The 72089-nt window shown below is 40.8% G+C and overlaps 3 protein-coding genes across 6 annotated transcripts; 2 read left to right on the plus strand and 1 right to left on the minus strand.

Moving 5' to 3' along the window:
- Positions 1–4953: 4953 nt before the first annotated feature.
- LOC127362259 (A disintegrin and metalloproteinase with thrombospondin motifs 15-like) lies at positions 4954–22860 on the minus strand. The gene is made up of 8 exons (XM_051397749.1): positions 21565–22860; positions 18987–19119; positions 16566–16733; positions 12608–12891; positions 12336–12513; positions 11103–11278; positions 9906–10081; positions 4954–9033 (listed from the first exon to the last, which is right to left on the minus strand). The coding sequence occupies exons 1-8, from the start codon at positions 22534–22536 to the stop codon at positions 8256–8258; spliced, it is 2865 nt and encodes a 954-aa protein (XP_051253709.1). The 5' UTR covers positions 22537–22860; the 3' UTR covers positions 4954–8255.
- On the plus strand, positions 22265–40078 carry LOC127362260 (A disintegrin and metalloproteinase with thrombospondin motifs 8). Of its 2 annotated transcripts, none has more exons than XM_051397751.1 (9): positions 22265–22335; positions 27369–27608; positions 31771–31903; positions 32079–32246; positions 33125–33417; positions 35166–35352; positions 35908–36080; positions 36596–36771; positions 37545–40078. In XM_051397751.1, the coding sequence occupies exons 2-9, from the start codon at positions 27387–27389 to the stop codon at positions 38287–38289; spliced, it is 2097 nt and encodes a 698-aa protein (XP_051253711.1). In that variant the 5' UTR covers positions 22265–22335; positions 27369–27386; the 3' UTR covers positions 38290–40078. The 2 variants fall into 2 exon arrangements, with proteins under 2 accessions (XP_051253711.1, XP_051253710.1); XM_051397750.1 differs by lacking the exon at positions 22265–22335 and adding an exon at positions 24031–25244.
- A 1194-nt stretch (positions 40079–41272) lies between these two features.
- zbtb44 (zinc finger and BTB domain containing 44) lies at positions 41273–58920 on the plus strand. Of its 3 annotated transcripts, none has more exons than XM_051397451.1 (6): positions 41273–41551; positions 44626–45729; positions 46884–46968; positions 48019–48170; positions 51275–51575; positions 54824–58920. In XM_051397451.1, the coding sequence occupies exons 2-6, from the start codon at positions 44664–44666 to the stop codon at positions 55230–55232; spliced, it is 2013 nt and encodes a 670-aa protein (XP_051253411.1). In that variant the 5' UTR covers positions 41273–41551; positions 44626–44663; the 3' UTR covers positions 55233–58920. The 3 variants fall into 3 exon arrangements, with proteins under 3 accessions (XP_051253411.1, XP_051253410.1, XP_051253412.1); XM_051397450.1 differs by lacking the exon at positions 41273–41551 and adding an exon at positions 41558–41795; XM_051397452.1 differs by lacking the exon at positions 41273–41551 and adding an exon at positions 41558–41795 and having other exon boundaries at positions 51275–51358; positions 54824–55099.
- The last annotated feature ends 13169 nt before the right edge of the window (positions 58921–72089 follow it).

Here is a 72089-nt window from a genome sequence, read left to right on the forward strand (position 1 = left end):
TCATGTATATTTCTGCTGCATTTTGATATGGGGCCTAGTGCAGATTGACTCACTTTTGAAGCCAGCCTCAAGTAGCCTCATTTGTCAGCCGTGAAGGTTGCCGCTTGGTCATAGCCCACTGTACACTACCTGTCTCGCATCAAATGGCAGACAGACACAGTTAACAGCTAGCTGGTGAACATCGTGGAGCATTTAGCAGCTAAAGCACCAGCTATTTCAATCAGGAGCTGGTGGAGACCAAAACAGAGCTTAAAGTAAATATTGGACTTACATTAATCAGGTAAGAAAAATTATTCCAGATGAATGTTAATGTTGATCTGCATCTTCAGGGTGCATAAATATGTAGCTGTTTCCTAATATGTTATATTATGATAACATTTTAATATAATAAAATGATAATATGTGTAACATTTGGTTAAAAAGTAATTATTGCTGCTTTAAACATTTAAACCTCTAATTTAATGTAATGTTACACACTGGGAGCCACAAAAGGCAGCAGGAGATAATTGTTTAAATCTCAATAAATAAAGTTGGCAACATAATGTCAAAAGTTGAGACCACAACTCTATACTCTCAGCAATATAAATACACTAAATCACTGCAGCTTCTATGTTGTCTCTCCGGAATTTTCCATCCACCTTGTTTGTTGTTTGTTGTTTTCTCTACCCCTCTTTTCTGTCTTTTCTATGAACCCATTGGACAGACTGTACAGGAAAACAATGGCTTTGGTTTTCACTCTTAAAATATCCTGTTTATATTTTAACCATTATTCATTAACCTGGTAGTGTATCTTCTAACTAACAGGTTTTTTTTGCAGCATTTGGGGAAAAATGCTAGAATAACCTTTCAGCATATTGTAAAACACATCCTGGCTCCTCACAGAGCTTCGGGCTCATTATGTTCGATGCCATAAAGCTCTTATTGACAAGTGGCAAAGAGACATAATGACAAACACACAAAGCGAGACGGAGAGTGAGCCCTGTGAGGGATGACGTGCTTTATTCTGACTTGTGGGTTCGGTGGTAGGGCTAAGTGGAGTGATACGTGGCAGAAGAGAGAGAGAGGTGGAAGGTTTTGCATTGTGTATGTTCAAAATGTCCACTGCAGCATTAATTAAAGTAGAGAGTAGAAACATAAGAAAACTTCAACCATAGAGGTGGCAGATAGGAAAACACTCAGTTTGTGTTGTTTTTGGGTGATGGGTTGTTTAGGATGACACTAACAAGCAATGCATTTTGTCATCATCAATCACTTAGATATAAAGACTTGTTAAGAGAGACTACGCACCCATCTGAATCCTTTCCAGCTTGGGTTCACTGATCTCTATCCAGCCCCCTCCCTGCTGGGTCAACCAGTCCACCCAGCATCCCATAATGTAACTTTATCTCACCAACATCCTCCAGAGATGCTCCACCATCCCTGAGCCCATCACATCAGGTCTGTTCTTTTACTGGACAACCAGGAGTTATAAGATCTGACTTCATTAAATTGCACACAGCCATCCTCATATGCACCAACCCAGCCTGTCTGCACTGCTTTATACCAGAAGACACCAAAGGGAGACCAAAAGAAAAAGATCTAACACTGATGAGTCACTGCTGTTTAAGTTAAAAACTTCACTTTCTGTGGGTGGGGAAGCAGACATACTGACACCACAAGTTCATTTATACAAATCTAAAGCATCTCAATTAGTAGAGATTGGTGCTTTTTGGGATTTGTAAGCAGTTGCAAAATTATAGAATATCACTAGTCTCTGCCTGCCCGAAATGAAAATAAATCAGAATTACATATTGTAAATTGTTGTAAACAGGTGTCCAAACTTTTTTCACTGAGGGCCACATATGGAAAAATATACGAAGGGCTCGGCCCTCACTATAGTGAGGTATATCGCCTCACCTTTAGTGTATTGAAGTTGGCAAAATCAAATGTAGATAATAGAATGCTTGATAATTGAATATGCTTAAAGAAAAAAACAGCCTACATCATTCACATCTTTCTATTAATGGGTTTTAATTTATTAATTTATTTTGTTACAGAAAGGGTGGCAGTTCATTCTTAAAACAGCAGTCTGCTTGCTTCTTATTCAGGATGGTGATCCCCCTTCACAGCCCTGTATAAAGGGGGGAAATAAGTATAATAAGTATATGGGAATGAGTATATTTCAAGCTTAAATAAGTTATTGGGCTTGTTAACACATCAACTGACTTTTGTTAGAAAAATGTTATCAACATAAATTGACTGAATTCATGAAGTAATTGGGCTTATTAACACATTTATACTGTGTAATATATATTTAACTCACCTATAATGGGAACAGCGCTGCACTCAGTGGGAGCAGTGATGCTGCGGTTGGACTGAAGGATGGCTGGCAGGTCAGGAGTAAGTTTGGTGGTTGAGATGCTGAGGACATCACAGAGATGGCTGTCGGTCATTTTGGTTCTTAGTCTGCTTTTGTTCAGAGTTAACAGAGAAAATTTCTGCTCACATGTGTATGTTGAGCCGAACAGACACATCATTCATTTTCCGTGGCGTCTCATCAGAGGAAACTTGGCCTGTTGATTCTTCAGAGAATCATCACACTGCATTCTAATTGCAGACTCTCTTCCACTTCTGCATCCACCAGGACAGTGTGGGGAAATGCGCAACATTGAAGCTGCGCAGCTGTGTCTCAAAGAGACAGAGCATCACACAGAATGCTTTCATGTGTGCGTAAAGTTGCGGCACAAGCTGGTCTTTGCCTTGTAGGTTCTTGTTCAGTGTTTTAAGATGATCAGTAAGATCAACTAAAAATGCCAGGTCTGCCAACCATAGAGGGTCACTCAGCTCATGAAGAAGTCGGTCAATTGCTTTCAAAAACTAGTTGATTTCTGATCTCACGGAATAAAACCGCTGCAGCACACCGCCGCGACTTAGCCAGCGCACTTCTGAATGGTAGAGTAGGTCCCCATATTCAGCACTGACATCAGATAGGAAAGCTTGAAATTGTTTGTTCATTACATCACCAAGCTGGACTGTCAGAGGGCTTCTTGGTGGATGATACAGTGCATCTTAATAGCCTTACCTCCACTCTTGCACCTTGGCGCACACCATCGAGGCCATTCCTTTTATCGCTCGCCTGTCATTGCTGGAGCCCCGTGGAGCCATCCGCTGTAACTCCACACAGCTTGTTCCATGTTAGTCCCATCTTGTCAATTGCATCTGACACAGCTTAAAAATCTCTTTACCTGTTGTTGTGCCCTTTAGACTCCTAAGATCAAGCAGCTCCTCCGTAATGCAAAAGGTATCGTCAACTCAGCGCAAAAAAATTACCAGCTGTGCCTTGTCTGTGGCATCTGTGGTCTCGTCACATGCAATGGAGTAAAAATCAAAAGCTTTATCTGAGAATTGATGTTTTACCTTAGCTGACAAGTCTTTGATTCGCCGCACAACTGTGTTTCTGGACAGGCTAACGTTGTTGAATTCCCGCATTTTTTCCGGGCACATTATTCCTGCTACTTTAGTGAGGCACTGTTTTATGAAGTTACCATCTGAGAAAGGCTTCCCGTGTCGGGGAATGAGCTGAGCTACCAAGTAGCTGTTTTTTTATCACGGAAAAAATACTGTTGTTGAGCTAGCAGGCTAGCTGCCATTAGTTTAACTTTCTGTTCTCGCCGGCGCCAGTATAGGACGTGTAGGTCTGATGTTTGGTTTCATAGTGTCTTTGTACATTGTACTCTTTCATCACTGTAATAGTTTCATTGCAAATCAAACACATTTCCACTTAGCTTCTGTGAAAAAAAAAAATTTCATTTTCCCACCGTATCTGAAATTTTCTACACTTACTTGCTATCTTGCGTTTCTTTGGTTCGGTCATTTTGGTCACCTGTGGCAAAACTTCAACTTCTTTGATTAATCCTGTTTTGTAGATAAGCTGCCGTGTTAAAGACAGTAGCTCCACCTAGCATTAAAACTAAGAAGTACAATACAGTCAAGCGCAAGTTTAATGTGTGGGCCATATTCAGGCCATATTCATTATATTTTTTTAGAATGTGCTGCGGGCCAATTAAACATGGATCACGGGCCGCAGTTGTTAAAATGTGTTAAAACATGTAGAAATATTCTTCCAGGGGTTTGTCCTATAGGGGTTTGGTAATGGTCACTGTTTCATCCCACTTGAGTTGCAGGCCTGATCAGTCCACTAGACCATAATCAGCAAATTACAAGTTAAATTTAAATCATGATGTTATACAAAATGCACCTTTATAGCATCCAGCAACACACCCCACAGTTCTCAACCATTAGTGTAGTGTCAGGGCCCCACAGGAGCTCAGGGCTATTAGCTGTTCTTTTAAATCCAAGGAGATGCACAAAAAATGGCTTTACACACCAGTTTTAACATCAGATGCCAACAAGAATCCATGTGATTATGTGCAAGAGGAAATAAATAATAACTGAACGTGGAGTTCCTCTTTAAAAAGTAAACCATAAATGTATTTAATATTAACTATCCACATCTTAAAAATATTGATATCAGTATGGACCTCATATGGGTCAAATCCTTGGGCTGAAGGTGTCCAAGCCTGATGCTTACTGGGCAGGCTCTGGCCAAGCTGGGTGTGTTATTACAGCACGGCCGGGACAACGGAGCTTGAATCAGCAGAATACCAAAGTGGATGAATGAATGTGTTTTCATCTGCGGTCATGCTTCAGTTGGAGAAGAGCTGAGGTATCAAGACTGTCTCATCTCATGTGATGGAAGACTGCGTGGCACAGCATAAATCTGCCGTAACAGATACTCGGGAGCAAAGAGAGACAAGAGACAATGGGTGTCCACCCAGTCTGTCATCCAATGATGTGGGGTAGTCTTACAGCAGGGAAGTCATATTTCCTTATTGTCTTATAACGTAAAATATCTGAATAATACTGGAAAGCCTGAAGCAACGGACACATCATCAATCATGATTCAACATATGGTTATATTCTTATATATATATATACTTTATTTTATACAGCTAGATGAATGTATACATAGTATACAATACAAAAGACAATAAAAAATAACATTATCTGTACATGATGTGAAAAAAACTGTACAATACCATCTTTTAGATGGTATAATTGGTCCCTCTGAACAAAAACAGGCTGAAAATGAAGAGTGAAATGAGTTTTCTGTTGAAGGACTTGTTGGCATTGTGTCTATCAGTTTAAAGGAAAATTTCACCTTCAAATACAAAAAGTTATCTTTGATTCTGTGATGATTGTCGCATTCCAGGTGTTATCGTTATGATGAAATTGGAAAAGTTTTAATCTCAGAGGTGGTGAAATTCTTTCTGTCAGTTTCATGTGAAATAGTGACTCCAGACAGACATTACAAATCTTAGGGTGTGACAACAAAACTGGACTTTTACCAAATATTTTTAAGACTGCTGCTCCAAATTTTATTCAACTACACATATTTCCAGCTGTGCTGCAGTTTATTCAAAGAAAACAATCCCTTCAAAACAACAAAATGGAATGCCAGGATGGGAAGTAGACCAATGGGTGTTGTGTTTTAGGGTGGATTTTCCCTTTAATTTCAACATGGTGTGTTCATAGACATGATAAGCCTTTTTCTGCTTGTGTATACGGTAGGCTTTACTCAGCAGGAGAATAAGCGTAACACCAGAGCAAATAATCAAACCATATACATTTTGATGCCTGGGACAGTATAGTGATACATGAAACATGATGCAGTATGTCTCCTCATTAAGGGCTAGAGGTGATGAAGCAGCCAAGCAGCAGAAGAACAGAAGACTGCATGCAATGCTAACATAAAAGCATAGCAAACATCAGCATTGTAGAATACTGAAGTTATACTCCAACTGAAATAAAATAAGCATCTTTTGAGCACAAAACGCTCACCTCTTGTGTTCATTTGGCTTTGAGGAACACAACAGCATGACCTGAAAGCATTTAGCAATATCACTGTATTTGTTTATTTGGCTTAACAACGGAGCAACGGAACTACCGATCTGAAGGGTTTCTCAGACAACACCCTAATGTAATCTTCATCGCACTTGCCAACATCTTTTAGGGTTTATTACGAAGCATTATTAATTGCTGTCAAACTTTTGCTTTGCTGATTCCCCTCTTCAGAACAAGCTACCAATGCCATATTTTTTACATTTTCTTTCATTTATTTTGGGATGGTGTTTTGCATAGCTACTTTCAGCATGTGGGAATGTTATGTTATATGTTTACGTCCTTTTATATTTTGTACTACTATGTAGTACTGTTTGCAGCTTTTTACCTTATGCAGCTCTTTTAACCCTGCATATGTCCTGCCATTGTGTTTTATCTTCCTAAGGACTTTGCAGTTTTTACTAGAAAAGTACTCTATGGATAAACCTTTATTATTATTATTGCTAATCAAGAAGATAAATAGACATATTAGTGTCGTATAGATACTCAGTAGAAAAGTGGTCTATGCTGCAGGAGTGGTTTGAGATATTTTCATAGGTCTTTCAAAATAACTTCTATACTTCAGGAAGGAACTAAAAACTTAAATCGTTTTATCAATAAAATATCAGAAAATAATCCAAATCACAATTTCCTGGTGCAAGACGTCTTCAGATTGCTCGCTCTGGCAGACAAACAGTTTAAAATACAAAAAGATTTGCTCTCACATAAAAGGGGAAAAAACAACAAGAACCTCACATTGAGAAACTGGAACCAATGATATTTTTGATTTTGATTATTTCACTCACTCTGCTGCTCATAGTTTCTTCAAAATGAACTGAAGGATTGAATTGTGGAGAATCTAGCTGATCTAACGTAGAGTGTCCGTAATGACAAAAGCTTGAACATGTATATTTGTGTACTTTTACTATATTTGTTCAGCAGCTTAGAATACGCTGAAACGGGCGACCCGGTGGGTTTTAAGAGTTTTTATAAATCCAAAGAACTTCTATAAAACCCAGACCAGGCCTCTAATTGAGAGCTGCTTTTATTTGTCAAAACATGTTGCCACACCAGGCTAGTAAAGGGAACCTGCCTCTGGCCTGCGACCCTATTTTTAATTGAAGTTTTACAGCATATTACTTATTTTCTGTTGCTTTCCTAATCCATTAGTCTGCTGATTATTTTACAGCTTTGTAAGTCTCCGGGCGGTGAGTGTTTGACAGAAACTGAAATCACATTTAGTCATCCCTTTTTGTTGTCAAAAATAACGTTGATGTGTTGTTGTAGCAGACAAAACACTGCAAATTAATTTCAGTAGGACTTTAAGGTGATGACAGTAATGTAAGCAAGCCATGCTTCTGTGCGGTTCAAGCAGAGAGGTGTCTCTTACAGTACTAAGGCTTTTCTGAAGGCTATAATAATTCTTTGGCAACATGGAACAAACAACTGAGCGTTGGTCGGTTTGGTTTACACAGAACGGACACAGATGCATACAAACAGCCTACATTCACTATATAGAATAACGTCTTAGCTCATTCTCCTCTTATACAAAAATACTTTTAGATTTTTGGTCACTAGTAAAATGAACGACTTCTTTGATATTGATCCAATGTATCAAGTGTGTAGGATATATTGTTGACTGTTTTTCATTTTGGAAGGATATAAAGCTTGTAAAGATGATCTGACTGACTGAATGTGTAATTGGCTGCTGCCTTTGATTTTTCTACATCATACAACAGCCGATAGCAGTGAATCAAGGAAAATGGGGAAAAAAAGCTGCTGAAACTGCATGGACCTGCATGAATGATACAGTACTGTGTTTCACATTTCGATTAGTTCTTCAGTGAAAGGAGAAAAATGTCAATTCACAGGTGAGCTGCCGCTGCTGATAACTGCACAGCGTGAGTCTTTACAATGCTCCATCTGTTTGTCCTAGACTTTCATTTCTCTCTGCTTTTGCGATCTCATCCAGTACACATAACTATACCAAGAAACTATGTTTGTGTGCAGATGTGTGATCACCGTCTCTGCATCTTTCTCCTCTGTTACGCTCTGTATATGCTCAGGCATTGTGCCATCTGTCCTGTTAGAGGTAGACTAACCACAAGTCAAACCTGCCTCAGATGGTTTGACAGTTTACAAGAAGACAGCTTTCCATCTTTTCTCTGGTCTAAACAGATTTCTGTCTTTTCAAATAATGGAGGGAGAGACCCTCTCCTTCTCCACTGGCTCTCTTCGGTGTAGCATACGCCCCTTCAGACACAGTCAGCTAAGGTTCATGTCAAATTGTCACTTTGACTGACAAAAATAAGTCCTTGGGCTGTGTCTGTTCTGCTCTAACATGGCTTCAGGTTGCAGAGGTCCAGTTCCTGAGGCTTCCTCCTTCCAGAGCAGTGGTCTCTGGGTAGATTCAGACCATTTTCAGTCATGCAGCGCACTGGTCGCCTTTTAAAGCCCCTTCCACAAGACTTGGAACAGTGAGACCAGGCCCCAACATCCCACACGGGACATGGATCCCCACATGCTCTCACTGCTACAGGCCTGTCAGCATTGTTACAGTCGACTGCAGGACGCCCCTCCATGCTCTGGCACTGCACCAGCCTCTTCTGCAGACCATTCCCACAAGTCACCGTGCATGAATCCCAACTTCCTGTAACCCAGTGACTGACTGGCCTCTTACCCATCACCTGCTTCTTTGCTTCCACCCTATTAATGTCCGCCAAGACGCTATTCTGCGCTGTGTGGCTCCTCTCTTCTTTCCGCAGAGTCTTCTCCTCCTTGCTCTCCTTGGAGATGTAGAATGAGTAGCGCACCCTCGGAGGAGTCATCTTCCCTACAGAGAGCACCTCCACAGTCAGAGGCTCCTGAAGGGGTCTGGTGGCCTGAATAATTTCCACAGATGTGGAGGTGCCACTGTAACGCAGTAAGCTGCCCTTCACCAGCAGGTCACGCTCCACAGCGGACACCACATAGTTGCCGTTCAGCAGGTACTTGCCGTGCCGATTCTTCACTGCTAAGTAGTTTTCATCACTGACCATTCCTCGGTAGCCGCGCTGACGGATGTCAATATTTGAAGCTCCAGTAGGCAGCATCACCACAAAGTTGTAGCCATGACTGAAAAGAAAGTGTGGAGATGTAGCGCATTAATGATGGTTATTCCAAAAGCTTTCAGAATGATGTATGTAAATGTATTTTGTAAACTTAAAGGTGCTTCAAGTAGCATTTTTAAACACCATCACTGCAAAACATTCCAGAAGAGAGTAGATCACAGTGTGCCACTATATTGCCAGAATCTTGTCCAGTCCTTTTGGTTGCCTCTATGAATCTCATATGCATTTTACATCCTCTATCTTTTTGGCCACCAATACATTTAGAAGTGACACTCCAATCTAACCACAATGACTGATATTTGTACATGTGTTTAATACAGAAGATACACTGTGGGAATAAAACTTATTTTGGAGCAGCTTAAAGGTCTTACATTAATTATTAATTAATTAACTTTTTTAGTTTTTGAGCTAAACTAGGCTAAGTATGTCTTGGATTGTAATATCATCAAGTTCCCAGAGCCAAAAGTTTTTGTTTTGAATAACCCCACAAGATCATTTATTTCTATGAATATACCAGGAATCATTTCATAATTATGGGACATGCTAAAAATCAAAATATGATAGGTGTTATCCATTGATGCCTACCTTTAGGCTATATATCTAAACCTTCATTTATAGTGCTGCATTAAGGGGCTACGCTGTACCTATCCTGGCTATGTGCGTAGGCTCCATAGGTACAGTAGCTACAGAGATACCACACTGGGAGAATTAATTAGAGAGCATGGGCTGTTTTTATCTTTGTTTCTGGTGCCAACAACAAGCAGGTTGAAAAAGCTCACTGCAAAGCTTTCATTGTCTAAAGTTAGCCATGACCTGTCCCGGCACTTTAGATGTAACACCAAAGAGTGGTAGAGTATGTGCTAGCATATTACTTACATAGGTTTGGTGAACATCCCTGAGACCTTCTTGCAGCCCTGGTTGTCCCCACCACAAACCCCGCACTTGTCAAACTTCCTGTTAGAGTCCAGCTTGCCATCACAGCCCGCCTTGATGCATTTCCCTTGAACACATACAGCTGAGGTGTCAGGAGAGCAAGGTGTCCCATCCACAACCTGCAGGGTTTGAAACATCACATCATGCCAATCTTTAGTTGGATAAGCAGGAACGACAAAGAGACTAAAGAGCTAGACAGAAATCATTGCCACATAAATGGTCTACCATCTTTACATACTTCAATCTTCCTCTGACTAAACAAACACAATGAACCAAAGAGCTACATCAATACAAAGTCAAAAGTAGCACCAGGGGGATTGTACCGTGTCCTTTAGTGTAAACAAGACTTTGGCTTGCATTGCTGCTACACGCTTACTTCTTCACTGGTTGCATAAATAGTTGCTGACAAGCCACAGCTGTGAAGTGATACCATCCCTGCAATGTTTCGCTTTTTCACCATTACATCCACCCCGCAGCAGCACATACTCTATCTGCTGCAACTAACACATCACCTCTCACTGCTTTGCTGTTGATGGAACTGGCCGTTACTTCTGGCATTGTGGATAAGGGCCAAATCACACCAGGCAGCTACACGCCGAGCCTGAAAACCTCTGTGAGCAGAGAGCTACTCAATATTTCTAACTAAATGTTTCAGCTACACCACCCATGAGGTTTTGACTCATGATGAGGTGTTCAATGACAAGGCATTCAGATTGCATTAGCAAGTACAATAGTTGATACCCATTTAGCTCAGAATTAAGAGAATTCCCTAATGTCATGTCTCAACTTTTCAGACTGATCTAAGTGTGGCAGAACCTGGTTTTTGTTCACAGCAGCATAATGAAAGCTGACCGCATTGCTCTATGTACCGTCTACAGGCAGCAACCACATTTGCACTACAGCTATCAGGCTCAAATCAGCCTCCAGGTGGCTGGGTAATTACGTTTTGCCGATAATATGAAAGCAGTCAATATGTCATTTGCCTAGAACTTTTCAGAACTCATTGGAGTTTCTCTACTTTATTAACTCAGTGTACCCACAGGGTTGTATAATAAATATAATTTGTGCTATTGAACTTTTCAGAGTTTAGAAAAAGTGAGTTGATTAAAACAGATACAATCCGATTGTGTTGCTACATACCTTTGGAGCGAGGACATAGAAGTATCCGGTCCCGTTGGCGCGGCAGATGAGCTTGCATTTGTCCTTGGGAGAGATGCCTGAATATTTGGGAACCCATACCACAGAGGAGCCCAGTCTGTTGGTGTTCAGGTTTAAGCCATTGAACGCCTCACATTGCTCCTCACGGAAACTTTTACCTTGAGAAGTATAAAAAAAAAACAGCCTCAGAATTGATTGACAACTACTTCAACACTGTTGACCTCACAGAATGTGAGTGCAGTTTGCAGTTGGCCATTCATTAAGCCCTGGCACCAGTAGTTACTGTTGCTATGCCTGTCAAGCATTCTGTTGTTGTTTTACAATGATAGCGGTGACAGATTTGCTACCTGAAATTCTAAGTAATTTTCAAAACAAAAAACAATAGCCAGCGACCATCAGTTTTGCCAGATGAAACTGTTGCTAACTAATTATATCAGCTGTAGCTAGCGAACTAATTAAGCTAACCTCAATAGCCTAGTTGCAAACACCAACTCCAGCTCTGACTTTTTAATGTTTCCAGCTGACTCCTATTAAAATGGGAACCCTGTAAAACTCTGCTTGGAGAAAGTAAGGCTATCATAGGTAACTTTGACTGGGGTCAGGTTAATGCTGTTTGTAGGAACAAGGACCCTGCTAACAATTAAGCCATAATTAGACTTTCAGCGAGGGTCTGATAGGGTCAGAATGAAGTAAATTTAATCATCAGAGTCTGTATGTGTAGGCTCTGTGCAGACATCGGTGTACCTCCAATTTGTAACTTTCTGCAAGGCCACGACACTACAAGATGCTGATCTACTGTGCATAAGTGTCCTCCAAGCAGACTCCAGAAAGTAGTATAAACAGAACTACTATGTGGCCATAGTGTCTGCAGCTGTCCGTGTATGTATCCGTATGGGAGGCCTTTAGGCTTACATTAGGGCATATAAGCACACTCGTTAACCCATTGCTTCACATTTTGTTCCCTTTTTTTGGTTAAAAGAAACAGACATCACCATCCAAACTCTATAAATATCAAAGATCTCTCTTACTTCAACTGCATGTACAATGCTATACACATACATGCTTTAACATTCAGACAAAGCCAAAGCTTGACAAGCCTACCATGCCTAGTTACTGATGCTAAGGTATAACTAGACAATCACTGTTTGGAAGAAAGGTTTAGTGAATGCTCATTTACAGTCCTTAATGTGTGTCTTCCTGTGTGAACATGTGTACCTGTTTCAGGACAAGGGTTGAGGTTACAGGAGCGATATTTGATGCGAAGGCCATAGCAGTATTTGCCTCCATTCTCAGGGACGGGGTTGTCACACTCTCTCTTGGCCAGCTGAACTCCTCCACCACAACTACGAGAACAGTCTCCAAATGCACCCCACTTCCCCCAGCGGCCATCCACCTGGGACAAAAGACGCAGGCGCAATGGTACATCAATCTGTGATAAAAAATGACCAAGCAGGACAGGACAGTACTCTCTTTTTGCACTCTCTCACCTTGATGTGCATGGTGCTGTTCTTATCAGCGCAGGCTCCCCGGTAGCAGACCTTGCTGTTGCCACAGCTCGTGCCATCCGCCCAGGGGAAGTGTCGGGTTTGGCAGACCAGCTGGCCACGGGCCTTCCCGGTACACCAAAGCTTGGAGCAGGGCTGCATGTATGGGCAGGGCTTGGAGCCGTGGCCGAAAGCGAGCTCACACTGGCGGTGCAGGCTGTAGCTGGAACCAGGTAGGTTGTCTGAGAGAGACAGCTGCCTTTGAGGCTGGTCCAACAGACAGTCTCCTACACAAATAAACCAACAGCCATTCAAACAATTAGACACATGGATATTAATACTGAGGTAAGATTATGACTAAAAGTGTGGGAATGTTCAAATTTGTATTTACAATAGGGGAGATGACTACTTGTTGGTGTTACTTGATGAACCCACAGAGAATTATCACAAGCTTTGCAGTTTCCCTCAGCTCTGCAGAGTGTTTTGGCATCTTTCAGCTTATTGTTTGTTTTCATGGCCCTCAACTTTACTGCTTAAACTAAGTCTCAGCGCTCTCCTCAACCTCATTTCCAGCAGCTGCAGGCAGCTGTTTCCAGTGCTAACGCTAATAAAAAGCACTTTATGCTACCTGCCAGGCACCAAACAGCGGACAGGTAACACTAGCGACTACCTGGTGAACATTTAGAGCCAGAGCCAGATACTTCCTTCATACATACTGTATCTTTAATCCAGAGGTGACTTCTTTCACAGCAAGTATACTCTTGGTTCCTTATATGCACTTTGTTTGAACCAATTTGTGAGCATCCAATCAAGTTGCAGGAGAGAAGAATTCACCAGACATTACTTTCGTTCACATTTGGTGAGCGTGTTATAACTTGTTTTAGGATGCAAAAAGTTCAGGGCATGGGACTTGACTTGAGACGTGACTTGAGATTTATCTGTATGGAATCAGAACTTAACTGTAGTGACTAGGGGCTTGACTTGGGACTTGAGTGTAAAGATCTCAGACATCCTTTTGACTTGCACAACAGTGACTTGGTCCCACCTCTGCTATTATCTTTCTCATATCAAATGTCGCGGAGAATCAGTTTTTCTCTTTAAATTGCTATGCATTGCAAGGGTGCTCAGGTAAGTTCATGTTAAGATTTTGAAGATTGTGCAAAGCTGTATGACTATAAAACGATGTATTATAGCATTAAAGGAATGTTCAGAAAACATACTGACAGAAGAAACTATTATGCTTGTAGAGAATTATTGCACGGTATGATCAAAGACAGATATTGTTTGGACATATAAATAATGCATGAGCTTAAAACTGCTGGTACTGTTTGTTCAATAACTTTGGCTTCAGTCTGTACAAGAGAAGCCTTAGCTCTATATGACACAGTGCAGGCACCGGCTTATGTTTAGATTAAGCAAATGACTCATGTAGAAAAGACAGTAGTTTTAGCTCTGGAGTGTTAAACTTAGCACACGCTCATTTGCAGTAAGTGGGCAGGTCGAGGGGAGGTAATAAATTGGTGTCTTTAATTCTGTCTATTACACAGAATCCACTTAGACTCACTTATGGGAGTTTACACACAGACAGAAAAAGACTTGGCATAAAGGAGCTACTGAGGGGAAAAAGCTGAATGATGTATATATACACTTATTAATTGAATGTGGATTCTGTATATCATCATCTGCATATGAAATAACATCACAAGGAAAAATACTTCCTCTGATACACTTCAGATATGTTCAGTTTCTTTCTTGTGTAATAATAACTGCGATGCAGTTTCAAGTATCACTCTGCCAAAGAAATGTTTTACATTTCCTCATTTCTTGTCGATGCATTGTGGTTCATTGAGGCTAATGGGAATCTGGTACCTGCCAGTTTTACTATGGATGTCCTTTTCTAACTTAACTCATCCACTGTTCTACAGTAGATGCTGTATATCCTGATGTGACATCAAAATACAGACTTTTCCCAGATATATTATATTACATTAGCAATGTCTTTTTTTGAGCTCTGACCAGCAGTCAACATAAGCCACTCAGTTAGTTTGTCAGTCTCAAGCACTTTCCAAAGCTTATCGTTACAACAGGATTTCAAGCCCAGGATCTAAAATTCTGATCCCATCTAAGGTAGTTTGGGTGTAGTTTTAATGCGCTTTCATGACTTCACCATGAACTTGTCTCTATGTTTTTTGTGCTTTTTCTTCCATATATCTACCAACTGTTGTACAGGTGTTCATTAACCAAAATGTTTCTTGCTACATTAATCTTTTTTGCCACTTAATGATGAATGAGATAAAAATCACATGGTTGAAATATTGTGGCCTTGGTGTGGCTTGTATGTTATCTAACTATTGCCTGTTTCCACATCCAACATGCACAGAGCAGCATTAGCAGTCATTTGAAATTGTTTTTCTTGGCCGCCTGTTGAATGTAAGTCTGCTGTCTGTCTGTTTTGGTCATCATCAACTCCTAAAGGGGAAATCATTCTCTTAAGCTGCTAAATGCTCCAATATGTTCACCATCTAGTTGCTAACTGTGTCTGTCTGCTGTTTGGTGCTGGGCAGGTAGAGTACAGTTGGTTCACCAAAGCTTTTTCACTGAAAACAGCTGCATGCTGCTGCTGGAAACAAGGTTGATGAGAGCCATGAGACTGAACAAAAACAAAGGCAACGTTCACAGTGCAGGCTTAAGTGGGCCAAATCCGATTGTTTTGCTCTTATGTGAGTAGTTTTTCATGACAGTGTGAATAGCACAAATCACATGGAAACTGCTTTTTTCAGTTCAGTTTTCAGTTTGGGCCACTTTCATATGAGGCCCACATCAGATCAGGTCTGTTTTTTTGCATCGTGACCTCGGTGTGAACAGTCATATCAGGATTTGTGACTTTTACGTCACTCTAGAACGGCATTTGCCTCAATTCTGCGCTGGTGGGAGTCATTCAGCTGCGATGGAGGTAGTCAGTGGAGGGACAAGGAGGGATTTGGAGTGACACTTGAGGGATTGTAATGTAGCTGGTCTGTCTTTGCTCAGACTCCACATCCACACACACACCTCCGTACAGAAGTAGCAGCCATAGCTCCACAAAAAGCCATAATTTAAAATGTGTCTCTCTTTCTCCTCGTCCTTGTCAATATCCATATCATCTGCTCACAAATTTGCTGGCTTTCAGTGTGTGACGTTGTATGATGTGTTGCAGTGACCAGTTCACACTGGAATCTCATATGGGCCACATTTAAAAAGTAATGTGAACAGCCATTAATCAATCCGATCAGAGCAATAAATCAGAATTGGGTGAGGAGGCTTGCAGTGTGAACATAAATGTTGCAGGGCTGTTAAACCAAAACAACGAGCTCAAAGATGGTAAAACCTTCTGTAGCGCTGAGAGGAACTGCAGTCAGGTGACTGTTCTCTGTGGATTCATCCCTACAAGTGACCCATTTAACATTACACACAGGGACTCGATCCATTGTTCATGTGAAGATATTAATTAGTGCAGCTTTAAGTCAGCCTTTTTTTAATTTAAGTAAGTCTTCATTGTTGATTGTTTTCCTTGTCAACTTAGACATGATGTTAGTTTTGTTGATATTATTCTGGTATTCTGAGTTGCTATTGACTTTCACTGTGTTATTTATTGTTGAAGTGTGTTGACTCATGAGACACGCACCTTAGCCATTATTTAAAAAAATCTATTTCATCCAAATAGATAAGTAAAAAACATATTTTTTGGGCTTTAATCTGTCAGAGTCAAACTAAAAAATAATAATAAACTAATATATTGTATAATATACTATAATATTTGACACGTGTGATCACTTCCAAGTCGAAGCTGAAATTGAACTTACCAATTGAACCATGACAAAATAGAGCCAAGGTCTGTTTTCTGTGGGTACAATTAGATTACAACCAGCTGAGACCATGAAGCCTTGTCGTCCAGGCACACATACAGGAAGTGTTTACTTACCATGACCTCTGTCCAGGAACTCAGTAATGATGGCTGCGCTGCACACAGACCAGGGCCTGCTCCTGTCGATCTGAATCAGTGTGGGCGACATCATGTGGTTGTCCTTTAGTTTCCCAAATACATCCTCGCATGCTTTCACATTGTCGTGGGGCATGTTGAAGACGTGTCCTGTGGGAGGGGGTGGGGTGGGAAGAGAGACAGAAGGTCACGTCTTTGTTAAAGTCAAGTAGTTCTATTTTCAATCGTCCCATGATTTATAACATGATAAAAAGCTAGCAGTACAGTGAAGTTTCTGTGGCGACGACAGTGAAATATGAAAATATTAGCACAACGAGAGACTTTACATGTATGTATAAGGCAAAGCAAACTCAACTTGGACTGATCTGAGGCTGATGTCATAGCAGACAGGAATGCCGTTATGCATGGGAATATTCAGCGTGGCATACGTCCATGTTCTGACAGGGGAATTTAGTTCCCAAGGAAATCATTTCATTCCCTAAATACGAACATGTAGTCCTTTCCAAAAGAAAAAAAGAAAACATAAACTGTGTTTCAGCGTTTGAGACTTAATTACTTAACATACATAAGCACAGTGTAAACCAATGCCTCTCTTGGGGCCTCACTTGTACATCTGGTCTCCAGCATGTGTTTTTCAAAGCCTTCTCAACCACTGATTATTGAAAATGTGAAAAAAATACTGTTACTTGCATTATTAATAGGATTAGCCTTAACTAGAGAGATTTAGGAGTGTCAAAGTATATTATATGCCATTTAATACCACTCATTAAATTGCATCAAAAAAGCTTCAGCTTCTTTTCCATTTTCACATTTGACTGAATAAAACAGGTCATTTCCAGCTGCAGTAAGGAGGAGTGGGGGTAAAACTGCATGTATAATATCTAAATTACAGATATTAGAGGAATAGAGAAAGAATGTGTCGCTGTAGATTCTTCCTGTTTATCCAAACAACCCTGGACACTGGTCATCAAACTTCTACACTGAGTATAAATTCAGAATTCATTCTGGTTCATGAAATATCATCTCTGTGGTCCATCCAACACCCCCCAACACACACACACACACACACACACACACACACACACACACACACACACACACACACACACACAGATATGCATAATATGGTACCATCTGACTTTTTTTACTTTAGGTACTATTCATTCAAATCGATGTAAATTGATTTAAAATTAAATATATGTGTTAAATTAATGTATATTGATTTTTTTTTTTAAACAAATAGAAAAGAACAAATGAATAGTCAGCCAGCCACTTTTGACTGTCCATCACTCTCTGACCCCAATATGACCCCAGGCGCCACTGGGTCTAGCTTGGAAACAACAGCATGTAGACCACACTTACCATGGAATATTAATGTCAATCAGTACTTGGTTTCATGTCTGTGGTTTAAGTAAGAAGCTGGAGCTGGGGCGTGGTTAACCTAGCGTAGTACATAGCTGTAAACAGCGAGCCTGGCTCTGTCCAAAGTTACTTTTTTTTCTTTTATCCAACTGATCAGTTACCAATGTCGCATGTCCGGATGTAGAGATTTGTTGTGAGATACAGTCAGTGAGCATCATGTTTGCTTTGATCTCTGACTGTCTGGAACCAAACCTGGCAACCTCACCCTGACGAGAAGACATTGGGAATCTATGCATAGTTATGACATGTTGCTGTTGTTTGCCAGGAAATGCTTATGGGATATTACTTGCCCTAAAACCACAAATAGTTAATAGTTGTTTTTACATTCTCTTTCTTTACAAGTTGAACAAGAAGGATACAACACAGTTATTCAGCTTTAGAGGTGTTGGCAGGCTACTTTTTGAACTTTGGATAAAACTAGCTGTTCTCCCCCTCTTTCAGTCTTTATGCTAAGCATGCCAGTCTTATCCTTTTTCTTTGCTTGCATTCTCCTTTTCACGAAAGCATCACAGACTAGCTGGAATAAAGATAAATGTACATTTGTTAGTACAATGTTATCATATTATTATTATTATAGTGAACTTTCACGTGCAGATGTAATGTTGAACATGCATTCATTTCAACCCGGAGAGCTGCTGGTTTTGATTGTAATGAGGGACTGATCTGCAAACAGAACATCGCAATTAAATAGCTGGTGCAGTGCTCTGGGACCAGGACTGAAAACTCCACAGCCACATAGATCATCATGAAAGTTGCAAAGCCCTCTGGCCAGACCAGTTTCCACACTGATTATGCGCATATACGTCTGTCAAACCTGACAGCAGAATTCCTTTGACATTTAAAGTTAAGGTTATATGCATCTCTTGCCCTGAGCATATCTCACTCTGAGGCAAATGTGCATTAGCATTAATATAAAATGCACACTCTGCTGATGAACAACATCTTCCCAACATTTTACAAATAGCGGGCCAACTTTCTTACCAAGTTCATGGGCAGTTGTGAAGGCTGAGGGCAAGCCATCATCTTCAATGACAGAGCAGCTCCTCTTTGGGTCACACATGGTCCCAACGTCAGCCATCCCCAGCGTATCGCAGGTTGTGGACCCGCAAAGATCCTGGTGACACAGGGACAAATGTGTTATCTGTGAAAAGCCTTTCTCTTTATTCTTACAGGAAGCATGAAAAATCAGATAAGACTCAAGTTATGTTCCAAACATGGTTTGTGTGGCTGTGCCGTGAGCTACAGAATGAACAGACCATGAAGAGGGCTAATACAAAGCACATGCGACTCTGGTTTGCTTATTGCTGCTCTGTTCTTAAAATATATTGAAACAGAGGGTCAGGGGAGATAGCCCACCACGAATTTCCTCTTGGTGTTTAGTTAAAGAGTTAAGAAGGGACTTTGGGGGGACTAGATGAGTCCCACCTGCGGCACACAGCCCAGGGAAAAGTAAAACCACGTCAACTCCACCACAGTCTCTTCTTAACATGTTTACATTCGCTTACAACTCTGCTTACAACTCTATGGCTATGTTCTCTTTCCTCTATGTTGTGCCCCATTTTGGTTAGCTGTCTGTATCTAACTGGGTCAGACATACAGTCCACAACCAACTTTGCCCCCAACATCTCTGCCAGTTTTGTGTCATGGGTTTATCTTAATAGCCATGCTAACAGCTAACTGCTGCATAGATTTCCCCTGACTTTTCCTCTGGGGCCACCACCAGTTTTTTATTGAAATGTTAACTGTTGTAACTGTTGGATGGATTGCCATGATATTTGGTACATTGATGTACCACAGGATAAATCTGTCATAGCTTTGGTGACCAGTGTGTAAGAATTAGTAGCATCAGATTGCAACTCCCTCACTTCACCCCGTAAAAGCATGAAAGTCTCTGTGGAAGGCAAGTCGATGTAAAAAGCTAATTCCTAGGTAACAAAAACTAAATTATTATTATATTCAGGTGTTTATACACTAATGAAAACATAACTATGGATATTATATTCTATTTCGGCCAATACATCATCCTAAATGTTACACACTGGACCTTTTTTGGGCCTTAAACTTTTTGTCAAAGCTAATGTCATTCCCAACTTCTTTATTGCTAATTAGCAAATGTTGGTAACACACTAAGTAATAAAATGGTGAACATGGTAGACATCATCATCAGCAAATATGTTAGTATAGTAATTTTGAGCATGCTAGCATGCTGGCATTAGCATTTAGGTCAAAGGACCATTGTGCCTATGTACAGTCTCACAAGCTGCTAGTTTGGCTGTAGACTTGTAGTCTTGTTATTTAACATTACAGAAAAAGTTATGAGCCTTTTCCTGCTGGAACAATGAATTATTATTGTAAATGGCTGTGACTCATTGGTTATCAGGAAGATTAGTTGCCTAGTTCTGTCCCAAGGAGAGGTTCTGGAGAGGTTATTGTCTCAGTTTTAATGTTTCTGGTCAGGAATTATGTTTTAGTATATCAAAATGACTTTCCTGTGCTTTTATAGTGATCTAAGAAAATATAAACACATAGTGGAGGATGAACCTGTTAACCCGAGGTTACAGTGAAGCCCAGCAGTGCCAGAAGCACCCTCTGCCAGCCATGTGTATTCCACTTGCTCTCCATAACCTATTACAAGATTTTTCCCATCGCAGCAGCTGCACTCATTGTGCCCTACAAGGACAACAACACTGGACCTGGACCTTCCTACATATAATTACCCTACGTTTAAATAAGGCATCTTTCCCGGCACTGTGGGTGATTCTTCACTCGTTTTGACCTTGGAAGTGTTTTTGTATGTTGCTATGCAGTGAAGGAGAGAGGCTGTGTATCAGATGGCCAGCCAGAGCCAAACTGGACCTAATGGAAAGCAGGCAACGACAACCAGGGGAGCCAGAGAGAAGTTAGTGACTGTGGAGAAAGATTTAGTAGTCAGTGGTCACAGCTCTGGTGGCCACATGGGATTATCTGACAGCTGGGATCAGGCTGAAACCTTGAAATAGTGCCATTTACATCACTTTGAATGAATGAAGAAGGAATTTGTATTCTAATAGGATTCTTTAAAAAACTTCCTGATCATTATAAAGGTTCCTTATATTAGTAGATAGTGGCCCAGTTCTTATTCCATACAAGCAGACGGAGGTGAGGTCTTTCATGGAAAGAACTGGCTCAGTTGCTCCTTTCCAGTGACTCACTGGACTAAACTAAGGGGACTTGCAGAGCTGTGCAGTTGACAGGCTGCACCAACACACAAGTTCATGCAAGATTAGCACAAAATGACTACAAAGAGATGCAAAAACAGAGAGGACTACAAACAGCATCACTGAGTCGTCTTTTGTGTCACTGAGAGTCTGAGAGTTCTGGTTCACCTGCAGATTATTACTGAAAGAATAGTTGTGTTTTATCTCTTTCAGTCTGGTTGTCTTTCACTTATGTAAAGGGGGGAGGGGGCTGTGCGTGCCAGGGGTCTCTTGCTTATGAGACAGTGGGCAAGTTGTCTATGAATGCAGCATTGTAATGCATTACAGCTGTGTTTGATGCAGCTCACTCCTCTCCTGCTTACCTGTTTAGTGAACAGTATGGCAGTGTCCCAGTACTCTGGGTGCTTGTCGCTGTGTTTATTCAACTTCTTCTGCCAGGAGCAGAAGTTGCGCAGAGTCAGGGCTGCATTACTGGAAACCTTAGGTCCCTTGTCAGCTTCATTTATCGCCATGAAACCCACCACCACTATGTTTATGGAGTTGAGGATGCTGGGGTGCTTGTAAAGCCTGGCTGCTACTGACATCAGGGTCAAGAGGTAATGCTTCAGGTCATCCCCGTGAAATGCAGCCATAGATTCATCTGCCACCACCAGCACCTCCACAAACCTGGGGATGGAGGCAAACCTCTTGGACCTCCCCAAGGTTTTCAACACAGTTTCAGTTAAGCCATCAATCTCCAATTCGCCCATGTGCTTGTATTTCTCCAGGGAGATGTTGAAGTTGGTGTCAGGTGTAACTCCGCACCTGCTGGTGAGGTTGCCGGCTGAGTGCGCAGCGCGTCTCCGGCGGCGGATGACATGCGTCCTGTCGAAAGAGTTTCCAAATCCAGACGCAGCTGCTCCGTCTTCAGTCCTGGTCTGGCTGATGAAATACTCCATGCCATTATAGGAGAACCCCCCGTGGAGACCTTTACACAGGCTGAGCGCAGCGAAGGAGTCCGGGTCTGAGTTGACATCGCCGGAGTAGAAGCAGTCCCTGAGGTCAGCGGGTGCGGAGCCGTTGGATGCTGTGGAGCCGCTCTCCGGCGGCAAGCTGCCCGGTGCAATGAAACTAGAGTCCGGCGTGAGGTGGAGGTAAAATTCCTGTTTGAATGCATTCAGTCTAAAAACAATCTGCCTTTCATTCATCTGCTCCGCGCGCCGGTGCAGATGCTTTTCATGCTTTTGCTGATCCACGCGAACAGGTATGCAGAAATCCACCTCCATGCAATATGTTAGTTTCAGATAAAGTAATAATTTGGTAAAAATGATCAAAGAACTAATGAGTGCAGCCATCTCTGCTCCTGTTTAGTAAAGCCCACGCTGTAATTCGGCTACGGTGCGTTTGCAGTGGAGGCAGTGGAGAAGTTGTGCGCAATGGCACGAAGCGCCTCAGCCTTGTGCGTCCTCAGAAAACTAAGCACCCGCGCTGCCTTTCAGCTTCATTCCCATCCTGCACCGTTTCCACTCTGGCCACCAACTTCTCTGAGCTGCTGAGCTTTAAAGTGGCGCACAAACACCGAAGATCACTTTCAAGTGAAATCTGGGTACGTGCGCAAGAGAGAGCTCATTGGTCATGCGTCTCGGGTTGTGCTGCAGACCGCAGCCACTTGTAACTCTCCAAATATTATTGTTGCTGTACAGCATGTGTGACAGGAGCTGGAGCATCAGCCCCCCTCCTCCCACCGCCCAGAGTCACTGCGAAGCGGACAGACAGGGAGCAAACAGAGACTGATTTAATTTATTTCAAACTAATGTAATAACCTTCAAACAGTTCACATATATGATATGATATTACATTTCTGCACAATTCCTCCTAAAATCTCGCCATTTCCATTTCTGTGTATTCATTTCAATGTATTTTTCCATAAAATGTTTATTAAAAACAAGTTTAATGAATGAAGAAAACATAAAAGATCCATTACTGACAACTAAACAATTTACACATTTCTATTCCTCTGCATATCCTCACGGTTAAGAAAAAGTGTAAACAGCAAAGTGAAACGCTGGCAAAGAGCGCCACCTGTTTGCACCTGAAGTCCACCGGAGCTTCAGTGAGTCTCAGCGCCCGAACAAGTCTGTTGTGGTGTGGCGCCATCTGGTGGTTAGCGTCCTAAACGGCACCCTTTAGGGACCATTTTTATTGTTTCAAGTGCTGGCATTCTCCAGGCAAACAGTCTTAATAAAGTGATTTACATGGTGCCTGGCAGAACATGTGTTTAGTCTTGTAATACAAGAGAAAGCCTTTTAGAAAAAAACTATTTAGCGTCATGAAGAAAATGTTTTTAGACGCAGCATTTATGGTGCTGGAAAGAAATATTCATGAATAAAACAAATGTTTAAAATCTGCAGCACTAAACGGAATTCTAAAATAGGACATATTGGGTACATTGTTTTAACATTTTAAGTAAAGATATCATTTATTACAGTCATTTATTAAAGGAATATTGTTCTTTTGGTAAAGAAGGATAAATAGTTGCTTGATCTTAATATTTAGGAAAATATCTACAGAACACACATGGTGCATAAACACGTGATTAAATAATAATAATCTTCCCATAACTCTACTGATGTGATTAAACATTTCTCAGTGTCCAAGGTGGCTGTCAGTTCCAAGCACACACAGTGCCTTTCTCTGTCCAGCTGGGGTCTTTTGTGCGGGGATAAAGCAGATCGGCCTTGTGGGGGGCTCCGGACTCTGTGGGGGCCTGCCACTCACACACGGCTCCGAAATAACTCGAGTAGCGGACTTCCAGCTATGCGTAGTATAGATGTCCTGCCGCTGCCATATAGCACGCTGGGTTAATAATAGGAGCACGGTTGTCAAGCTATTTCAGAAGGGGGGAGTGTCGGCCTATTCTCATTGGATCCGTTTTATCCGCGAGTATCTCATGAAGTGCGAGTGGGAGGAGAATTTCCAGCAACGGAGGATATCAAAAATAAACCCCCTCATGTCCAAGGAAGAGCAGAAAGTATAAATACCCCCGATGTGTCCGGACTGCAGCGGTGCTGGTGAGTGGTACAACAAGACTTAGCCTGGTTAGGGAATTATAAACGACAACTCAGACAGACTGAAATGAAATACCAGACATACTTTGACCAAGACTGATTTAACAGCACTGGGAAACACTTTTAATTTGAAAAGATCTCTGATTTCAGAAGATACTCTTTCGATTGGAGAAGACGCGCCGCTTACCAGAGATAAAGGACATACATTTGAATAAATTCTTTATTTTTTCCGCTCTTGAGTGCAATTTCCATTGCAGAAGATGTGTTCCACTGTGTGTTTGATCTTTTTACTCCTGTGCGTAATGAACGCGGCACTTTCCACTCCATTTGAATCAGAGGATATTGTACCTGTTCGGATAAACGGCAGAATCAGCGGTCGTTTTTGGAAAAGAAGCGAGGAGCAGCCGAGATTTACCCTCAGTGCATTTGGCAAGGACATGACTCTAAATCTCATCCCAGATACAAGCTTCATCTCGCCCTCCTTCACCATACAGCGCATCAAAGCCAGAGATGTTGGCGCTTTACGCAGCGCTTCAGATGTCCAACCTGTAGCGGATCTCCAGAGTGTCATGAACCAGACAGAGGAGAGTGAAGGGCAGCTTAGGAGCTGCTTTTACTCGGGGAACGTAGATCAAGATCAACACTCAGTTGTGTCTGTCAGCTTGTGCTCCGGCATCTTTGGCTCCTTCATAACGGAGGGGAAAGAATACTTAATTGAGCCCAAACTTCGTGGCGGTCTGGGGCCAGACTCTGCGGAGCAGCTGCATGTCATCAAAAGGAGGACATTCACCAAAAGCAACGGTGTTCCCCTCCTGTTTGATCACGCTGCGGTGGAGAGCCGAGCGGAGAAGCACAATGAGGAAAGTTTTACGCACGGCGACAGTGACGCACGGAGGGAACCTCGCCGGAGACGCTTTGTTTCCGCGCCACGGTTCATAGAGACCCTGGTGGTAGCAGACTCAACAATGACCCACTTCTATGGAGATGAAATAAAGGTCAGACATGATGAACTCATTCTTTCCTGCACACACTGTTGATAGGAACATAAACGAACCATAGTTTAATTTAGCAGATTACACTGTGCCATAAACAAACATACTGAAGACGTCATCTTTTCCCCTTTATTTCCCCATCCTGTTTGCGAGGATTCATAGCCATAGAAACACAGTGGCAGGGATTTGTTTTTCTGTGCTGCTTCATTAAACATGTTTTGGCAATGAGGGAGGTTGGGAGGGAATCGGTGGGCTCCCTGTTTTCCACAGACTAAGAAAGAGGTCAGGCAAGAGAAATGCAAGCAATGTTGAAGCGCATTCCTCAGTACTTGGTCACGATTTGGCAGCAGAGCCTCAGCATCATCCAGGGAAGATTCACCAGGCTTACTATATCTGTTCTATATCTGTCTTTACTCAGTATCAAAAATTAATTAAATGAACCATTTCCTGCTGCACACGATATAAAACATCCGATATTTCATTTGCATTTAATGGATGGTGATATTCATAAAAAACTCCTGAGATCATCATCCCGTTTCAATCTAGAGCAAAACTAAAGACCCATTAAGACAAAAGTAGGACAATCCCTGATCCTGCCACAATTTGGACCAGCCAAATTCTTGTCTGTTTGTACTTAACAAGCTCCTCAGCTGCCAAACCCCTCCGCCTTATCCCACAGTAAGTAAGCAAGTAAAGGCAACCAGGCATCAGGGTCAGTTTAGACTGATAATCTGGCTTTATATTGGCTTTTCATGATTTCAAATGTGTTCTATGAGCAGGGGCGGTTTTAGTTATTTGGTGTCCCAGGCAAAAATCAATATGTGGCTATGTGGGTGTGTGTACAGCACATGTGGAAAAACTTTTTTAAGCGGGAACATCATCCCGCCCTAGAAAAAGTGATTTCAGAAAGCCTGGTGGAAGACTTTACAATATCATGGCACAATCCCCCGCATTCATATTGATTTACCAGCCCTCCACTAAAACACAACACCATGACAGCACTGTGGAAAACCTTGCCCATCCCTACCTCCCATGACACAATCATGGATAGTGAACAAAAAATATTTGGAGGCAGCTCTTTATGGTAGAAGAAGACAGTGGGGTGTGAGTGTGTCCAACACATTTTTGCAATTTTCAAACTCATTCGAAACCCTGGACCAATAATGTACATTTCTAGTGAGAGAAATACAGGTGGTGTCAGACGTCTATAATGACCAATCCCATCTGCTCCTCTCATCCCCTTTAAAGGCAGCAGACAGTTTATTGGGCTGGGAGGAGACTCCAGGCTTACTTCATGGAAGAAAGAACTGTTCCTGTCCAGCAAGGCACAGATTCTGTAGAAAGCAACACAGATATGAATATACAGCACCCCAAATATTATCATACAGCTTTCAGTGTTTCTAGGGGCTAAAGATGTCACTTTTTGAGTTAAAGGTCAACTTTAGGCAGCACAAAAAATTCTCAGTGTAAGTAACGATGCACACAGTTATTTTAGGAGTTAATTGAATCTGTGCCCTTTGGTTATATGGTTGCATAGCAACTTGTAGTGCAGTAAACTTTGTTTATATTCAGCTGTTACCTTTATTTTTGTTCAGTAATTATTTTCCAATTTGCTGAAGTGTAAAAAAAACACCACACACATAGGGTGGGAGGTTGGATTTTTTTGTCAAGATGTGCGCTACAACCAATTGAACCAATTGCTCTTTGCAATAACATGTGGTGTGTGCCGGATTGATTTATAAAGCATATCGGCTGATTTTAGCTTATAGCAGATATATTGTATTGGCCAATTAGTAACAAGCAACTGCAGCACCAAAAAGGTGCAAAGTGTTTACAATAATTTAGAAACATTGTCGTGTGTTGCCATTACATAGCTTGTCCAGCAGAGAGCACTGATAAGTTTATTTTTAAAACACAGAATGTCCAGCTCAGTACATATCTTCGTCACCATTATTTGATAACCAATTTGAAGACATCTAATAAAAAACTAATATCAACTATTATTTAACCCTTCTCTCTTTCATCCATCCTCCACTTTGTTTTGCACTGTCCAAGCAAGTCTCAAGCAAGTTCATGTCCATGGAAGTTTATATTTCTAAATGTCGTGCTCTGTCCTGTCCTCCACAGCACTACATTCTGACCCTGATGTCGATGGCCGCCCAGCTTTACAAGCACCCCAGCATAAAGAACTCAGTGAACATGGTGTTGGTGAAGATGTTAGTGGTGGAGGATGAGGAGGTCGGCCCTGAGGTCTCCAGCAATGGAGGCGTGGCACTGAGAAACTTCTGCTCCTGGCAGCAGCTCTTCAACCCACCAAGCCAGAGGCATCCAGAGCACTATGACACTGCCATGCTCTTTACCAGAGAGGTGAGTGCCAAGTACATACCTGGTTTAGCTTCTTTACACAGCTGCAAAATGGCTGTTGAGGTCTCTGCAATAAAACATACCATCATCTACATATAATGTTTTAAACATTTGATGAGAAACATTTGCCGGAATACTGGAAACAGACAGGTCAGGTGTCTGTGAACACTACACCAACCTGGTCACTGCATAGACGGAGAAGGGGTCAAAGGTCATTGACTAGAGAGAAAGATCAAGGAGGCCATTTGCATGTGACGCCAGAGAACATCTTGAACAGAGAGACAGGTTAACATCTCCCTCATATACAATCACATGGTATCACGTGATCAAAGTTCCATATTTAGGTCCCATGATAACAACAAAGCAAACTTCATCCACTGAGGAAGACTTGGTTTAAATCTCCGGAAAAAAAAACAAATAAGTTAAACGTTAAAATTTATTTGGTCAATATGGTCAATATTTATATAAACAGCAGTGGCTCAAGAAAATTGATCCTTGTGAAACACCAAATTTCATATTAAAAATAACAGCTTTTATTGGACATTTTTAGCTACAGGAAATGCTGAATGCTTACAACATTTCATCATGTAACTGTAATTTAAAGCTTCACTAGTACTACTTTTAACCAATGGGTTGAAAGGTGAAAGGTATCGCTCATAGTTATGGTGTTTTTTTTCTGGCCTCAAACACATTAGTCATGCTTTATATAGCCCACAATACATCAACCATATGTGATTTGCAGCTTGTTGTGGAGCTCTGCCCCCAAGTGGCCAAAAAAACCCAAACAAGATAAAGGCAGCTTTAAAACTACTGAGTATTAGCACAAAATATCTTAACACTGGTATCAGGCTTCAGGACTCACAGTGGTTTCCAAACACACACCAATCATGATAGATTAAGATAGTCAAGTCTTTCTTCAGAGCACAGACTATTTGGTCTCTGAAACAACTCAAACAATGTTTTGAGTGCTTTACAGTGTATGATTAGAATGGATAGTCCACTCACCCATTGTAGGTATATTGTGTTCTCCATTCAGAAGGCAATAATCCAGCATGGATGAGTCACGAATTAAGCCCTGGTGGAATTCAGTCCAGCTGCGGTACATAATGTGGTTTCAGAGGCAGCAGACTCAACCACACAACAATTACTCAAAACTAAAGTGCCTTACAGTAACACAGATGCATTTTAGGGCCAATTGTGTTTGAAGTAGGGGGTCCCAGCTGAAAAAGAGCTCCTTGCTTTGGGACAACATTATCTTAATTATTATATTAATATTTTGTTCTTTTGAGCGACAATGATTAGAGAAAAGATTAAACAAGGTCAGGTTAAGGAAAGTCATTCTCGCCCTTTGGGTAAATTAAGAATGCTGCAAAAGGATCTTCAAGATGGAATAGTTGTAATCTTTTCCAAGCAGGGGGAATCAGAAAGCAAACAAACTGTGCTTTATGGATGCTTCGACAGGAAATAAGTTCACAAGTCCTCAGGGTTTGACTCGTGATTGGCTTATTCTGCTGTATTTGGCTGCCTTCTTTCATCTGGTATGTGCATGTTGACAAGGTGTTAGCAGACAATACATTAGGTGAGTAACCTCTCTATTATTACATTTTTATAGCAAAGTGCCCTGGTTGAAGCTTGATCTGATGACAGGCTTGGCATTTATCCGCCTACTGAATGACGTTAGCATGTAAATCTGACCCTGGATGATGAATAGAACATATGGGCTTCTGCAGTCCTGTGTTGGATTTGTCGAAGCGGCTTTCGATCTGGGAAACCATCATTCAGGCAAACCCGGTTTGTGTTTGTTTTTCCATTTCTGCGGAGATATGCTTTGAAATGTAGAGGGCGGAAGGTTCCTCGTGGATGAGCTAACTTTAGTGCCACCACAAATCAGGCCTGACATGATTAAGGCACTTTAAATGGTCAGGGCTTGAGTGTGCAGCCAGGTCTGGGTTCAAAATGTATGCCATGTATGCCACAGTCATAAGAGAAGGCTGCTGCCACTACTGGCTGTTGTGAAACTCAAAACGCACACTCTGTTGCATGTAGTGGAAACATTTTTCTCATGCACTTTTGCAGTCTTTTGCTGTCTGTGTGTGCTTGTACATCTGTCTGCACTATCTGCAAAAGCAATACTGTGCATTGTGCTTTGACCCATACATCTTGCTTTGTGTCCGCATGCATGAGTGATGGATGCTATTGTGGAACAAGGTGTACAAACACACGCTGAGCTGTGTTCAAACGGCAGCTCCAAGTCCAGATGTGTTTCAAATCACAGAGGGCTCTGCCTTGTGGTTTTTTGGGGCTAAGGCGAGGCCATGGACGTATCCGTCTCCGTCCTGTACAGCCAGGCGTCTTCTCAAGCGGGGAAAGATTTCTGATACACCAAGCTCTTCATTTTCCCACATCACAGCTCTGGACATCTGCATTCTGAGGATATTTATTTGCTTTGTTTTATGACGGAAACACTGAACAACATGTTTTTGATTTGTGACTTAAAATGTGGCATAAAAACAACTGGACATAAATAGACGCTGAAGGTTCGCCATCCTACGTGATTATTCTAACAGTCACTCAGGGCTGCCCATACACTTACTTTATTTACTATTTGACAGAATAATGTCTTTAACACTTTGATAGTCCACTCTGCCAGCTGTTTCTAAGCAAAGAGTATTACTTTTGAAAGGAAATACACCGTATCTTGGTTTATAACAATGTATCAAGACAGTATTGGCCATTAAACATGGAATATTAAAGTCTTGTTGTCCACAGTGTTTGTGGTTACAAATTGTTTGATTACAAGTTAACTGGGGAATTGCTCAACACTACTTTGCTTATTCATGACAAGACCGGTTGATGTGTCTAGTATATCTATCTATCTAACCTGAATTGATTTGAAAGAAATAGTTAAAGGTCCAGTGTATAATACTCGTGGCCACCATAGTTCAGTGGAGAGTTTAAGTGTTCCATGACAATGAAGCTTTTTGGCAGCAGAGCCAAGATCAAAAAGTGGCTCATGGTATGCATCTTTTGTTCTATGACATATGTCGATTCTGAGAGGTATGTGACTGCTGGTTTTTGGTACGCCGCTGTGCTTCTACTGGCTGATGGCACTTACAAATAGTATGTCACTCATGTTCTACTGGTTGATACAACTCTCCATTGGTACGTACCCATTCTTATTGACATACCATATGCCACTACTAATTATGATGTGCCGCTGTGTGTGTAATTTGTTATTAGCAGTAGTTGTCTCTTTGACTAGAAGTATGTTGCTGCCAATCGAAAGGTACATACCACACTGCACTGGCAAATCGTACTGGAATATGTCGCTGCTGTGTTAACAGTATGCCTACATACTGTATACATACAGTATAACACTACTTTTATTATAAAAAATAAAAATGGCCTCTTTATCTAATGCCTATTGGCTTGTAGCAGTATTGGTCAACCTTTGTCCAAGGCTGCTCGAGCTACACAGGGCTAATATATAGCTTCAGGTAATCCCGGTAGTTTAGCTACTAGAAAAGTAAAGCATTCATTACATCAGTGACAGCTGCCTACACTATATCATTATGGCACTGGCTACCTGTTTTACACAGTACCTGCAGATATAAAGTGGCACCTGTCAGTGGAACATAAGTTTCTTGATGTTTTTATGTGGCACACAGCAGCAACACACTGATAGTCATCAGTGACACATTCCTGTAGTAATCCCCATAAGCCTGTGGCCTGTGCTAGCAAACACAACAGTAACATGTCTTTCTCAAGTGCAATACGCCAGTTGAAGAGTAACACTAGCACTAGCATAGTGCTAAGAATTGACGTGAATTGACTAAAACAAGAGCGGTACACAATTGTGAAAAGTGGTCTCTGCCTGTGGACGAATGACAGATCTTTTAATAGTTGCCCACAGCAGTTGCAAATAATAATCAGCAGACCGAAATTGGCATATGGCAGTAACACAGAATGGAATACAACCTGCCACTCATTGGTCACTCTGTATCAGACGCTTGTTAACCTCAATAAGATATAACACCTAATACGATACGATAAGATTTTGAACACCTGCTTTCCTAAGTGTTGGTATCAGCTTTTCAAATCTAATTCCATCACCATGACCTTGACGCTCCGGTTTCAGTGCTTTCTGTGTGTGTCTGTGTTGCAGGACATCTGCGGTCAGAAGAGCTGCGACACGTTGGGTGTGGCTGATGTCGGGACAATGTGCGATCCCAAAAGAAGCTGCTCAGTAATTGAGGATAACGGCCTGCAAGCTGCCTTCACAGCTGCACACGAGCTCGGTTAGCTCCCATTTATTGTCACACGGGTGGGCTGGTGTGGGTGTAGGATTGATGGAAAAACTTTTGAAATGTAGTGTAATAGGCAAGTTCTTTCATGTGTAGCTTTAAGGCTTTTTCATCTATCCAACTACACTTTTGTCTATCAGTGTTATCAATGCATCCTTTCACACTGCAGGTCATGTGTTGAGTATGCCTCATGACGACTCCAAGACCTGTGAGAGGCTGTTTGGAGATCTAGGAGGACATTACCTGATGGCTCCACTGTTTGTCAGCCTCAACAAGACTTCGCCTTGGTCTCCCTGCAGCGCTCGCTACATCACAGAGTTCTTTGACAACGGACATGGTAGGAAATATTTCAGGTCGTCGCCCCAGCGTGTTAAAAATTACACACTGAGTAAATCCAAAAGTGAGCAGCCCTGTAGAGACAACATGCCAACGTGGATGTCTGCCCACTGTGGCTCTGTTATTAGGGCTCATTCAGAGATGAATAAAACATACTGTTATTCCTCTCGCGCTCTTACTATGGCTTTCCTGCTTAAACATGTTGCTCCCCTTAAATTATGGGTTATAGGGATAGTTTATCTTGCCCTAGATTTCCACATCTTCTCTTTCCACATCCTCTTCTCCATGCTCGCTCCCTCTCCGCCTCTCTCTCTTTGCTTCTCCTCCGTTGCTCCCTCTCCCCATCTCGTGTTGTGCATCTTGTGTTGTTTGTATCCTTGCTAGACCTATCAGTGAACCTTTTTTTCCACTGAGTCATACAATGGACTTCTTCCTGTTCTTCACCTCCTCAGCCAAAAGCAACAGCTGGTGTCAGCAAAATATGTTCTTTATCAGTTGTAAAATGCCTCCAACAAAAACTCATGTGGCTGAGAATGTTCATTCCGAACTGCAGACGTCATTGACAACTCCAGACAAAAAGCTTATTGAATGTAATAAAGAATCATTAGAGGAACAATGAATAAATTCAGATTTAGAATAGCTTTCAAATGTCCAGATTCAGAGCACTAGGCTGCCTATAAAACTCCATTGCATTAGTTACATCTAAATTATTCATTTTTATAGTCAGGACACAACCTGCCCTGAATATTTTTCCACTGTTGTCATGCCACACACAAAGAGCAACACAATTACAATTGTCACAGTGCTGCTGAGTCCATAATCTCTATAAACCACAATATAACCAGCCTCATACAGTGTTCCTTTGTATTGTAACCACAGGGGACTGCCTGCTGGATGTCCCTGAGAGTACCATACCGTTACCAAGTGAGCTGCCAGGCACCAAGTACAGCCTGGACCAGCAGTGCCAGCAGATTTTTGGAGAGGAGTTTGTCCACTGCCCCAACACCTCAGACAGTGATATTTGCAGCCAGCTGTGGTGTCAGGAGGACGGGACACCGCAGTGCTCCACCAAGAATGGCAGCCTGCCCTGGGCTGACGGCACCCAATGCGGCCTCAACGGGACCTGCCTCCATGGAGCTTGCATGCCGACCCAGGAGGTGATGCAACCGCTGGTAAGTCTTTATCGGAAAAGTAGTAGTTGGTGTAACCAAACCAAGACTGTATCACTTTTAAAGAAAAAAACATGTTCTTCATTAGCAATAAGATAAGACCACTTCACACTACCTGCCCAGCACCAAACAGCAGACACACAAAGTTAGCAACTTGCTGATGAGCATAGTGGTGCATTATTTGTTAGGTGGCTAGAAACATGCCTTCAAAGTAAATGTGTTGTGATTCTGCTCCCAAGTTTCCAAAAAAGAAAAAAAAAATTCATTCATGCTTCAAGTTTTTACACAGAAGAAAGTATTAAAGCTGCACTTGGACATTTCACACTTTGGTGTTGTGGTCAGCTGTCAGTAATTGTTGTAAAATTTTGACTTCAGTCAGTCTTGGAAGGATCTAATAGGACATCAGTTAACTGTAAATCCATACCCAGCTTACTTCTTGTTTCATGTTGCATGCTGACATTGTTTATTTGCTTGCACTTGCTTGCTGCTGAGAACTGCCGCGTAGGTTTCGATGAGTCACTTCCTTTGAAGCGAGCTGCTCATTTACTCAGGAATCGAGTGATCAGGCTTGTAAAAACTCATAAGTCAGCAACTTTAAGATTAACTCCCTTAGCAGATTGTTCACACTGGGCTTTTCATACATGCAGATAATAGGTCTGTCATTAATGTATGCGAAACATTTTCTCAATAGTGTGACTCGATCAAAAGCTCCAGAACATCTCCCACCACACCCCCTACCCCTTATGCATAATATGCTACTGAGTAGTAAGTACTGTAATACGCTCCTAACAGATATTTCACATTAGGTATTATTCATTTAAACCAATAAAATTAAATTAATGCATATTGACGTTAGATTTCAGTGGCCCCTTTGAAACAATTCTAGGGACGTACCGTTTCCAGGGTCAAGAATAGACTTTGAAGTTCAACTTTTAAAACGACAGGGACGAGAGGTGCTCAGAAAAAATTCGAACATCTAAAATTCCATGACAACTGTTGAAGATTGCCTCATACAATTGAAAGCTCCAGAAAAGTTACCATAAGATCAACAACCCAATACAAAATTTCCATTGGAAATCTGCTGATTTAGGAAAAAGAAGGGAATACAGTGTTCCAGTTAGTTGAAATATTCATTACAGCTGTGTGCAGTTTTAAGTTGGAATACATGAATGAAAAGTACAGTCTAAAAGCACACAGATTAGGCCTGCAGCATTGTTGGACTTGGTAGGTTCAAATCCAGCTGCTCCATGATGCCTTTTTATATTTCCTTAAAGAACATTTATACATCTCAGTGTTTCATTTTAGCTCGGTTGCCTTGATATCTTCTCCTTGTGTTATGATCACACATCTGTTTATGAACCCAGACGTGCTGGCAGTTCGGACGTTAGCTGGTCCAAACTCATAAAACTTCTGGAAAGGACACCCACGCTAGCAAAAACACACACATGCACATACACAAGCATATACACACACTTTAAATTTCGCCTTACAAAGCTGCAGCATGGCAGGTTCCACAAGTGGTGAGTGACACATGTGGCAGGAATGTGGGTAGAGTCAGACAGCAGGCGCGTGCCGAACTTCAACACAGATTTAGCCTGCAGTCGCGGCACGCCAACACACTGTGCGGCCTCAAACCCAGAAGCCCAGACTGTGGTTTAGGCTACACAGCTGAGATTGCCTTTGGCACTGAGCTCTAACCAACTACTCTGACTGCTCTTTTTTCCCTCTTCTCTTGCTGTGTTTTCCTGCAGGTGGTTGTGGATGGCGGCTGGAGCTTGTGGGGACCATGGCAGCAGTGCTCCAGAACATGCGGAGGTGGGGTGGAATTCTCCTATAGGGAGTGCACTGACCCCGTACCACAGAACGGAGGGAAGTACTGTGAGGGACAGAGGGTTCAGTACCAGTCTTGCAACACGCAGCCCTGTGACAACAATGAAGGTGAGAATCAGCGTTAAGCAGGTTTCACAAAGCGATACGAGAAGCTGCTGACAACCAGTGTTTTGATATGAAATAATAAATTCAGCATTTTCTGATATTTTACCATTTGTATGCCATTTTTTGAATTGTATACAAATATTCAGTGGTGTTTGGTGTGAGCAGACTTTTTTGACAAGGTAGACAGACACAAGAATTCCATGGAAACCAGGAATAATGTGGATAACTGTCTAACTGTCCTTTAGACAACCAGTGTAGTATTTTTTGTATTTATTATCAATAGTTTATGAAAATGGTGATTCTTCAAATTGCTTGTTTTGTCTGACAGTCCCAAACCCAAACACATTCAGTTTACGGTCATAAAAGAAAAAGAAAAGCAGTCAACTGTGATGTTCAGGTGGTTTATCTTGAAAAATGACTTTGATGATGAATTCGTCATTAAAATAGTTCCTAATTTGTGAATGATTATTATATTGATATTATAATATCAGCGCTTCCTGTCAGCGAGTTGACCTCATCATATTGTGCACTAAGCTTTCCTACATATTTTACCTTTAGGAAAGAGCTTCAGAGAGGAGCAGTGTGAGAAGCACAACAGCCCCAACTACCTGGACTACAACGGGAACATGAAACAGTGGATACCGAAGTACGCCGGTGTTTCTCCCAGAGACCGATGTAAGCTGTTCTGCAGGGCCAGGGGCAGCAGTGAATTCAAGGTGTTTGAATCCAAGGTACAGTTTATGCACTCTGAATCACAGCTGATACACAGCAACATGTTAGGTTCACACTACAGCTAACTGATCTGATGTTAAATTCAGTCTGAAATAGAAAGACATAAATGACCATAAAACAACACAAAACTACCACAGAGAAACACAAATGACTACAAAAGCACGGAACCAACAATAATGAAACGCAATTTTATTTATATATTAGAACGTTAGCATAAAGAATACTGGGTCACTACACTGGAAGGAAAGCCAAATATGTAGCACTGGTAAAGATGCCTAAAATAGGGTTGACGGTTTAGATAATGTACTCATCAGAGTAAAATAGTAATAATAATAATATAAATAGTTATCTTACTCCAAACTCCATAAAAAGCTAATATACAGACATTCAGTTATGATTCTTTGCCAGTACCTATTGTCTTAAAATAGAATATGAGCTGATGCAGGTAAGTCTGACTGTTACGTAACACTTACGATAAAGGAATGAACAACGTCTACTTGTTGGGTCCCTGCAGGTGACTGACGGGACAACCTGTGGCCCTGACACCACATCTGTCTGTGTCAAAGGCCAGTGTGTGAAAGCAGGCTGCGACCAGGTCATTGGATCCAACAAGAGAGTGGATAAGTGTGGAGTGTGTGGAGGAAGTGGGCTCACCTGTAGAAAGATCACAGGCTCCTACAACAAAGCAACGTAAGTCTGAAAACATCCCTCACATAAGAAAAACAATAAAGTATGCATGCACATGTAGTTACACGGAAGTTGAGATTCAGTGAAATGTATATATATGCATTTCCTTGCACTACAGTTACAGAGCAAGTCTATAGTGTGTTTTCTGATCATGCTGTAATGAAAAAAGAGAACACTGCACAAGCAGTTAGGCACCATCTACAAGCACAGCTTTATGCAGGTGTTAGACTAGTCCAGAGGCATATTTGAACCTCTTTATAATGTGAACCTTCTCTAATCTGATGGGAGCAATGAGAGTTATGAGAGTTATTTTGAATGGAAATATAAACCATGGAAAATCAGGCAAAATACTATCCTACACTGTGGCTCATTAGACCAATATTTCTCTACTGATAGACAAGTAAGATAGGATAAAAGGAGCTAATAAAAGAGCTAGTCAAAAAAGGAACAAAGGAATGAACACGTATACCTGAAAAGAAACAGAACATTGTCAAAAATACTCGTATTCACTGAGAGTTAGATGAGCGAGTAGATCAAAACCAATCTCATGTCTGTGTGCTAGCCACTATTGGACTAAGTAGTGAGCTTTACAGGTGTTAGTAGATGGATTGTTTTTTATTTTTGAGAAAGCCAGGGCTTACTACTTTCCCCCCACTTACTTAACTTCTCATCTAACTCTCAGGAAGATAGAATACGACCCAAACTGTTGAACTATTTAAAATAAGAAAACATAGTATTCCAATTATCTAAATGCAGTCCTCTGTTTTCTCTACCAGCTATGGATACAGTGACATTGTCACGATTCCTGTTGGCGCTACTAACATTGACATCAAGCAGCGGAGCCACAGAGGAATCAAACATGATGGGAACTACCTGGCTATAAAGAGAGAGAGTGGTGGTTACATCCTCAATGGGAACTTCTCTGTATCCACGGTGGAGCAGGACATCCCGGCGTTGGGTGCTGTGCTAAAGTACAGCGGCTCCTCCACCACGCTGGAGAGGATCCAGAGCTTCAGGCAGCTGAAGGAGGCCATCACCATCCAACTCCTCGCCACAGCTGGGGACGCCAACCCTCCCAAGGTCAAATATACCTTTTTCATCCCTAGAGATGTGACCTTCAACAAATCCAAGGAAAAGAAGGGTTCTTCATCGTCTTTGCATATTATCCATCCATTTGGCGTGACTGACTGGGTGCTGGGGGAGTGGTCTGAGTGCTCCAAGAGCTGTGGCTCCGGATGGTCCAGGAGGAACGTTGAATGCCGAGACAGCGCAGGCTTCCTCTCCAGCCAGTGCGACAAAGACCTGAAGCCAGTAGACATCAGGCCTTGTGGGGATCTGCCATGCCCCATATGGCAGATGGGACCGTGGTCCGCCTGCTCACGAACTTGTGGTCAGGGGGAGCGCCGTCGCAGCGTCTTCTGCATAGACTACACTGGGAAGACTGTTGAGCCAGAGAAGTGCAATCCAAGTAAAATTCCAGAGCCAGTCTCCGGAGAATGTCTCAACCAAGAGTGCTTATGAGGAACATGAGTACAGCGAACTTTCCCTTTATGGTCGGACTGCACTTACCAACCATGGATGGATTATTGAATGGGCACAGGGGCACAGAAGCCCAAGGGGTTTGGGGGAAGAGACACAAAATGACCACAAAGAGACACAAAACGACCACAAAAAGACATAATGCAACAACAAAGAGACATAAAACAATCACAAAAATGAGTGTTAAAAAAGACACACAAAACGACCACAAAGAGACACAAATGACTACAAAGAGACACAAAACAACAAAGAGAAACAAAACGACCACAAAGAGACACAAATGACTACAAAGAGACACAAAACAACAAAGAGAAACAAAACGACCACAAAGAGACATAACATGACTTCAGAGACACAACAAAAAATAAACTCAAAACGACCACAATCAGACACAAAATGACTGTAAAGTAAAGTAAGTGTAAAGACAACTACAAACATCTCGAGGTCGTTTTGTGTCTCTGTGACTCAAAATGTGGTTCGACTGTGTGTGTCTGTGCCCTGGAGCCCATTGTCTCATAATCCATCCATGTTACCAGCTGGTTGCATCAAGTCCCATTAAGGGCATTTGCCTGAATATTGTTTTGTCATCTTTTGTTGACATTTGACAACCACTATTGAGAATTGAAACAATGGAAATCTACCTCAGGATGTACATGTAATGCCATGTATAGATGCTAGATGAAGGTGCTGTGTGTGTGTTTTCTCCCGAAAGAGAAGTTTTCTAGTCCCACTTTGAATAGAAACTAACTTTTTGACTGAAGTCTGATATAATCTATTTCAGTATGTCTTTTTAAGTTAGCTGTCGCTTATATTGGGGCTAGAGCAATGGCATGAAACCTGCTGTCAAACACCAGCACAGTGTAAATATACCTCCAATTATCTTCCACAGAACTCAAACCCCTACAAAGTTTTGATCGAGCCATTTACCTATTATTGGGGTATGTACATACGATTGATGTATTGGGATTTTAAGTCTCTGGGAAGTGCGCTCCTGTTTGATTGCTTCTCTTTTCTACACACATACCAAAATGTGACTTGTGTTAAATGATTGTGATGATGTCACGTTTTTATCCTGAAACATAGCATGGTCGAACTATGGGGAAACCATTGAGTGACGTTAAATCTGATATTAACTTGTACTAGTTAGAGCCTACATCAGAACAGATTGTTTCAATGCCAAACTAGACGTGTAGAATTGATAGAAATCTGAGTTTACACGGTGTGTAAAAAGAATTAGTCTAGATAATGACTGGCCAGTCATGACCGAAAAAACCCATGACAGAGACTTTCCCTCTGCCCTATAGTTTAGTTTTCTCCTTTTCCCAGGTGCATTATAAAGCCGTTGAGAGTAACAGTGGTACAAACAATCTGCAATGCAACAAATGTTTCTTCGGAGGTGTTATTACTAAGTTAAGTGATAAGCATACTATCTATCGTGTATATGAAAAATAACATTAATTTTATTCATTTCCAGACTTTTATTTGTTAATGCATCATATGCAAACACTCACAGTTGTTTTCAGTTTTCTTGTATGTATATTTGATTTCTTCATTCCTGTTGTTAATTTACAGTATGTTATAAAACAAAAGAGATGAAGCATTAGGCCTATATCCCTTCAGTGAAGGACCATACTATTTTATTATTACAGCTTCCTTTTTAAGCTATTTATTTTTGTAAAGTTTTTACCTTGGACGTGTAATTAACATGGCAGGTGCTGCTGTCTTTGAGATTTTTGTCTATAAAAATGGTCAAATAAACACATTTATGTCAGTACATGACTCTTTTATTTTAACTTGAGAACAAAAAGGAAACTTTGTGCAACATTTCTCCAAATGTCTTTCATCTGCTCTATTGTGCACAAAGGCTTCATTACTTAAGGATTCTTGTGTCCAGACTGGTGGGTGCATATCAACAATCGTGCCAATATCAGGAGAAGCCATAATGACCCATACATTCCAAACAAGTGTTCAAGTTTTCCATGTTTACCAGAGCACACTTTTAGACTATTGTGGGCCACTGAAACCCACCAATGAATGCCAGACTAATGGAATTCTTGTAGGTGGGTAGGCAGCATTTAAAAGCAGGGTGAGGCGGATTTCATTGCTGGTTTTACAAACTGAAAACCCTTAAGATGTTCAGTAAAATACTCCCACATTGGAATAACTCAGCTCAGACATCTGAAATAAAGACAGCCATATAAAAACATACTCAGTAGCTGTGGGTTTGGAGGAACCTCCACTTAACAGACAACAGTGACTTAACAATATCCTACTTTTAATGGAAGTCTTATTCAATTCACAGCTGACTGAGCTGATGTGAAAATCATAATGGGTTAGAAATACAATACCAACAGGCCCATAGTATCATCAGAATTAGGTTTGTCTCCAATTATTGACAACATTTTAATATATTTATAAAATACAACATATCATGTTTTGTCAGGGACAGAAATCTATTTCCATTACTGCGAATTTGAGCTGGGGGAAGTCTTTCTGTGTCTGACACTGAGAAATATAAAATAGGAACTAAAAAATAGGGAACACGGTCATGTGAAGAATTGTTTTGGTTTATTTTCAGCAAAAAGTAAAAGTATTGAAGACACTTGAAAACATCTAAAACATTAAAATGAATAATAAAAAGAAAGTAGGAAAAAAAAAGGATGTGGGGCAGTATGAACACATTGTACGTCCTCATGTCCCTAAGAACTGAGGTAGGTGTAAAATAATATTTTCCAAAAGTCTAAATAGATAAGAAATATAATAATAGAATATAATATACATAAAATATGAAGAAAACCAATATATTCACAGCACATAACACATTGGTGCATGTTATGATTATATTAACAGTTAACAGAAGGCCACATAAGCTGTATGGTAATAAATATAAACAGTGGGAATTCCTGAGCACTGTGTTGTTGCTAGATGTGACACTTCCTGCTTCTTACAGTACAGTACTGTGAGAGATGCGCGTTGCATTGTGGGGATACAAATACAGCGCAGAAAGGACAGCGGGGAGCACAAAGGAATGAAAACAGCACCTGGAGAACTTTTAACTTCAGCCTGTTGTGATGTGAATTCATGTGAGCGTTAATTAAAGTGTGAGTTTAGGCGGCTGGCAGGCTGACAACTGCCTGAGAAGCGCAGGGAATGTGAGTGGTCGGAGGGACGCGGCAGGGCGCACCGCTGTCTGAGCTGTTCGCATCCCGAGGCCCAGCCGTTATCGCGGGCCTCTTCCCAGAAGGTAAATTCCCTTCGCACAGTCTGTCTGATAACAATAACCCCGCTGTGAACCCTTTAGTTCGGCTACATTGTTGTTGACGCGTTGGTGAAGGCAGAGGAACCAACTAATCGTACTGTGCTGTGTCAGCTAGCGCTAGCTTGGTTGCTAACGACAGTTAGCTAATGTACATCAACTACGTCGACGTGTCCAGGGTTATCCACGGGCAAACCGGAAATGAAGTTTATTCGGCTTCAAAATAAATGGGGTAAATTGAATTCTTTATTTTCGCTACTTCATAAAAAGTTTGTTGTGTGTATTTTAATGTTTGAATGTATGTATCAGTACATTGGAAATGGAAAATATAGTTGTAGTACAGGAACAGAACTTTTTTTATAATAACACGGGTCAGTCTGCAAGTGATGAAGGATAGTTTCTTAAACGATCTTGTTTTAACTTTAAGTACCATCCAAATTGTTGGTAATAATGGAATCTTAATATGAATAGTCAATGAAAGGAGTAGATATTCCAATAACATACTTTCATACACTGCAGTGTTTGAGCACGACTCTATTCGTTTTAAATCAAACACCAAGCTAAAAAGCATCTCAGTATGGACACTTGTCTTTTATTTTGACAGGAAATCGGATCTACTTTTCATCTCTTGGTTGATTTGGCGTGATGGCTTGACACCGTTAGCTAGTGTTGTTGCAAACATGTTTGTTCAACATCTTGCTCACTTGATACTTAGCCCCCACGCCGTACAGACATAGAGCCTCTGTGCATTGTGGGTGCACTTTGACTATCAGCACTCTGTAATGTGTTTCAGCCCAGCGCTTGTGTTCTCTTGCTAGTACGTGATGTAAACACAGTAAAAGTACCAGATTGAAGACTACGCCTCCTCTGCCCTATCGCCATCATCATGTTTGTGCCAAATTTGAGTAGTTTTCTTACTGTTGTTGCTGACTCTTAGTTACAAAGTCACTGGTTAATCAGCTGATCTACAGTTGTATAAAATGGTAATAACTGATCAAAACAAATGGTCCAGTGATGTCTTCAAATGGCTTATATCACCCAAAGAAGAAAACAAAATGTTCATTGTATAATGAAGTGAAACAGAAACAATCAGCTAATCCTCACATATTATTTTTCTTGGTGAACAGCATGTCATTGTATGATTTTTGCCCATACGCCAATATTTTCCAACAAATTTTTGTCCATTGCAGATGCAGAGACCAAGTATCTCCAGTAGTGGGAAACATTATTATACCTACTCTTATCATGATGGTCCAAAGGCAGATGCAGACATAAGATGCAATGCTTTTCAGAATTCACTGGACAAAATAAGAAAACTACTGCTTTCAGGTTTATTTCACTGGTGCCTATTTCTATTGGTTCTACACAAAATTGTCGTAATGATCGGGATGACAGCTCTTAGGATGGGCAGTAAGGGAATGTGATTTGGCTCCTCCAAGCGTGACCGACTCTGAGCAGTTGTTGCAATAGCAACATCCATTTCAGACACTCAAAAATCCTCCACACTGCAGGCATTCTCGCGTCAAGTGCGCATAATTCAAGCATTGTCTTATCGACCTGTCATTTCTGCAGTTAATTTCGGGCTGTATTTTTGTATTTCATATTAAAGCCTTTACCGGCTCATACTGGTGACGTGTTGATACTGTCGTAAGTTATTAGTCACTAATTTAAAAAAAAAAAAGCAATGCAAAGTATATTTGTTTTTACTTGAGAGCTGCAGCAGTTAGTTGATTAAAAGATTAGTTGTCAACTATTAAATTAATCGCTAACTATTTTGGTAATCAATTAATCATTTTCAAAAATGTCGAAATTGTCTGATTTCAGCTTCTAAAATGTGAATATTTTCTGGTTTCTTTATTCCTCTTTTACAATACACTGAATATATTTGGGTTGTGGACAAAACAAACATTTTAGGACGCCACCTCAGGCTCAGACATTTTATGGACCAAACCACTAACTGATTAATCGAGAAAATGATTGATGGATTAATTGATAATGAAAATAATTGTTGCAGCTCTAAAAAGTTTGACATTTTTGTAGAATGTCAAACAGAATTTTGTAGTATGTATCCTTTCTTAAAGACAAATGCCAGAGGGTACATTAGTATATTTTTTTAAACATCAGACCGTATTTAATTTGCATCACTTCTCCTTCAAGTTCATGTACTCTGCATGAACATTCCTCTTTGTCAGGAACAACTGAATAGAGATCATGTAGCTAAATAGTTCTCCTACAGGAGATATTTTAGCCTTGAGAGAACCCCATGGTGGAATTAAAGCTCTTTTCTTGTAACCCTGTTTGCTGGTGCAGCCTAGGCACTCTCCTGTTGCACCTCCACAGCCCAGGTCTATAATTCATTTTGCCTTTACTGGGCCAACATAGCCCAAGAGTATTTTCCTTTGGTCTGTGTGTGTGTAAAGGGGAGTGCGCTCTCCCTGCGAGAGCCCCTTTACTTGAGCTTTTGTTTGATGGAAAATCTCATGCCTCAGAGAATCCACATGTCTCGCAGACAGCTGCTGAGCATCCTGTAGTGCACTGGCCTCCACATGGGTCTGGCTCGCATCGCTGCGCATCTGCTTTGATTGTTGTTACGTAACTTGGCATTTTGTCCTCTGTGCTCCTTACCCTGCTTTCACCCCCCCTTGCCTTGCCTTCCTCTCACAGAGCACCTTAGTATTTCTCTACCTACACCCACTGCTTTCCACAATGCACATGCCTCTTTTCATCCAGTCTTGCAGAGTGATATGTGACATCTCATTCTGTCTTTGTGCTTCTTAATTTCTAATGGAGAGGAGGAGTCCACTGTGACATTTGTTATTTCACACCTGATTCTTTATCTGCTAGGGCTGGATTTTGTTTAGTTAGGTAATCATTAGACACATTGACATTGCTATATACAAACTATAATGGTGTAAAGAACTTGACACAAAAGAATAACAAAGCGTAGAAAAATATTTTTGTTAACACTGATCTACTTTCTTTCTTTTCCTCCTGACATACAGCTCATGTGGTTTAGTTTTGTGCAAACTGAAGGGTTTTGTTTTTTCTCCATTTTTCTGCAGGAGGCATTTCCTGTACACAGTCAGAAACTGACTCCAACATGGGGGTCAAAACCTTCACCCACAGCTCGACCTCCCACAGCCAGGAGATGCTGGAGAAGCTCAACGCTTTACGCAACGAGGGTCACTTATGTGATGTCACCATCCGGGTCCAAGACAAGCTCTTCCTGGCCCACAAAGTGGTCCTGGCCTGCTGCAGTGAATTCTTCCGCTCCAAACTGGTGGGCCGGTCTGAGGAGGAGGACAAGTTTGTGTTGGACCTTCATCATGTGACCGTCAGTGGCTTCGCTCCTCTGTTGGAATATGCCTACACGTCTACCCTATCCATTAGCACGGAGAATATCATCGACGTTCTGGCAGCTGCAAGTTACATGCAGATGTTTGCTGTGGCCAGCACATGTTCGGAGTTCATGAAGTCCAGTATTCTGTGGAGCCCAGGTAACAGCAACAACAACAACAACTTGACGGGAGATAAACCGCACGAATCAGCACCAGAGAGCGCCTCATCAAACTGTGCCCTGACACCATTGGACGGCAGCGTGTCACCTGTGTCGTCTGACTGCAGCGTGATGGAGAGAAATGTTCCTATATGCCGCGAATCGCGACGAAAACGTAAAAGCTTTGTGACAATGGCATCACCCGAGAGTCCGCTCAAATGCACTACACAGATGGTCACCACCTCCCCTCAGATCCCCAACCCATCCCCTTCATTCTCAGACAGCACAGCCCAACCTGTGGAGTCTTCCCTGGCCTTCCCATGGACTTTCCCATTCGGTATCGACCGGAGGTTCCATTCAGACAAATCAAAGCTCCCGGAGAGCCCTCGTTGTTTAGAGCAGGGCACCCCAGGGACCTCAGAGGTTGTAGTTGGCCGGCGGCTCAGTGACTTCCTAACGTGTGAGAGCTCCAAGGCAGTCTCGTCACCAGTGCCGGCAGAGGAGGAAGATGTGAGAGTGAAGGTGGAGCGTCTCAGTGACGAGGAGGTCCAAGAAGCATCCTCGCAGCCAGTCAGTGCCTCCCAGAGCTCGCTGAGTGACCAACAGACGGTGCCAGGGAGTGAGCAGGTCCAGGAGGAGCTCCTCATCAGTCCACAGTCCTCTTCTATAGGTGGTGCTATTCTCCTTACCTAACAGCATTTATAATTGTCCACTCACTAAACAGAACCATGATTGTTGAATAATTAGTTAGCAACAGTAACAAGGCAGATGATTGTCAGTTTTCCCTGTAACTAACCGGGAAATCTTAAGGCTCCAATACAGTGTATCCAAATTCCATCAACTCCCCCTTAATTGTGTCAGATAGTTTTATGTTTGCCAGACTTAATGGTTATTCCTCATTCTCGAATCTGCTGTTAAAGATTTCAAGTATGTTTTAGTATGATTTGCTTCACTCACTAGCCAAAAAACAATGATAATCTGTTGAGTGGCTGATTACAGTTAGACCATTTACTAGCCATTTGGCCTGACAAACAAGTTACCTCTGCACTCTTAAACTAGGGCTACTCAGTTTTACCATGCGAGGCAAGAACAATGCTGTTTCTGTACTTCCATGTCTTCAGCAAGGACTAGTGGGGATGCTGACTCTGCCTGGGACATTTAGCCTCAGCCTCAGTCTTTTATCTTAAGATTGCAATTCCATTCAGACGACAAATTCACAGTAGTTGTTTACATCTGCCACTGTTATTAGAAACTGCATAGTGCTGCACAAGACCGTAAAGGGTAGTGGCGGGACTTATGCATGCGTGATTTGTTGAGTAAAAATTTAAAAACTTGACTATTAATCAGTAAGTACATGGATATATTGGCTTAAAGATACAGGTAAATCACATATTGGCACTTTAGTGTAGTAGTGTATGTATCACTGTAATGATAGAGGCTGTGTCCTGACCCAATTAACTCTGTCACTTTGTGACGACAACAATCAGAGCTGCCTACCCACCTACCTACAAGAGTTTTATTTGTTTTAGTCTCAGTGGAAAGTTTAATTGTCCGATGGCCCAAATGCCGTTTGAAAGGCTTTTCTGCCCTGCCATAAATTAAAAGAAAATGGAAACACTCGTAATTTTTTCCTAAACTGCTGAATAGCACAGTGAATTGGAATCCAGCAGCATCAGTCCTTAAATATGGGATTAGGCCTCAAAGACCTACAGTATATTAGTCTAACCCCATCCAAGATGACATGCTCTAGACTTTATTAAGTAGTCAATAAAAAATTCAATAGACAGCTACCATGTGAGTAATTCTTTTTCTTCCCCTTTCCAGGGTCTATGGATGAGGGAGTGTCTGAGGGTTTGCCGTCAATGCAGAGCACCTCTAACACTGGAGGACATGCAGAAGATGATGAAAGGTATCATGATTTGTTACAACTTGCAGCAAGGCAAGTCATAAGTGGTAAAGAATATATAGACATAAACCTCACAACCGGGTGTCTGAGCCACACCTGTTTAGATAATAAATTTAGACGTCATGTTGAAATGTCAAAGACATGATGAACTGTAATATGAAGAACTGTAAGAGCCTGGAGCCATAAACATGCGTGATAAATTTTATGTGCAAGCAAACGTGGTGTCTGGAAATCTATGATCGTCAAACAATCTGACCCATATCACCATCATCACTAACAACTCAGTGTTAGACAAAATGTTCTGAAACAACATTTGCCTTAATTAAACCATTTGCTTTACATAGTTCATAGCAAGCTTTTTTTACACTCTCAAAATGTTTGATTTTATTTTGTCTGAGAGTTGTTTTGTTGACATGTCAACATAGATGTTTTTATGAATTATTATAGGGGAAAGCTTCATTTTTCAATGTAAGTAAGAGCCATTGGCTGTATATATATATATATAATGGACAGAGCTTCCAGGTCTGAAAAGTGAAGCTAACGTGAAGTGTCTTAAACCTGCATTCTTTGTAAAGCCAGCAGGGGGAGCTCCATTGGCTGCAATAACACAGCGATCCCATTCACTTTAATGGAGAATGAGCCGACTGGACACTTGATTTATGAGCTCAGTAAACAGTTTCTTAATGAGTTTATGGTCTCAATCTCTAGTTTCAGTCTTCTTCCATACAACATGATGTTCATTTAGTAAATGATGGTCCCATTTAGAGATATAAAGAAAAGATATAAAGCAGGGTATGCTTTAGGGCGGGGCTACCTTGTAATTGACAGCTCATTCTCAGTGAGTCCGTCCAGCTCAACACACCGAACTCAGATCAAACTAATCAACTCACAGTACATCACGTTCTGCTTGCTCACGCTGGCACCGTCTAACTGTCAGGGTGGAGGCCAAAACGGCGAACTGGAGGCTCCACAAACCAATGGATGACGCCACGATAGGTTTACACTTGATAAGAGAACATGCAAGCTTTGACGTTTCTCCTCTTTGTGTTTCAGATTAGAAGGTATTCAGTACCCATACCACCTCTATATCAGCCCCTCAGCCAGGCCTGGCACCAATGGCCCCGACAGGCCCTTCCAATGTCCAACCTGCGGAGTCAGATTCACGCGCATTCAAAACCTGAAGCAGCATATGCTCATACACTCCGGTACGTGAAATGGGGGAAAATGAACGTGAACTTCAGATTGAATAAAGCTTTACCTATTGAGCTTTGGAATGTCAATGTAATTAAGCTTTTTTTCCCACTGATTGAGAGAAACAGACTGTTGAATAAAATGTTGAATCGGTTGATCTTTTTGGTCTATCGGGTATAATATAAGTTCTGAGAACAACTGGCAAAGTGGGAGTGCTCTTGGCATTACACCCTAATAATATTATTGGACTTGTTAGTTAGAAAAATAGATTCAATTCAAAATCAGTTCCATGCATTATTTCTCTTTGTCAAAAGCTGGGGCCCACATTACCCACAATGCAACTCAACTGCTGTCAGTTGGGTCAGAGATTCTTTTCATTTTCAGACTTAAGTCTTCAGCCCCACTCATACTGACTCAAGTGACATCACTTGAGGACATTTATCAGACTTTGTGCAGTTCCTGTAGGCTTTATAAAACTTTTTTCACTCATGTAGTGCTCCCCAACACCTGTAAGCACCACTGTGCTGTGTAGAACCCTTTAAGGTGCATCATAGTGAAAATGTGTTGGAGTTATTTAGATCACACATGAAATATTTCTTTGTTGTTATGTTTATTGGTGTAAAAAGGCAAATTACATTCATAGTCAATGTTTTAAATAAAAGGAGAAAAAAATCTCCAACAGGGTGAAAACCATTTATCTTTGTCTTGCATATTCAGAGGAACTTTTTGAAAGCATGATGTTTTGGATGTTCTGTCCTCGCTTATTTTTAGATCATGTAGAAATTGTACAATTACCATGTTGGCGTTCTTTACTCCTATTACAACACTGTTGGATTTAATCTTGCATTTAAAATGTTTTGTGACATCAGACAACTGAGTGAGTTTGTGAAACAATGCCAAGTAGGTTTTGTAGCTGAGCAAATATCCTGGGATTGAAAGGGCACAAAATCCAAACCTTGTTGATATATACTTCTTAGCTTTGCTTGTATTGGCCATTTTGTTCATAGTTGGTGTATTGTTATTCCTCTGGAAAAGTGTTCCAAAATTTAAAAGTATTTTTACATTTGAAAACTCTTACAATGCACTTACAGTTTGAGTTTGACAGAAGTAGTATTTTAGTCATTTAAAACATCTACAACATATCTGATTTTGTCACTTCTTTGTCAAAGGCTTCTTTCTATACTCGATATTTTAAACCTCAACAATTATATAGGAAGGCAAGGCTTGAATGTCTAATCGAAGAAACATGAAAAAATGACTAAGAATATGGACAACCCAGAAGCAACCTTTTATGTGGAATCAGTTGGGATCCATCCTTTAAGTTATCAATGTAGTGGCTATTGGCTCAGTAGAAGGACAGCATGGAGCAGGTAAATCTACAGACTCCAGTCTTATCTGTGGAAAATAACATTGATTGTTATGATTTATTAAGATACAAACCTGGTTATACAGGGCCAGCCAGTTTGAAATGCACATCAGAGCAAAACACAAGCCATGAAATCTACATAACTCAGCAAACTTCTCAACTTGGTGTAGGAACATAGGCCTATGGTTGGCAAATAAAATATTGCTTAACTACCAACAGTTCCCAGTAACTCTGGCGGTTTAATTAGTCTGGTATGGATTGTAACCACACAAAAAGAAAGGTCAGAGAGAACATCCAGATGGATAGGTAGATCGATGGATATACAATTAGCAAGGCCTACATAACAAAATGTGGGAAACGTGTAAGTATATATGGGTAGTTTTTTTTATGTGTATATTTCCTTTAAATGGCAGTGAAATTACTAGAAGTGGAGTGCCAATCATATCATTCATAATAAAATTAGTCACATTTACTGAGAAGTGAATATCTTTCCTCTGCTGTGTAAAATGATGGGAGGGTTCAGAGTTGTTTCTTCGTGAAAAACAAAGTAAAGCACGAGTCAGTGTGATTCACTCAACATGACTGTGATTGGCTGGTGCAACACTATGGAAAGTAGTGGTGTAACAGTACACAAAATGTGAGTAGGATTTGCCATCTGGTCTTTTTTTGTCTCATTTCACTAACACAACACATTTGGGGGATGCTGTCGTAAATATTTAAAGACGTATCCACAGACATACCTTACCTAAGCTGAACAGTGTCAGCATACGGTTTGACACTAATCGTTGTCCATTTTCACTGTAACTAACTGGGAAACCATAATGCTCCTATACAGTGAATCTTAATCATCATGGGGGGATCCTCCAGCACTTGTCTCTCATTTGTATTTGCCATTTTGATGGCAGGGACACTACATGAGCTTGGTTAACTTGGTTAACAAGGCTACGCCGACTAGCATGCTACTTGCTCTAGAATTTCCAATCCACGTTTGCAAGTAGCAGACATAAATAGACTGTTTTGACAGTAATTGTTTGGGTCACAGGGCATACGGAACCAAGGAAGTCACATACCAAACCAAACTTCCAGTCCCGAAGGGTTCAGGATGATTACACGTACCGTTAACCCCCCAATGGTACGGCTACAAAATATGTAAATATGTATTTTGTCTTTCAAAAAGTAGTGTGAAAAAAGTAATTTCTTTTGAGTCCCTCATTGAATCTGTTTTGGTAGGTAGTTTGTCAGAGAAACAAGAGCCAAAGTTCAAAGATTGATATTCAAAGAGCTAAGACTCAAATTTTACCAAAGAGATTACATATTCACTATTTAGCTTAATGATTGCATACATTACACTATTTAATAAGAGATTCATTAGAGTTGGAGCTTAACAAATACCTGTGTATTTACATTTTAGATTTAGTTAAAAAGTGAGATGGAATCCACCAAAAGTCATACATAGAGAGTTGTTATTATCATTAGCACAGTATCTAGTGGAAATCTAAATAAAAGGTTAAATGATCTTGGGTTGCTGTACTTTCCTATAGCTTAGTGATGAATAAATGGCTTTTTGTTCCGGGCATTCTGGGAAACTGTGATTTGGAAAACAGTTACGGCTGACTCTGTGGTAAGATGTAGTCATTACCCCCCCCCTTACCTCACCTCACCTCAGCTCAGCTCAGCTCAGCCACACTCCGATAGTAACACTTGATGCTGATGTACAGATCGGCTGAACTTTATTTTTTCTTCCTCCCTCAGGCATTAAGCCTTTCCAGTGTGACCGCTGTGGGAAAAAGTTCACACGGGCCTACTCCCTAAAGATGCATCGGCTGAAGCACGAAGGTAAACGCTGTTTCCGGTGCCAGATTTGTAGCGCCACATTCACGTCCTTCGGTGAATATAAGCACCACATGAGGGTCTCCCGACACATAATCCGCAAGCCGCGGATTTACGAGTGCAAAACGTGCGGGGCCATGTTCACCAACTCTGGCAATTTAATTGTACACCTGAGGAGTCTGAACCATGAGGCATCCGAACTAGCAAACTACTTCCAGAGCAGGTGAGGAGTCTGGGGGCGCTGACCCCCATCATTTACTCAGATCTCACCTGGATCAGAAAATAACTTCAGTTTAGATTCTAATACCTGAGGTTCATTTGATCGTTTTTTTCCTTTTATGACTACTACTGTTTTTGAGATGATTGCAGTTGATTTGAATGCCCAGATCAAGTGTACCTGAAGTATTTGACTGTATTTAGTGGGGAGTTTTAATTTCACTTGTTTAAAAGAATAGTTTGACATTTTGGAAAATGTGGTTGTTCATTTTCTTCCCATGAGTTTAAATTAGAAGATTGATACCACTCTTTGTTCTGTGAGTATGTGGCTGCAGCCAGCAGCCAGTTATCTTAGCTTAGCATTAAGACTGGAAAAAGAGCTGGCCCGTCTCTGTTCAAACGTCACAGAATATACCTACCAGATCCTCTTAAACTCACTAATTAACACATTATGTTTTGTTTGCCATGTCTTTACAGGTTAAACAATTAAAAAATGCTAATTCACTCTTTACTGCGGGTTATGATGAGCAGGACTAAAAACAGGACTATATCCTGGCTGGGACCAATTATGCAAAGCTAAGCTAACTGGCTGTTGACTGTAGCTTCATATTTCAGTTCTTCCAGGATTTTTTAGTTATTGTTGCGGCCTAAAATGCCTGATTTCACAGCAGCTATTCTGAAAAAATTCGATGCATGTTGTGATGTCTTTAAGCCATTGTTTTGCAGTTATTTTGCATGTGAAAGTGAAAGTAGCAAAAAATACTTGACTTTTTTATAATTCATTAAAAATTAAAAATGAACGGCAACTTGTTCCAGTGAGAATAAAATCGCTAGTTTGGTGACGTGTGGCTCAACGTTTTGGGACTGCAATGATTGGTGAAAACTTGTGGGAAACTACAGTGAGTTGTCAAATTTGTGGAAAAGTTGCACTGATTGTACAAAATTGCAAGGTTGCACAGAATTAACAGGGATTGGCTGAATTTGCATAAATTGTTGCGATTGCAAGACTGGGACTGATATTTCCGTTACTGACATGAGCGTGGTATCGATCATCTATCTCTCAGGAAGAAAGTGAATGAACGCATTTCCCAAAATGTTGAACTATTCCTTTAACAGTCATCATTAAGAGGAGATGGCAAGTCCGAGTCGGCTCTGTTTATTGACAAAATGCCAGAGATGTGAAGATATGTGTTATCGAGTAGACAGAATTAAGTGAGTTAAGTTTTCTGAATACAACTGCCAGTTGTAGAACTCAACTGTACAGTGTTATAAAAGACCATAGATAACACCAGGGTTGTTTAAATCACTCATTTTATACTCATACTCTTTGCTCATGAGAGTTACACCTTTAAAACAATAGTCATACAATAGCTGCAAAACACAACTTAAATCATTTTGTCATCTCTATTTGTTGCTATATGAATGGATTTTCCTTAACCAAACGGAGTGGGTTGTTTGTTTTTATCAGCAGCTCAGCCCACAAAGCCTCGTGAAAGTCAGAACACAGTGTCTTTATAAAGTCGAGGAGTGTTTTTATTTCCCAGACTTTTCCACTTCTTAATCAACTCAAGCCCTCACAGGTCGGCAGGACTCAAACGGGCCATTGACTCCTCAAAGGTTTTATAGTAGAAGGTCTACGCCTGAGATCATAACAGTGTGGAAAATTCTCTGGCAATCCAGTTAGACTCTTAACTCCCATCCTCAGTCTTCACATAAAAAGATATGTTAACTACTCTGTATTTTTTTTCTAAGTTGCTGATTTGCAGAGCAGTTTGTCAGATTCGGCTGTCATCGGTGCCACAGAGGACAGTTAGACTCGTACTTAACTATTTATTCTGGATACTGAGCTCCATTTCCCACTGTTTGATAGTCTGTACATGTATGCTGCAGGACAGGGAACTCTGATAAATCTAGTTTACAATCAAAGTCAGTCTGTGCACTCACACATTTTCTGTCATAGGGATTGAAATATGGTATTATCACATGACAAGTGAGACCAAGCTAGACTGACCAAGCTAGACTGGGAATACGTTTGCGTATAGAATTTCATCACAGAGTTGAGACAGCAGCCATATTGGTGTCGACACGCACTAATTCTTGTATATCCATGTACCTTTTTCTAATTAGGCATTATGCAATGCGATGCATTTGTATTGACTACGAATTGTATAATATAAACATTTTATGTCACGATTATCCCCAAATAACTGCAGTTCACTATATTATCTCGATAATCATCAAAATATGTTTAAAATTCTTAAAATGGCACAAAAACCTCCTGGAATCCCTTTGCCTTACATTCTGTATATTAGCGATTGAGACATGAATATCGTGAGGATTATCACAATATGCAAAAATATCGTATACTGTCCCTAGTATTCATATCCTCTAGTCACTAAATACAAAGTCTAAATCTGTTTTTTGGGGGGGGTTTTCTGAAGACATTAAGCACATAGTTCCAAAATCATAGTTTTTTTAAGTCCATAGTCAGTGTATTACCTGCAGTAAAGGGTGGTCAGTGTGCCCCCAGTTTGGAGAAGCAGACAGGAGTCCCAGCACAGCACTGTACTGCTGTGGACAGGGGCTGCAGAAAAATGATTAACCTCTAAAAAAGTAAATAAATCAATATCTATTTAAGTGTATGCTATATTAAGAATGTTTTCACTGCTTTACCTTGCTGTCAGACATCCTTCTTCTCTGGCATTAAGCAAAGAACTGCACCAATTAGCTGTTTGGGTCAAATGAAATAAAATCAAACTTCATGTTTCTAAAGATTTCAAAGGTGCATCCTTGTAGTCGATCACTGGCATAATAAACTACGTGGCAGAGTTCAGCTCATGCGTAGGAATACAGTTCTACGGTTGGTGTCAAAGAAAAAGATGTCTGACGGTGAGGTAAAGCTGTGAAAATATTCTTAATATAGTATACACTTAAACAGATATTGATTTTTTTATGTGGCTAAAATACATGTTTCTGCAGCCCCCATCCACAGCAGGGCATTACTCTGCTTCTGTGCTGGGACTCCTGTCTGCTTCTCCAAACTGGGGGCACACTGACCACCATTTACTGGAGGTGACACACTGACTGTGCATGAGTAGCTTATACAACCCCACTTCTAAATACCCGAACTATCCCTTTAACCTGAGACTGCATATTTGTGAATATAATATCTTTTAAATTGTCAAAATATACAGTTTAAATTGTGACAAGGTAGCAAATGAAAGGACATTGAAACCATTGTCTTCGTCTTTGCAGTGATTTCCTCGTGCCCGACTACCTGAGCCAGGTACAGGAGGAGGAGGAGGCGCTGGGAGTCCAGTATGAGCTAGAGGAGTCCCAACATCACCCTGTCTACCCGGGCAGCACCTCCACCTCTACCACCACTGCGGCCTCGTCCTCCTCCTCAGTCCAGATGCCCGTCATCTCCCAGGTCTCCTCCTCTACCCAGAATTGCGAGAATTCCTCCGGCTTCCTTTCACCCGAGCCCCTGGATCCCCTGGAAGCCCCAGCCTCCCTCAAGATGGACGCCGATGAGACGGCAGTCATGACGGAGGAGACCAAGATGGACAACAGTGTAGGAGGCAGTTCCCCAGAGGTGCTTGAAGAGGAGCAGCAGCAGCAGCATGCCCAGGCCAAGGAGCTGGCTTCCATTACCATAGAGTGATTCAAGCCCTCTACTTGGCCATCATGTCTTATTTTGCAGTCATGTCATATGGGAATATCTGTTGAGACGCCGCAGAGGCTAAAAGGGACAACTTGGACACGGGCACATGTTGAAACCTCATCATGTGAAGCCGTCAAGATGCCGTGATTGAAGTTTTCTGAAGACTTCAGTTGCCTTGATGATGTTTTTCCACTCTCAACGCAGATGCACTTATTTGAGTTCATGTTTTACACCAAACCAAATCCAGCAAAGTAAATGATACTTATTTTGTTTTTCTTTGCAGTGATAATTGAATTTTCCTAAACTGAAGCAATTTCCTTGATCAGATCATAAAATCTGGATTCAGTCCACCGCCACTCCTGAATTTCAAAGTAGTATTTATTAAATGAACAGTATTTTTAAAGAGTATTTTTTAGGAAGGTTGGTTTTTCCCATATGACGTGAATGCAGCACAAGCTAAAGTCCTTTCTGTCTTAGCCAATTTGAGGTCTGTTCAGTACAAGCCTTGCCCTACTTTTGGAAAGTGCCTGAGAGTTCCCATTTTAACAAAGCAACGTGTAGAGCAAGAAGAGATCTTGACTTTGCCAGCAGTGACAAATCAAGTCTTTGCAAACTGAGCTAAAGAAAAAAAAACATTGTATTTCATTTGTAGTGATAATGCTAGTTTGTATGGGCTGAGACTGTGTTATTCCTTCAGTGCCGTCGCTATAGGCAAACTGTTAAATGTCAATATCTATATTGCAATAGCTTGTACTGTAGTTTTACTATTTGAATGCTGTGTATGTTGGTTGTTGTGAAATATGATATGTCAGGTGTGTGTATGTGCATTTCTTTTTATCTATATGAACACAGTACATTTCATTTTACATGTTTAAAACTTGAAATTATATTGACAGAGTATTCCCTTAAGACGTTTGTGCAGTATGTAATATTTTTGACCGGTTACAAGTTATTTGTATCTTTATTTTGAAAGAACACTGTTGTTAAATCTAACCTCGCATCTCCAAAAAACTAAACTCTTGGAGTTTAGGAAAACTTGGATCAGCACTGATGCATCTTTCGGGGTCAAATCCAACCAAATAAATGGCAAAAATAAGACTGAAAGTTATGGAAAACAAAAACGTCAAATTTGGAGTTGCAAGGTTTTCCGTCAACTGCAGTGTTACGCTCCCAAATGGGCTCTAAGACATGGTAATGTAGCATTTACCCCCCGTTGAAGTTAAGGCCTGCTTGTCGGTTTTAAAGTCAGTTTGTGTTTATAATATTGATATCTGACATGGATTTCAAATTTTGGTCGTCATGATTTACCAACAGGTACACTGCTGATGTTCTAGGATATTGCATGAAGTGTTTCACTTAGGTACAACATGATTGTCTTTTCAGTTCTTTCCTCGTGTGACATTGTGTGTGGGTGATAAACCAAGAATATTATGTTACCCAATAAGTGTGGATTAACCACCAGCATTCTGTTTTTGTTTTCTTTACCTAAGTGAAAGCAAAGGGAAGAACTACGCAGTGGAAGTTTCCCTGACTACAATGTAAGATATGACTGTGCGTCTGCAGCCGGGAAAGCAGAAAGTGATGCAAAGATTATGGTGGCTATCTGTGATGGCCTGTTTTCAGTCAGAACAGATTACAAGGCTGTTGTTGGTGATAATATTGCTTTAGAAGCAACAGGAACATGCTAATGTGTGAATGCAAATACTGTGAGATAAATCATTATAAATGATATCTTAAATATATTGTGTTAAGAGCGTATCCTTCACTTTAAACTGATAACACAGTTCAGCAGTTGATGTTACTAATTTCATTTACTTTTTTAAATGCTGATTTTGGGTCAAACCTCCAGCTCCTGTTACCTGCATTGTGCCAACATGGTTGTAATTGTGTCCTTGGACATTGTTGTGCCTGTATTTTGAGAAGATAATGATACCCATGGTAATAATCCATGAGTTGAATGCTACTGACTGTGACTGGGTATCTTGGTTCAGTTTTTATTTTCTGTTGCCCCCTGAAAGTAGTACAAACAGCCGACATTAAGGATTATCACAGCAGGATGTAAGACCTCATGTACAGGGTTGATTGTAAATGTAAAGATGAATATTGCTGCGATGAGGCCATCAATATTACCCTGTCCCGATCATTGAAACTCACTGAGAGCTGTCTTAATAAGAGCTTGTGTCAGCCTGTGCCATCCTATCAGACACTTTTTCAAAGTTGTGCCATTTGCCCTTTTTATCTGGGTACAAATCATGCTTTCTCCTACAGGACCAAATGTTCTCTATCTCATTGGGGATTTGCCATGGCAATCAGTAATTGCACATAATAAAAGAAAGAGATAATCATTCGAAGTGGTCCATGCTATTTAGCAAAGGGGTCCTGCTGTTTTCGCCCCTTAAAACACTGTATGATGTTGTGCATTTAAGAGGCTAGCCTTAGTAAATGGACCTATTAACTCTAGTTGCACAATATCAAAATTTAAAAAAAGTTTTCTATTCTCCATTTGTATGTCATGCTTTTCATCTGTTCTTCTGTGTCTGTATTCAAACAACTTTTTTATAATGAAATGCTGCTGTTTGTTGAAACGCAAAGTGCCCAAAATATTTTTGTGAACCAATGGTGTGCAATAAATGGACAGGTGTTGTTTTCAAAGTTTTAATTTTGTCTTTGGAATGGTGAATTCTATAAAAAGAAAAAAAGAATGTATAATTTAGTTTTATTCAAATGTGACTGAAGGTGAATCAAATAGGCAAGGACCCCATTTGATCTGTGAAACAAGGAACAAAGCTTTGATATCAAACGACCGGTTCTATTCAGCTCCTTTCTGTTTGTTTCTAAAGTTGCATGTTCATATCGTTCTGTGAATTGGAGAGCATGTCTTCAGTTGGCGATGCATTCTGTCAAGGCCTTATTTGTCGATGACTCTTCATCCAGCGTAGCTTGATCTGTTGTTCAGCATGCCCTCTTCTTTTCTGTACGTTATCCCTTTTATGTGCAATGTTTTTCAAATATCTTGATTATATACAGGACATGCCTTTTCAATGTACACTTGATGTTGTATACGTTTTCCAGTCCTTATGGTTTATTTAAAAGTTGGAAAATACAAGAAAAAAACATGGTAGCTCTTCATAATGGCATATACAGTATATTTTTGGTGACTTTTGTATTATGGTTGCTGTTTCATGGCATCTTTGGATATTCTTGTTAAATGTGAATAGAACAGCTTAGTTTGGGAGTATGGGGGGCCTTGGTAGTCTTCACTTTGTGACTGTCTGCAGTGTGTGTATATATATAAATATACAGTATATACACTCATACTATGTTGCATATTCTTTATACTGTAGGCTACTTGATTACAACCTGCTTTGAGACAGATGTTGTATTTTGTGTCTTTGATACTGTATTTAAACTGTAGTTTGGAGAAACTGTACAAAAACATCCCAGATAGTAAAACAACCTGCACATTGTATAGGGAGAACTGACGTTTGTGGTGTTGAGTGTTTTAACTGGATCATATTCCACAGTTGGCTGTTAAAAACTGACGAGACCACTCTGTATTTTAGAGTTTATGGTTGTTCTGAATCTTTGCTAGTGTTCTGGCTTTGCAGTCCTGTTATTAAAAAAAGAGTTGTTTTTGTAAAAGTATGAAATGTAAATAAAAAAAACCTAAGTCAGAATAAGTATAAAACTTGTCTGAAGTTGTTTTTCTCACTGTTTTATGAGTTTGCTTAACTTAAAGCTGCAGTAGCTCAATTTTCTCTAAATAACGTTTCGTCATACTTGCTGAAACTTTCACTATATCCTGAAAGTCGTATATGAGACAGATAATCTGTGAAAAAATCGTGTTCCTCTGGCTCGTTCTAGCGCTCCTAATGGCATTTGCAAGAATCTATGGGCCCTGGATGAAAACAACCAATCAGAGCAGAGAAAGATTTAAAGACCTTGTGGGTTGGAGGCTTGAAGATAGTTAACTGGTGTCTCGTGAACACCAACCTGATTAATCTGGGTGTTCATGACTCTAAAAGGTTGACAACCACTGCTCTACATCATCATAAAGCAATGGCTGTGTTGTATTAGTGGTCCGCCACTGATTTAGCATTACACTCCTATAAGGATCAGAATTGATACAGCACATCCAGAAAGCGATCTCTATTTTATTCCACACAGTCTTCTTCCTCATCAAAACCTGGTGCCTACATTAAAGTCAGCTGCAAATATGGCTTGACCCTAAAAAATTACACCAAGATGACTTGGCTAGGTCAAATAATGAAGGAGTTAGGATATTTAAGGGGCTTCCTGCCCATCTTGGACGCCATCTTGAAAATTACACCTTTCTAGTGGTCAAACTTTGGTAAACTTTTAGTATGTTATTAAGGACACCTAATACTAGAAAAAACAGCTGAGAAACCTTTTGTTTTTTAGGGTTAGGTGTTTTTTTTCTCATATATGCAGCCGCCTATTACCCAAAATGTAACTTGACTGCTGACAGTTTGGTCAGAAACTTTAGGGTGTGTTGTGCTAGCAGTGGCTAATGTAGCCTCAAGCAGAGGTAAGGACAATTACAGAACTCTAGTAAGACCCACAGATTTGTTTCATTTTCAGACTTGTAGTCAACTGGTGCTGACTCAAGGGACATCACTTTACTAAACAGCTCCTTCTGGAGACACAAAAGGCTTTATACAACTTTGTTTCACATGTGCAGTAGTGCCCCCCAACACCTGTAAACACAATTTGATGTATGAAATTGGAGTCCCCCTTTAGGACAGATCAGAACCTAACCATGACTTGATAAAGCATTTCAAGGGTAATCCTGGTGGTTGCTGATCTTGTGTATTGTAATTAAAATCTTTAAAAGATGGGCAATGAGGCAAGAGAGAGGTCATGCAACAAATGTCCCCAGCCAGATTCGAATTAGGGACACTGATTACATCTTGCATTTTATACCTCTAATCCAGGACACACTACAATCCATAAATTTGACTATTTTCTTCTGGAGTCTGGATCAACCAGCAATCTCGCAGATGTTCTGAGGATATCTACTGGCTCCTATATGGAGTTCAAGTGGTCAAAACGTCACTGTTATGCTTATGAGCATTCAATGTTTCAAAGTTCTGCTCTGCGTGCAGGCACCAGCCCAACACAATAAAGTCGCTCAGAATACACAGTGTATAAAGGAGTCACATCTGCATTGCTCCTCATCATTATTTCTCATCTTGGTGTGTTTATCATCTTGGAAGGCCAACACTGATGTTTGCTCTAGCTTTGGCTCAGAGATGGTTGTCATCCTTTTTAAGCCCCCAACCATGATGAAAGCAAAAGCTCAGGTCAACAGTGACACATCATTATGTAACACACCAGTTGTACTTGTACTTGTTGCTGAAACATTCTGGGCAGATTCACCTTAACTGCAATATTTGCAGAATCTTCTAAAAGAAGGAGAGTGGCTGACTGCTTCCAGAAAATTCCAGACCACAACTGAATGAGTGTCAAATCACAAAGTTCCAGTAAGGAAAACTTTATTGCAGAACAAGTGGCTTGACGCCGGGGTATTCATGAACTTGACTTTACATTTGTACGTTTGTGTGTGGTTTCTGGAAAAGGGATAAGTAAAAACGTAGAAAGAAAAAACAATAAAAAACAATGAATCCCAGTCCTTACAAGGGGCTAAAAGACAAACAGGTTGCCACAAGGTGGAACTGTGAGACCACAATGGTCCCAGCTATCGTGTAGAGCTCTCAGGTACTTCTTCTGGAGGGCCTCCACTGGGCGTGTGGGCTCAGCTAACCCTAGGCATTTTGCAGTAAATGCTCAGTTGACAGAGAAAACCTGGTGTGGGGAAATGGTAGAGACCATGCAACCATGTAGAATCTGCAGCTCTTGTTTGACAAGTCTTAAAGGGAGATCTCCTCCCCTTGAGGCCCAGCTGCTGAGCTTCTCAGTGGAGAAGGATCATGTGATCATGTGTCCATGGTTCTGTTTCCATTTCTCAGTACCGCTTTAATGACTTTGAGCAGAACCTTTCACCCTCTAATGGCCGATCAATGTGTAAGATGGTGAGGTTAAGGGGGATTTATTGCGCTATGGCTTCACTCCTGAACTGGACTCTGACTTCTCTCTGTTGATGTTGGTGGTGTAACTGCCTCATTCTGGGACATGGCTGCTGTGATCATTAGAACTCCTGAGGCCCCCACTGTAGACTTGGAGGTTTTCTTTTTCCCTTTGGTCTTTATTTCCCTCCCCCTCCTCGAGCTGCTGCTGAAGCTGGTGTTGTCTTCTTGCACTTGGAGCTCATATTCAGCCAGTCACCCAGGTCAACGTGAGTTGGATTGGGCAACTTCCAGAGGATGAATAAAGCAGTGGAAAATAGAGCGTAGATCGCATGTGGAGGGCAGACATCCTGAAGGCTTTGGTGCCTCTTCAGTCTTGAGGGGGTTCTCAGACAGTTGAACTCTCTGGGGTTATATCAGGAATTGTGGGCATTGGTCTCCTGTAGAACTGCTCCTGTCCACCTACTAGACTTGGCATGTGGTGATGAGAGTGACTTTGCTTGTGGGTTTGGTCCTGTTTCTTGGACATCTGTGTGATACTGAATTGTAATAATGCTCTCAGATGATCTTGTGTAGGACAGCTCAGATGATTCACTGCTGTTTTGGTACTTCCTGTGACTGGTAAGAGATACTCTGTTCTCTCGGTTGAAGAGAGAGGCTCGGCTTAACTTGAGTGGACAGGAGACTGCAGCTCAGTTTTGGGAAGAAAGATCGTGTTGGTGAGCTAGTCGCCTAGTGTTCTACTTGTCTGTGGCGCTGATGAGTATAGAAAAAGCTTTGACGACTGAGCTGCTCCAGCTTGAACTGACTGTGGTCACTCTGATAGCGAAGTTTTTCATTTTTCATTTAGCATTTTCCAACTCTGTGAGCAGAGCTTCTTTCTCCACATCTACCCTGTAATTCTCACTCTGATGAGACTTTCCTAGGGGGCCACTGCTCCTTTACCATCCACTCTGGAGAGAGGAAATCATCGTGACCGATGGGTGATGCGGAACGCCCACCGACCGAGTAGCCACCGTACTCCTGTGAGCTCATAGTCTTTCAGGTGTGTGCGGAGAGATGAACATTTTCTGGTGAAATGGGAATCTGGCTCAAAGGACTGTAAAAGAAAGAATGGTTTGAATGTGGCTTCTCGTATACACCACGATATGTCACCATTCACAGCTTTTCCATTGTAGTGAGACTTTAAATATTTGGCCTGGTTTATAATATTTTGTAAGAGAATTTAATTCTTTAGAATTCTTTATGAAACCAAGTACTTGTTGTCAATTGTATGGTTCATGGAAAGATAAGCTAAGAAACATTTTACTTTAGGATTGACCTCTCTCATATTGGAAGCCAACTTAAACATGAGGATCATGTTTGAGCTGGCTCTAATAATTTAGTGAATAACTCAGTTATTGTTTTTACACTCTAGAATGTTACTTGTATTGAAAACAGTGTTATACAGACACATTTAGTAACATAAATACTAACTTAGTAGTCAGCTACTCTTTTGTTGAAAACATTGTTAACATTAGAGCTCAGGCTGAAAGCTAGTGGACCTTTGAGCCTACAATATAATGTCCCTGATACTGTTACAAAAGGTCAAAAATGCTCATACTCAAATACTCAGTGTTGTCTCCATTGGCAGGTCAGTCGTTATCATTCACATTAGCAGAAGGCTACGTCTGATCCTGGTAATTTTCCGCAGTCAGGAGTTTGTAATTTTCCATATTCATGCACTGTCCACCAATGGACACTTTTCAGCACTCTCAGGATGCACATACAGGGTTTCTAAGATGCACAGAAGACTGGCCTGTGTGTAGAGCCATGGCTCCTATCAACTGCTATAACGTGTCATTACCTGTAAAATTCAAAATTAGGTAAACTTTAGAACTTTGCACAATAAAGCATGCAAATCTCAGGAGTCTACAGCACCTAAGGATGCCATTATGTCTCTCTAAAAAAAACAAAGGCTCAGACAGCACAAAATATTTTTACCGCTAATCATGTGCTGTCACAGTAAGCAGCCTCCAAGCAATTCATCTGTTTCTTCTTCCTCTGCATTTTTGTTGATGAAATTTGAGTTCTTTCTTTGTCTGGTTTGATGACGACTGCCGCCAGAGCTAACTACTGTGTTTTTCTTTCATTTATAACAAAAAACCCACAGTTATTGTCTCTATAAACAGAGAAGGCATCACTCCCTGTGTGGCTGAGGCATATGCATGCCATCAGAATATGTTTAGAAGAGAAAAGGCTGTCAAGAAATGTTGTATACATGAGATGAATATTTATAAATTGGTGGTAAAGCGGAGCAAAATATGTTACATAATTACATAAAAAAAAGTATTTAAGTAGATTTTTACTTCAAGTTTTCATATTTGGTTGTCTCCACCTGTGGCTTCTACACTCAAAGGTAACATTTGGCCAATAAGGCTGAAACTTCAGCATTTTAAGTGGGTTTACAGGATTAATGGAACAGCTTTAAAGCTTTAATATACTATCCCTATATAGATACAGATATACTTAGGCAATGTATTGTCCACCACATACAAGTTGAGGTACACAAATTTTTAGAGTGGCTGCCCATGAAAGTGATGCAATAATCTGGTAGTATCCCTGAGTCTTCATCAGTCTTCAAAAATGAAACTTGTTCCTTGGGTTTACTGTCCATATGAGACAAATCAGTTCCACTAAAGCACATTCTATTAGAAATGAAAATCTTTGTGAGAATAGAAAAAAACCCATTATCCTACTACAGGTACTTAAGTCATAATTTCATCCATATCATCAGCTGGTTTATGTTTTTTTGTTGTCTGATGTCTAAAAATGTCTACACTGTTCAGTCCTTTCTGTTCTGCTGTTAGTACAGACATGTCTGAACTAGCCACCACCCCTCCACTCCCTCAGGGACTCTGGCCTGTGGAGGTCCAGGGCTCATGGGAAATGGTTTCTCATCAAAGGCTGTTAAGATATTCAATAAACAACAATATTAGATCATTTTCAAAAAACTCTCTTATCTAAGCATATGAAGTTAGTCACATGAAATACTGTTGAGAAAGGCTATTTTCCAAAGCTGGATTATTTTTATTAGTGCTGTATCAAATGTCAATGGGGGATTAATGGACCAGTGTATGGGATTCAGTGGCATCTAGTGGTGTAGTTGCAGATTGCAGCTCATTTGCTTCACCTGTCCATGCGCGAGACAGGAAGCCCCATATTTTATTTGCCAGAACTATAGTATTTCCCTAACCTTAACCATACTGTAATGCCATGTGCAGATATGTAGAAAGTGAGAATTTCTAAAACCGTTGCATTGGAGATTAAAAAAAAATCCTTCTCCAGTGGAACCTTGGAAAAAATATAAAAATGTACTGAGTTGCTTAAACAGCTCCTGCAATAACTTACAATTCTGAACCATTAAATAACCAAATATTATTTAAAAATATTTCTTTTTTAAAGCAACATTTATCACACACAGAACTTTGGGGAAATCTTTAGTTGAAAGAGCATGATCAACTTGTCAGGCGCCAGTATAAATCTGTGTTTCATAATAAACTTTGGTAAAGACTACAGAGATTGGTGGATGGCACTGTGGTTTCGGACTGATGATGGCTTAGATGAAGCTAATCTATTCCATTTTAAAGAGCCAGATTTTTTGTTGATTTTGGCCTCCGGTAGATTGAAGACCCATCAGAGAAAATTCATCCCTCTACCCTGACTTTGTTTTCAAAGATGAAGCCAATTGTTTAAAATTTAGAGAAAATCTGTCTGTTCTTGCCTTGATGGAAATATATATGTAATGAATATAAAATAGGATATTCCTAAAGCCGTTGTTGTTTTTCCATGCCCATACAGTTGACGGGAAAAGGCAGGTGGATGAATATGAATTCCCAGGAGATGGAACCCATCATTCACCCCCACCCTCGCCTTCACCCTGCATGCATCGCCTCCATTACAACCCAATTGCGTAACGCTGGGCTCTTACTTGTTCCTTGTAAACTTTTACTGCACAGCCAAAAATGTGTTTGCAGATGCATTTATGACTTGTTTACATTTTGGGCTTATCTGTTGGACGTGCATGGCCGGAGGGGGATTTTAGACAAACTGGATACAGCAGTTTGTGAGGAGAGTGATAATGCTGGGGTAAGCCTCGCTGCCAGGAAAAATAAAACACACTGCATGACTAATACACATGTCATACATTCCCAATCAATGGAGGGGTTGGATTCAATGGAATATTCCACAAATCACATCCTTGCCAGATTCATTAGGCTTTTGTATCCACAGAAAATAATAGTTAGACATTCAAACTCTGTATTTCAAGAAGTGACCCCGGGACCTGGGTAATGTTACCGGCCATTCTTGTGGCTGACGTCTTGCAGTTAAGCAAAAATTGAATACATTTGTTCCCGTATTTTCCAAGAATCCAGGGACAGCGATGACAGGCGTCTGAAAAGTATAGACCCTGCTGATTTCTCCCTTTTCCACAGCTCACCTCGTGTCTGTCCACCAGTAGCTCTACTGTACCAAATATGTGCTAATAGAAGCAATAAGACATTCAGTTCATCCACCTACAGTATTATGTCAATTTCCATTCATTTCTAATGAGCTTCTCAGACTTTTATTTGCTGTTTGATTCTTTCCACTACAGCTCAGAATTTAATCAGCTCTCTAGTGTTGGAAAAGCCTCAATTTAGCCAGACATGGAATATCCAGCCTTCATTCCAGTGTAAATTCCTTGGAATCACGTGATGTCCCGCAGTGCCGTGGATGGAGAAAGGAAAAGGAGGTAAACATGTGAGAGGGCTGTCCAGAGGGCCTGTAGCAATTAACCAACAGCTCGTATCTTGCCCTGCAGCTCCACCCTGCATTTGTTGCTTTTAAGGACTGATAACCGCACACTAAGCTGTTTTCAACATCTGATGATTCTGCTGCCACTGGAGGCCCACTGATCACTGTTAGGAAAGCTATCTGATTGTCCAAATTGTACCCTAGCCCAGATTAACATTAATTCAGCCAAACAGGACCTTGCATCAAAGTAAATTGCTCTGTCTTTTGAGTTTCTAGCACGTCAAATGTCAAAATGACATAGACAGAAACGCCAAACAATATAGGCTCTGCAGATCATGTGCCTAATTAAAATTAAGGTCATGCTTTCGCTGCATAACACCTTTTATTGCTCATTGTCTGTGTGCAATGTGTCTGGTCATGTTGTTCCAGACATTTCCCCTTGCCATATTAAATAATTTCTCAGGGTTTTGACCAATGTGGCTGCAATTAGGTCATGTTTTTGCAGTGAATCTCCCATCAATCAATTCAGTTCTGTGACACCTTTTTGTAGCTGAGTATGTCACAAGATCCATGTTAATTATGCACCTCATGATTTACAGTGCCAATGCAATCTGACTGTGCCAAATGGTGTGTTACACAGAACTATCTGGAAAGTCGTTGTTGGAAACTGTTTAGAAAAGGGCAGACGCTTTCATAAAATACTCGTCAGGTGATTGCTTGAACCATCTGTCTATCATAGTGGCCAGTTCTGATATAACTGATGCTAGCAGCATCAGTGCTAACCTCCTTAGCATACGTCATTGTTATTTTTGAGCGAACAGCCACTTCTTACACACGTTGTCACAGACACCTAGCATTAGACCACGCCCGAAGCTCATGCCATAGCTGCCAGTAGTTGTTAGTAGTGTGGCTATATGGATGGCAATGTTGGTTTGTCAGTTAGGGAGTCATTCCACCTGGACCAGACAAATAACAACTGTTGAATGGATGGCCGTGTGTCAGACAGACAGACATTCATGGTTCCCAGATAATGCATCCGAATGACTTCCCCTAACTTTTCTTCTGGTGCCATCATCAGGATGACATCTGTGATGTCTCCATTAGGAGGAATTGTAATAACTTCTCCTTTCCCTCAGGTTTTTGTCTAGAGTCGTCATCAGGTGAACATTTGTAAAACTTTGGTTTATTACTAAATACTTGCAAATAAACCACATTCTCATGAGCCTCAGTTGTACTTTGTGTTGAGTGCTACTTAGCAAATGTTAGATTATGAACATAGCACTAGCATGGTAGACTCTTGTCTCGCTTAACCGTTACCACAATCTTAAAAACCTCAACCAAGTATTTTGTTGCCTAATCTTAACCATACCATCATCAGAGTTTATTTTCCGTAACCACCATCTTTTGCTAACAGTAACCATATTGTGGTTGCATTGTGCATATTGTATAAAATATTGTTATTAAATGTAATTTGGGTTTTTCCAGAAATGCCCAATATCAGTGTTCCTGTCTGGTGATAGGGTTGCTTTTTGGATGCATTTTTGCCGCTTGGAATTTGCGTTTCTGTAGGCAAAGGTCTTTCCCTGTGAGCTGTCACTACTGCTCACGCAAACTACCCGGTTTCTCCTCTGGTTATTCCAAACAGAAGCCTACAGTGCTCCAAAACACTTTCTTTTTGCAAGGAAAGACAAGATGGCTTGCATTTGCAACAGTCAATGTAAAAGCTTTCAGTTACTGTTGAGTGATAGTAAGTAGTAAAACATATTTATTTATATGAAAATGTTCCAGATTTTGACTTGAAAAATACTGTTTCCAAACTTTATCCGCCCACCTGTCTATCGTTAGGCCAAGAGCACATTTTCCAACAATATCAGCAGGCCATCCAGTTAGTTACATAATAAAATCAACCTTTAATGCATGTCTTGGTCACTGTACAGCATGGTTGCAACCTTGACTTCCTATTTAAGTCCTGGGAAGGTGGCTTCCTGCCCTGAGACTCATATGATTTCTATGAAAGGAGAACTGTCTCACATACAGAAGCAAGAGCCGTCAAATCAGCATCCCTGCTGTGTGATTCAGTGGCTGCTGCCTGCAGGCACGCCACATATTTCTGCTTTAACTTATGTGACACAGATTTATTGTTTTAAAAGAATCAATTTGAAGCTGCTCTGCATGGACCCTTTGTTGTAATTGACGCATACGATCAGGCTGTAAGTCTTTGTGTGGCTCTCAGGGTTTGACTGTTGTTTTTTCAGGAAAATAGTTCCACGTGTTTCAGTGTTTTTACATAAGTCTTTGCAGACAGACGCAGTTAGTCTTCAGCATTAACCCTGCTGTGTTAAGTCCTAGCAGAAGACGTGCGATGATTGCAGTGGCCTCCTGTGATTAAACCGTACCCTGTAGGCACCCTGTGGTTTTCATACTGACCATTGTTTTTCCATTTCTTGTGTCTTTTTTCTCTTTATTTAGTTTTTGCTCATCAGTGAACTGTAAGTACATATTTACATTACAACACAAACATAATAAAGAAGCTTGATTTCAGTGATAGTTTTACATTGTGCAAGGTGACTCTACAATACATTTTGATCTTCACTGCAGTATTACCTCTTCAAAGCTGCACGAGGCAACATTAAAACTGCACTCGTGTTTTGGCCACTTAGGGGCAGCGGAACAAGTTGCAACCTCAGCACTGACATGTTATCCCCTGATAAAATTGATATGGTAAATGTGTCAGCAAGCAATCTGCCTCTCTAGCTACTAAATGTGCCACTATTTCACCAGCTAGAACTAAATTTGTTAAATGTTGTTCAAATTATTAAAATAGTTAAATAACCATTCTGGTTTATTGCAACTTTGTGCTATTGTGCATGATGGCTCACTGAAAAGGCTCTAAGTACCTAAATGGAACAGAACCTTAATTACTATCATTGGTAACACCTGTGTTTACCCCACTATTTTATCATGGCTGCTGTGAAAAAGGTCTATTACAGTTTAACTGTGAAATCCAATGTGTTTGAAATCAAAGAGTGAGAAAGCATTTGTTGTGGTATCAGAAATATAATAACATAGCACAACTATTTACGAGCCAGGTTGTTAAATATCACGTCATCCAGAGTTCACTTTTCTCTGAGCACCGATTTGCTGCTGTTTACCTCTAAATTGATGATGCCCTAACATTCTCTGCTCCTGCCACATTTAGTTTGGACAAATGAGGGAGATCTATGACTTTTCAATTAGGCTGGATATTGTGTTCTTTTTCCATTTCTCCATTTGGTCATTTAGGCTGATAGAAATATTGTCTAGTGCAATACCAAACTTGAAAACAGACATTAATGGCGTAGTGAATGCCAAGCCTGGTGACTCTTAAAGTACAGTGACAGCATGGCTGTGGTGTTGGAGGGGATTTCAGCTTTAGATGATACACTGAACGTCACTGCTGCTGCATCTTGTCTTTGTTCTGCAGCTGTTTGGCAATTTAGGCGTCTTAAATGTCAGATATCTTTGGAACATCACAATGATGTTCTTGCATCGTAGAGTCAGACATGCTTTATGGGACTGTCTAATAGCACTCCTAGGTACTTACGTAAGCTTGATTTATTAAGGAGGCATTTGGCTCTTAAGGACTAGTGGTTGGTGTAAAGTTCTGCTGTCACACCGTACAGTGTGGTTAGCAGGACTAAGTCTGAGTAGTGGTATCAACTTTATATGAAAAGTGTGTGTTGAGTGTTTGGGTGACTTACAGGGCCCCCTTCATTTCACTGCGCTGCATTCCTTCAGACTGCTGCCTTATATGGTCTCTCATCACCAGGTTACGGGCTCATTGTCTGCCTGCCTGCTTATTCACTTCACGCTCTGCAAAGAGGAGGTTCACACAGTGAAAAGCATCAACATTAGAGCACTGCAAAACTTGGACTGGCTGCGTACTGCAGCGTAACGTCACTATCTGTCAGTTATCGTTCCAGAAGCCTGCACATAGTCAGCTCAGCAATGCTGAACTGGAAGTGACGCTCTGTTTTGACGACTCTGGGTGTTCATTTGCAAAAGTGTCACCAGGCATACACCAGATCTTCTCCTCATAAGGATGGGCAAAAGGATTCTGCAGGCATGAGTAAACTTTGGCAAAAGCTTTACTAGGGTTTTTGTGTATATTTGTATGTGTGACTACTCTACTTTGTCTCAGTACTTTAAATCACTAAATATTTGTATACATAAGAGAGCCTACAGGTGGAGAACACATTTCAACACCCACCCAAAAAGCTTTTATCAGTTCAAAGTAAAGGTAGTGGTGGAGTGGGGATATTTAAACTAGATAATGAGCAGTGTTGGGTTTTTTAAGGCAGACACCGATATCTTTTTTTAACATTATATTTATTGCATAAAAACATACAGCCGCACATACACTAACATTAATAAACACAACCCTCAACATCAAACATTCAGGACAACATTCATGTGCGGACTCACTAAGAATGACTTGTCAATCACAAGGTAGCCCCGCCCTAAAGCATACCCTGCTGTATTGTCTATTTTACTCAAAATGGGACCAGCTTTTACTAAATGAACATCATAATGCATGGAAGAAGACAAACTACAGATTGAGACTATAAATTCATAAGGAAACTGTTTACTGAGCTAGTCAAGTCTAGTTTAATCAAGTGAGAAGTTGGGCCAGAACCCAGCAGGTCATGCTGGGTCCAATTGGGTTCTTGCAGAGAATCAAAGCTCTAATCCATATATGTATACGTTGGTGTGGATGTCAGGATGGCATTATTACTGATAACTGATTGAGACCACCTTCTCAGTCAGTTTCACATCAATAGTCTTTAGCTTGAAAAGCACAATAGCTAATATCATTACTAATGACTCTGTTCCATTGAGAAGTCCCAGTGCACATTTATACACATAAGCAGAAGTGCCACACATGAATGCAATTCAGCATTATTAATGTTACTAATTAAATCTGTCTATTCCTTTATGACATGTCAAAAGGTCTACTTCCATCATTACTTTCTCCCGGTGTAATGTACTTTTCCCATAATATGCCTGATATCTAATATATTTTGTGTGACTGATAGTTAAGTCAGACTATGGGAGGCCTTTATTGAACAATGAGCTCCTGCCATGAGCGCAATCATTTGTACTGATGCTTAAGGGCAAACCACATTTTCCCAGTATGGTGCCTGTTATCTACTGTGTAAGAGGAGCCTTTTCCAGTAAAACCACCCCAACGCTCTGGTGTATCACTTACATTAAAAACAGAGCTGACATCTATAAAGAGTCATTTTATGGCATAGCACTCTGTATCCCAGCAGTGTATTCCATTAGTGCTAATGCTCCTGAACAGAAAGGTTAGCTATAAGGTGGATCTCTGGAACTGGGAGTGAGGAGGATCAGGCCTAAGTTATAAGATAGCCCCAGCAACAGAATAAAGCAGAATGGCACTTGCTGGATGTCAGTGTGACACAGACAGATTATATTTGACCTAACTAGAGATCATCAAGTCCTTTTTGCCAGCAGAGTCCCCAAGAAGCTAATGACATGGTGATATGTGACAGGCCTGTACTGCATGATGTCACTGCACACTCTGAATGGTCACGTTTCCATTAACACTCTTTATAGTTTGTCTAATGCAGTGTAAAGCTGCATATTTTCCACATGCTTGGTAGAGGTATTAAGTATCTTGATCCTCCATTTACCCCGGTTCCCCAAATAAAATGTGCACTTTTCAACAGCATAGACTTTTGCCAAAACTTTTACTGTTATCACAGACTGTTTAAACAGAGCACCAAATGTATTTAAAACAGGACTGTAGACACTAGGCAGGAGCCAGAGGCAGAATTTAGTCTGGCTTGAGACATATGAGCAATGTGTGCACGCCTTATAGAGGTCATTATATAATTAAATATTATAAATTATTTAATTAAACATCAAGCATTAAAGGACCCGTGTGTAGGATTTAGTGGCATCTGTATTTGATGACCTGGGAATGAGAATGGGCTGTGAAGTGTGTAGGAGAAACTACGGTGGCTCTGAA

The sequence above is a fragment of the Dicentrarchus labrax genome, unplaced genomic scaffold (assembly GCF_905237075.1).
Source record: "Dicentrarchus labrax unplaced genomic scaffold, dlabrax2021, whole genome shotgun sequence".
NCBI classification, from domain to species: Eukaryota; Metazoa; Chordata; class Actinopteri; family Moronidae; genus Dicentrarchus; species Dicentrarchus labrax.

Excerpts from the sequence above, each read along its gene's own strand:
- zbtb44 (XM_051397450.1), top strand. The coding sequence starts at position 41,765 with ATGAAGTTTATTCGGCTTCAAAATAAATGGG. Across the intron at positions 46,969-48,018 it reads CATGCAGAAGATGATGAAAG|ATTAGAAGGTATTCAGTACC; the intron begins GTATCATGATTT and ends TTTGTGTTTCAG. Across the intron at positions 48,171-51,274 it reads GCATATGCTCATACACTCCG|GCATTAAGCCTTTCCAGTGT; the intron begins GTACGTGAAATG and ends TTCCTCCCTCAG.
- LOC127362259 (XM_051397749.1), bottom strand. The coding sequence starts at position 22,536 with ATGGCTGCACTCATTAGTTCTTTGATCATTTTTACCAAATTATTACTT. Across the intron at positions 12,892-16,565 it reads GTTCCTGGACAGAGGTCATG|GAGACTGTCTGTTGGACCAG; the intron begins GTAAGTAAACAC and ends TTATTTGTGTAG. Across the intron at positions 12,514-12,607 it reads ACAGCACCATGCACATCAAG|GTGGATGGCCGCTGGGGGAA; the intron begins GTGAGAGAGTGC and ends CTTTTGTCCCAG.
- LOC127362260 (XM_051397750.1), top strand. The coding sequence starts at position 24,510 with ATGTGTTCCACTGTGTGTTTGATCTTTTTACTCCTGTGCGTAATGAAC. Across the intron at positions 33,418-35,165 it reads AGGAGGTGATGCAACCGCTG|GTGGTTGTGGATGGCGGCTG; the intron begins GTAAGTCTTTAT and ends GTTTTCCTGCAG. Across the intron at positions 35,353-35,907 it reads GCCCTGTGACAACAATGAAG|GAAAGAGCTTCAGAGAGGAG; the intron begins GTGAGAATCAGC and ends TTTTACCTTTAG.